We start from the raw sequence: 72,089 nt of genomic DNA, 5'->3' as shown, positions 1-72,089 counted from the left end.
TTGATGTGTATAGATTGGGACAAGAGAAGGCAGAGTTGGTGGAGAAATGATCACTAGTGTGATGAAAATTGTTGTGCACAATAGGGACAATGTGGGCTTTGTTCAGGTCAGTTACTGCTTTGCAAATAGCCACAGCGGGTGTGGGTTTGATTTTTCTAAAGAAAATATTTAACCTTCAGATGATGCAGGAGATACCAATCTCATCACGACAACCCAACCTACTTCATCTGAGGAACATGCTGTATTGATATAATATTGCTGATCAGCAGCTATATTTGGAGTTCTATTGTAGAGATAAATTTGTGAAAAGAAAAGAGAACGTATTAAGTTGATATTAAGTTGACTTTTCCTTGCATACAGCGATTCACTAAGGAATTGAGTTATCCACATATTCATGATCTTTGAATGTTACTTTATTCTTGTGTGATGTTTTCTATTATTATTTTTTAAAGGACTTTTTGGGGTTAAATATTTAAAAAGATAGAACATAAATAACAGTTTTCCAGCTGGGATGTCAAGTCTTTGATGCTCAATATATCAGAACTGCACCCCACCCAGATAGAACCCTATGATTCCAGTATATGATGTAGACTGATTCAGTTCTGTGTTTGACTGGTGGATGGCAGCAGTACACTTCAGCTCATCTAGTCTGCCGGAAATGTAAGGGAAGAAGAATAAGACATGAGGGTCATCATGCTGGAGGGACATTTAGAAGGGGAAATCAGTCAGATGATAAAATAACTGTACAATGGTTTTTTTTATTGGACTTGCAAGATGTAGCGGAGCATTATTACTGGACAGATGCAGAGATGTGCCTCTCTTTGTTCTGTGGTATATAATGTATAGTAATCTTCAATAGAAACTGAGAATAGAGATACTAAAACTTTTTTTTCTATGGTAAGAAAATAATAATAATCATCTATAATAATCTATAATATCACCTATATTCAATAAACTGTGGTAATAGTAGAGGTAAATAATCTGTAAAATAAGTGTTATAATAATCAACATTTGTGCTACACTGGACATTGCTTAGCGTATGACAAAATGTATTTGTAGTAGTTACAGTCCTAACAGAGGCAATGCCAATCAGCACTGTGAGAATAGTAATTACACTGTGGTAATGGAGTAGTGTATATACACAAAATATGCTTAGAAATAGATTAAAGTGACAGCTGAATATTGCACGCTTTTTGACATGTAAGAATAGTAAATGTAGTTGTAAACTTATTATACCTATTTTCGTTATAGTTTGAGAGACTAACATTCAGAATTTTGCAGAGACATAGTGTATGTGTGTGTGTGTGTGTGGGTATGACTTAAGTCACCAGCCTAGGAGGAAGTAGACAACATGAATAAAAGGTGTAACTCCCCTCTTTTCCCGCTCCCAAGAAAGACCAGCAAACAGAATTACAGTCAAAATGTAGCAGTTTTATTATCCCGGTTTACCACTGATAACTTCAGGGTGGGCAATGACAAAACAACAAACAAAAGGGTACTGACACTACACACTCTAACTTACCTGGTAAAATAAAAGAAACCAAAAAACATAAACCACTAACCTAACTCCCTAAGTTAGGTTAGTGCTTGTTTTGGGAGCCCGGAAGAAGACAGAGCCCAGGGTAATAACTGTCCGCTGGCCTTATACCCCTGGAGCTGTCATCCACGGGCCAATCAGCAACCAGGACACAGCTACACAATCACTTGGTTCAAACCATCACCTGCAAGTCATCAGGTACACACAATCCAAAGAGAGAGAGAGAGAGAGAGGGAGATAGCACAACAACACTACTAGTCATCTAATAATGTCAACACGGCAAAAAACATGACCCATTGTTGTAACAGCGTGCATGCATGTGTGTGTGTGTGTGTGTGTGTGCGTGTGGAGGTGGGGGGTGGGGGAGGGTAGAGACATTCTGGTATAGAGGCTGTGCTACTTGACAGTAAACTTCAAAAGGTTCCATCCAAACTAGTGATAAAAACGTCTATTCTCTTTTTTTTTGCATGCAGCCTGGAGAATACCTATCATAGGCTACAGCGGACGTGGAAATCTATTAAACAGATGATAAATATGGAGATTTTTTCCTATCTTTATGCAAGAGCGTGGTCTTTCAATTTGAGAGCATGACTTATTGATTTCACGTTCAGATTTTGTAATGCTTTCCTTCAAACCTTGCCCTCGCACTCAAATATGTCCTGCTTGCACTTAGATTTGCTCTGCTTCTGCTCAAACTGTATGCTTGCACTCAGATATAATGTTGCTTGCACACAGATTTCCTGCGCTCCAGCTTCAGCCCTTCTCCTCGCACTCAGGCTGCTTCTGTGCGCTCGTGAAACGTCTGCTCTCGGATTTCTGCTCTGCTCTCGGATTTTTTTGTGCAACAACCCTGTCAAAATTCCCCAACCAATAGAATGCCAGGTGTAGTGTTGACCAATGAAATGATCCCTGCCTCGTTGCGGGCGCGTTCGCTTTACTTCTTAGAGCGTCCCGTACGGGCGGTTACTGTTTAACCGGGTTCATCCACTCCCGCCCTCCGGGGCTTTATTAAATACGACTTTTGGAATAAAAGGACAGTTAATGTATATACCAGCACCCGTACTTTTTCTCTTACTATAATAGCTACATAAAATAGTAGCCGTGTAGCACACCGGCCTCCCGTCGGTGTGCTAGAGGAGAAAACGACGTCACCTTCATGACTCAGGAGCGGGAGTCTTGCGGATCACTGGCCAATATGGACCGCCAAAGTCAAGGACCTCAAGTAAGTTTTTTATTTTAATGGTGCTATTACTTCCTTCAAATTGAATTGGTTAAGTCATATTTGCGGCACAAGAATGCATCCATGATAATATGCGTAAACACGTCCCCACAATTTAATTTAAGGATTTCCTCAGCTTTAACAGTAACAGACCCCTCGTTGATCAACTGGAAAGCTAGTGCTTAATGTCTGCAATGTAACTGATTTAATTGTAGATATGTTACAGATATGAATATGATACCAGCAAGTGGGGACGTGTTTACCGTATTTCCAATATGTGAAACCTTTCTGATAGAGCAGAGTTTGACACAGCAACGGTAAACATCATTTGAAGAGAAGGATATATACACAACACACCAATTGCGTTTTTAAAATGTAGTAGCTCAGTGAATTTACTTTTGTTTTCTACTGTCTTAATGTGTTAGCTGGTTACTTTTGCTGTTGGTACTTTTCCCATTCCTAAACACTAAAATACAGGAAAAAAAGAAACACGGCGGTGTCCATTTTGTTGTTAGTTGCCTAGCAACAATGTTCCCATAACGTACAACACTTGAAAGCCAAGCATATTATCATGGATGCATTCTTGTGCCGCAAATATAACTTAACCAATTCAATTTGAAGGAAGTAATAGCACCATTAAAATAAAAAACTTACTTGAGGTCCTTGACTTTGGCGGTCCATATTGGCCAGTGATCCGCAAGACTCCCGCTCCTGAGTCATGAAGGTGACGTCGTTTTCTCCTCTAGCACACCGACGGGAGGCCGGTGTGCTACACGGCTACTATTTTATGTAGCTATTATAGTAAGAGAAAAAGTACGGGTGCTGGTATATACATTAACTGTCCTTTTATTCCAAAAGTCGTATTTAATAAAGCCCCGGAGGGCGGGAGTGGATGAACCCGGTTAAACAGTAACCGCCCGTACGGGACGCTCTAAGAAGTAAAGCGAACGCGCCCGCAACGAGGCAGGGATCATTTCATTGGTCAACACTACACCTGGCATTCTATTGGTTGGGGAATTTTGACAGGGTTGTTGCACAAAAAAATCCGAGAGCAGACGTTTCACGAGCGCACAGAAGCAGCCTGAGTGCGAGGAGAAGGGCTGAAGCTGGAGCGCAGGAAATCTGTGTACAAGCAACATTATATCTGAGTGCAAGCATACAGTTTGAGCAGAAGCAGAGCAAATCTAAGTGCAAGCAGGACATATTTGAGTGCGAGGGCAAGGTTTGAAGGAAAGCATTACAAAATCTGAACGTGAAATCAATAAGTCATGCTCTCAAATTGAAAGACCACGCTCTTGCATAAAGATAGGAAAAAATCTCCATAATAGGAAAAAATCTCCATAATAAACAGATTTTCTTCATATACCAAAGCCAAGTGTTTAATCGAGATGAAAAGAATGGGTTTTGACGATGTGGTTAATAAAATGTATTGATAGTTTGAGGAAATTGGACATAATGTAGTTAATCTGATGGAATGTGATCATTATATACATGACATATGGTAGCTTTCAAAGGTGCAAAACTATGTAAATGTCCTGCCAATGCATCACTGATTTATTTACGATTGTGCATTGAGTTGTGTATAGTTTCTTTTTCTCTTTCCACTAATTTCTTGATGTTTATGGGGATGTGGTGGCCTCTCCACTCATCTATTTTTTTTTCTTCTGTTGGGACTGTGATGGATTGTTCTGGATATGTACAGACACTCATTGTAACAGCAGGCTAAATTGATTGATTGAAATGTTGTTTACCCACTGGTCACCTCACCTATAGGAGTCACCACACCTGTGGATGATCTCTCCTCTACAGAGCTATAAAGACACTGTCAGTCTATTGTTCTCAATGCTCTGAGGAAGACACAGTCGAAACACGTAAGCATTGCTCTGCAAAATAAATAGACTTTGAAACTCTACAAGTGGTGGACCATTTTGTTGGGAGTTGCGGACCATCTTTTCACATGTTTATAAAATATTTTCAGTTATTTCCTATAATAAAATAAAGCAATATGTATTTAACCCTAGATGAAGAAATTTCCCATGCTAAAAGCAGGGATGTAGTGGAGGGTGAACCCACCTAAACTCAATTTACCCACCTTTTTATCTGCAAAATAGAGTTTTAAGGCTGTCATAAATTCATAGTACACCACAGTAAGTATTATCAAACTGATGTAAGTTATCTGAGGGTCTTTTAAGAGGTAAAAAATAATAAATCAATGCTTTTCTGAAAATAGAATTGACTCTTGATGAATGTTTGTGTGCCTTATGATGATCACTGACTGGCGGTTATAATTTTCCCAACTTTTTATTTACCACTAAATCACTGCAAAAACAGATCACATTAAATCCCACATTAAATCCTTGCTTTCCTCATGTAAATTAGGAATCTCTACCACGAGTTACAACTTGAGATACTGTAAATTGTTGTTGCACTTTTACACTACAGCAGATTTCCAGGTAGGAAACAGACTTGAATGCAGGCCGCAGCTCAGAGCAGCTTTCACTCACAGGCACGCTAGCAGCTAATGAGCTGCCCTCTGTCCTTGCTGGTGGTCCTGACTGTTGCTATTCTCAGACAGTTGTGCCCCTGAAAAAGCAGCCAGCGCTATGCTCGCTGTCCATAACGATACACCCACATAAGATGGAAAATTGCTAGGCGATGATTGGGAGAACATGAGAAGCCTGTGCAATGTATGGCCCTTTATTATGTGGGAGGCTGTGATTAGCGACTTTTTAAATCCCTTCGCTGATTGGCTGGCGCGCAGCCTAATGAGCTCCAGTGTCTGTCCTCGGTGGAGGGACCCCACATTGTCTGCGGTTGCAAGTGTGAGTTTCAGAAGTTTACTGAGCTTAAGAGAGGACGTAAATAGTCAGGCAGGCTCCCCCTCTCTCTCCTCTCCTCTCCTCTCTCGCCTCGCCAGATTTCCAAACACAGCCTTGGCCCTGAGATGACAGGGATGATAGGTGGTTCACTTCAGGGGATCCAGGATGATGATTGTCTCAAGGATATTTTGCTTAGTTCAGGGATAGACTGATATATCGGTTTGCCGATATTGGCCTTTCATTAAAAATCGAATATCAGCCATTCTTTGTTGTCCACATTTGATATAATGTTTGTTTGATTACGTATTGCAGAATTAATTAATACTGCACTGGTTGTCTATGGGAAGCCTTTAACCTGGACTGCTTCTAATGAGACATTTTGTTCGGATTCCACACAAGAATGCATGAAGACGTTACTATTATTATTGATATTACTAGTAGTAGTAATACTAGTAGTAGCAGTATCCTGAGTTTCAATGGCGAGTTTTAGTGTCCCATGGTCTAAATGCTGTTTCAGAGGCTTTACATCCTGACAAGAATAATTCTTGGGGAAACACTGAATCCTTGTAGTTTTGGGCATTTTTTCACATTAAATATTTAAAAACATATATATTGTATATTGGCGAAGGAAAGAGAAGAGAAAATCCAAGGCACTCTCCTGAAGCCTTTATTGACCATGGCTATTTCATGTTAAAACCTAAGAAAACGCATTTGCAGCTCCACCAGGCCTTCTTCAGGGTGCAGAGAACAATGAAACATACAGGAGGCTTTTTAACTTCAGGAGAGTGCCTTGGATTTTCTCTTCTCTTTCCTTCACATATGGACTCCCCACATGTCCAATGAGCACCTCCAGTGAACACATTTGAAGCCCATGCAGCATTCGTCTTCTGATCAACACCAAAATGATCAGTATTGGTCTACGAAAACAAATGTCAGTCGAACCCTGGTTAAATTATTCCACTTCTGAGACCATCACTGAATTTATAATGTTTCACCCCATTGAAACTGGATGATGGCATGCACAGCACTAGAGGGCAGCACTGAGGCTGTTCCCTGTGTTCATAAAGTGACAGGTTGGTTCTCAAACATCTGGAGCACAGAGATCATAACATGTCTGTGCCACTGTCAGACAACAGAGAACACCAAGGTAATGTCTCTGGTCTCTTACATCTCTACAATATTATGAGCCAGTTTCAAATAATCTAGAATATGTGACCTCATCTGCATGTCCTTAGTCATTCAGGAACATTTAAGCAAATATGACACTTTCAAGCATGTTATGTTGGATCAGTGATCACCACAAAGATTAAAATAGCATGCAGTCAATGGCACTCAAGAAGATTTAAAGACTTCAAGCAAGGTCCCATATTAATTGTTGCGAATATTTCTAGAGTCCAGAGTCATTCTATGTAAGTACCATTTGTAATGGGGATGCTCAGTATACCATTATCACCATCTTCAGGACTGTACTTCGCTCTCATCCTCATTCAGTGTCAAGGCGTGTTCTCTAAAGCGACTGAGTGAGTGGTGTCTGTTCTGAGACCTCTAAGACACCGAGCGTCACCATTCTTGTTCTGGGATAATGTCATCATGACATTGCGGCGCGGTGTCTCTGTCACGGTCCTCTCTGTGACAACAGCTTGTGACCATCTCTAGAGCGTTAAAAGGAAGACCATGTCATCGGCTGGAGAAGAAGAAGGAGGAGACTCTCCCTCTTGGCTGGTCTCAGATTTCCTCCGGTCGCCCCCGTAGCGATGCAGAGTCACAAGCAAAAAGGGCAGCGAGTGTCTTTGTTTAGCCTGCTCCCCGTCTAATCCCTGTCTGGCCAGAGGAGGGCTTCGAGAGAAAACGAGAGAGAGAGAGAGAGAGAGAGACAGAAAGCGAGCATGCAGGCCACAGAGGCTGCATCAGCCCCCTTAAGGAGCCATGGCCCCCACTCTTAGAAATCCCAAGAAACTTCACACCTCTCTGTAGGGGACTATAAATAGGGTCCATCTGTCCCCCCAGGCTCAGTTACAGCCTCATTCCTTTTGGAGCGCCTGGATTTTCTTTTTGGAGGGGGGCGGGGGGTATTGATGGGGACGTGGAAGGAAGGGGTGAGGGGTGGACGGTGGACGGAACCAGAGTCCAGAATCTACTCTCTAGTCATCTCAAATGGCTGATTGGCTGACCCTCTGTTGCGTGTTTTGTGGCAATGGAAGTCCATCGGTGTTTTCTATGGCGTCCTTCCCTAAAGCAACCCAATCGACTACTCTCGCTCTCACTCTCGCACAGGGGCAGCATGCCAGCGACCTGGGAGCCTCTGCCCTCCTTATAATCTTACACCACACGGCACTCATCGCATGATTTTCCTGAAGCTCAGGTTCTTCACATTTCATCAATCATGCCTAAGACCCCAAGGTTCGGACCGGCTCTGTGTCTTAACGATTACCTCCGTCTCCTTCACAGAATCTTAATTGGAACCTGAGTGAAGTTTATTCTTCTATTTTCTACTGTATCCTACCTGACTGTGCTCTAGTGTCAGCATGAGTTTGGGTCAGGATCCAAATAGAAATGCTGAGATTGCGACAAATGCATATCAACAACAACGCATCAGTGCGTTGGATTACAACGTTCATTCCTGAGAGGAGATAGTTATAGTGCCTGTCCTGAAGCGAACCTGGAAGTGATATTATGAAATACCCTGCTTGTTTCCCAGAGGACGGAAGTAGAGGATGAGGTGGGACCAAAAAGAGAGACCTAAGCATTCTGGTTTGCAACAAACAACCCTTCATCACCTCTGCCTCTACTCCTCAACCTAAATTGATGCAACCGCAAAAAAAAAAGTTTGCAAAGATGCAAAGGTCTCAGCTTTCTTCAGGATGAATGGATGAACACATTTGTCAAGTCAAGTCATGTTTATTCATATTGCCCTTTATCACAAGCATGTCTCAAAGGCCTTCACATACCATCATATACATGTCATATACCATACTACATATCATACTATACTTGTCATCCTTGTGTATGAATTATCAAAGTGAGACAAGGATGCAACTTGCTGATCTCTCTCTTGACTGCAATGTCTCTCCAGAATGTGAAAACTAATGTGTTAGTTGAAATAATAAAACCAACCCCCCATTTGCAATGTTCTTTGTTATCGTCTATTTTTCTTGCTGTATCATATTACTATTTGCTGCGGCAATGTCCCAATTTTCCCATTGGGAACATTAAAGTTTCATCTAATCTTATTTCCAAGTTCAAAAGAAATAACAAGCTTCAATCAGATATGTAATATATTGAATACAGTATGTCAGTGGGGTGACTGAGTTTGCTAACTAATGTCAAAGCTGTGTGTGTGGATGCCAGGGGTGTGTCCTATAACTTGTGTTAATCTGCCATGTGTATTGCATGGAGAGTGGGGTTTGCCAAATAAATTACATGTCTTCCTATTACAGCTTGTAAAACGCAGATTGGATTTATAGTTATGCAAACATTTCTCTGAGGCTGAGCTGCTCTGAAGGCAGAATAATCTTATTAGTTGAATTAACAGTTATCAGTGGGTGGAGCCAAATAAATAGCTTTTGGGAGCCCAGGTTAGCTACCTAGCAAAGTTGAATGCCAAAGAAGGAATTCTGGTGAAAATATAAATTAAAAATATAAATGCCAATTGCTTCTTTTTTCATTCATTCATGACCATGACATTCATGATGCTGGAAGGTCAGCAGCTAGCTAACTAGCTTCTAGACAGCTATATGCTAGTATGGCTAGTTTGAATTTGGAAGGTCAGCTAGGCTAACTAGCTAACCTAGCTAACTTAGTAAGGCTGGATTGCACTGTATCAGTTAGTAGCAGAGCGCTAGACTTCATAATATTAGCTTCCTCCTCTGTAGTAACTCTGCCTTCAATAAATGTTTGCATAACTAAGACTCCAATCTGCTTGTAAAACCTGTCAATTTGGGGATGACATTTCTCACAAGGAGGTTAGCAGTATGCCTCCTTGACTTGTATGTTTCAAGTTTCATTTTTCAGATGCTGTCCAAGATCTTCTCCTGACCAGCGTGAGGGCGAAACCCGCCGGAGAGGATTATGGGATGGAAAAAAAAAAAAAACCTATTGTGACCCAATGACCTTTCAATGGGGTTGGTGCTTCCTCTGCCCCTCCTCTGCCACCACGCACAGCAGTGGATGGCTCCGAGGGTGGTTGTTGAAATCGATCTACAGATGGCGTGTGTCACTCTGGTGCAGACCTGCCTTGCCCTTTACTCTACAGTTAGTCACTCCCCCACCCCCCACCCCAACCTTAAAGATCTGACCTCACGCCTCCAGTATGGCGGTCGCAAGGGGGTGGTGGGACGCTGTTTATGAATAAGTAAGGGGATACATGTTTACTCAGAAGCTTAGTGTGGATGATTTATCTCCACTAATGTGATACTTAGAATGACTCAGGACCTGCATGATAAAGTGTATTTAGAACTTGGTTGTTCAGGCTGTTGGGGTAAACTTTACCCACGCAGGCCAGGTTTACTCTTTTGATAGAAAAGTGCTTTTGAATGATTTGTCATATGAATTATGGGAATGGCAGTTGAGAGGCCTAGTAATTAGAGTGACCATCCAGTAACAGAAAGCTTACAGGTTCAATTCCTGCAACAGCTATATGTTCTGGGACACTGAACTCATTGCACCATAACTTATTTTGGATAAAAGCATCAGCTAAATGCATAAAATGTAAAATAAAACACATGATTTCATTGTCATTCAACTGACAACTATGTGATTGTGTAGAAACAGCCCTCCTTAATGGATAACTATAGACTCTAAAGTGAACAAACAAGCTGTTATATACAGAGTGTGCTCCAAAACTGGATAACAAAACCATCTTGGCTATACTTGACTGCCAAGTAAGCTTTTTCACAACCTGACCTGCCATCACATCTCCATAAAGCCCACGGCTGGTGAAACCATTAAGATTCTATAGTGGAGCTCGGATTGGACTGCAGGACAGGTGCAAGGAGAGGGGCAAAGTTTCTACGTCGGGGGAGGGGGTGAAGGGAAATCAGAGTGGGAGAAGGTGCAGTGGGATGCCGGGGGCGAGCCCAGATGACAGCTGAGGGACGGAGGCTTTCTCTGGTTTGCCCTCCTGGAGATGGGGTCAGTAAAAGTGAGTGGGGGGGGGGGGGGGGGGGGGGAGAAAGGGCTCGAAGGGTGGAGGAATTTATGCGGTTCCTTCTTTACCGGGGAGGCAGGGCTACAGCACTGCCACTTGGAGACGGATATAGACAAGAATTAAGGAGACCGAATTTGCACTGTTAGTCCTGTCTGAGTTACTGGCATTGGCAGCTGAATTCTCCATTAGATCTCCATCTCCCAGTGCCTTCACACCACATCCTCCCTGGGAATGGTGGTGGTCACTCTCACCCCACGGCCACCGGACCCCCAAAGGATGTCGGGCAATTAAATGCAGAGGCCGCTCTACCCAAGGCCAGGTGCTTTCCATTGTCAATAAATGAATTAAACAGGGAATCATTATTAGATCTGAAAGATACCCTTTCTATTGCCTGTCCAGCATAAGGCTGATCCACTGCCCTTGTGTCAAACACTAATTATTATCTCAAATGATGGGCTCTTCTTACTTGTAAATTAGTTTGGTCAATTATTTTCTCTCTGTCTGATTGTCTCTGATCTCTCAGCCAACATCACTATAAAAAAAAACAACAAAAAACAAAAAAACAAAACCAAAACTACACCAGTGATGCAGTGGTAAACAAAAAGGTGGATAAACTATGACCTCATGTCAGTGATCATCATAAGGCAAACAACCACCAATATAAACCAAATCAATTCTGAAATAAATTATATTTTCAGAAAAATGCCATATTTTATGTGATATTACTTATTCTGCTGTGTGTTTATTCTTATTCTGCTACTACAACTCATGAAGTATCTAACAAAATAAACTCCATTCTACAAATAAAAAGGTGGGTTTTGGTGGGTTTACCCTCCTCTACATCCCTGACTCACATTGTCACCACACATAGTGCTTGGGACATATGACCATAAGTGGCTGAAATCTAAATTTGCTACTTGTCTGACCCACTTCCCCACTCCCCCACATATCAGCTATCCTGCATAGCTTCTTTTTGGAAAACTCCTTATTTATGACCAATCACTCAAAGAGTAAATTCTACCTGACAGAGACTGATCCAATGGCAATGGAATATAATATAATATAATAGAATGGAATAGAATAGAATATAATAGAATAGAATAGAATATGTAGTTTATATTCTGCTTTTGGGCTTTAAGTGCTTTTGCTAGTGTCAGTAAGATGCTATGTAACATACCGACACTGGATTTGCTCTTTATGAAAGAAGCCTCAAATTACTGGACCAATTAGGCAACATCATGAATCATGAAACAAAATCTCTCTCTCTCTCTCTCTCTCTCTCTCTCTCTCTCTCTCTCTCTCTCTCTCTCTCTCTCTCTCTCCTCTCTCTCTCTCTCTCTCTCTCTCTCTCAATTAGGCCTATTACCTGTACACAAACTAAAGGAATGTGCTCAGCAATGCCCGATTCAGGCTTTCATATGTCAATCAGTGTGTATGAACTACGCTGTCTTTGTATGGCTGCCTTTGCGATCCAGTATTTTATTCATCCAGTGAGATAAAATAGAAGGCAAATATAGTAAAAGTAACTACATTTGTAAGTATTAAGCTCTCCACACCTCATGAAACCATCATCAAATTGCCCAAAACGTATCGTCGGTCCCACTTTGGCTGTGCGTAACGGTGCGCAACGGAGCGCGTAAAAGTGGAACCGTTCCCTTGGGTGAGCTAGAGACGAAATCGCCATAACCACATGACCCCAAGCAACCTCTCACACCGTTTCCTATGTTTTCTTTTTTTCACTCCAAGATATATGGCTTGAATAAACACTTTCTGGCCCGCAGCCCCGTATTCCATGTTTAGAGCGGACCCCCACCCCTCCTCTCCGCTGGCCAATCCTTTCACGGGGACCGCGTTGACGGGGGGCGAGAGGGAAAATAGCCTCATATATATACGCCCAGGCGGTGATTTCTTGCTCCGAGTCCCCTCCACTCTGTGCTACACTCCTTGTGTTGTCACCCGAACCGGGAATTGTCTTGTGTTGTAGGGTCAACGTAGCCCAAAGTCTCCACCCGCTAAAATGGCACCCAAGAAGGACGTTAAGGCTCCAGCCAAGAAGGCCGAACCGGCCAAGAAGGCCGAGCCCGCACCGGCACCGGCACCGGCACCCGAGCCAGCACCCGCTCCTGCAGCCCCCCCCACCGTTGACCTGTCCGCCGTCAAGGTACACAGAGAGCATGAAGCCTGCGTTTTTGGGATGGGATGGTGGGATGAAATGGAGATGCAGATAGGATGATGGCTGCTGCGGAGGAGTTGGGATTTGACTTGTCCGTTCTCACTCAAAGTGATGTAATTAGCCCTAGTGCAGTGGTTTTTCCTAAAGTGGGGTCCAGGAAGCCAAGTGGTTTGAATTTCACTATTATTTCATTCATTTGAAGTTAGGACAGAGAGACAGTGTTATAGGACTGTTTACATCTTTCATAGCTTTCAGCCACTCCATCTACAGTAGAGAGAGCTGTCCATTTCTACACCAAATCCACTAACCCTAACTCTCATATGGGGTTCCTCTGATCATCAAATGGGGGTCCGGGGCCTAATGTGTATCTACTTTGGGCCCCTTGACATGAAAATGTGTAGTAACTCCTGGCCTACTACAACAAATCTTAGCCAGAATAGAAACATTTCTATTAAATTCTGGGAAGCGGACTGAACAGAGTGACTAGAACCATGGATAGCTCACCAGCCCGTCTAAACCACACCCCTCAGCTCTCTGGATTGGACTATTAGAGTGCCACCAAATGTGGAGATGTTAATGCATCTAAAGTTGGACCTCCGCAGATCGGGTACCACCATCAAACCCATGAAGCTAATTTTGGCAAAGAGATTACTTTAATCCTGCTTTAGACCTGATTGATTAGTCTATAGATTAGTGGAAAAGGCCTGTGTGTTGTGTTGTGGCTTTCATGCAATTAAGGTGACATGGCTGGAGATAGGGATCCTGGAAATTATAGGATAGGGCAGTTTTTCATTGGGGTTACAATGCTGTTTGCATTCAGAGGGATTAGCTGTATATCTGTGATTGGCAAACTGAAAGTCACAGCATTATTCATCGCACTAAGTCTGTGTGAAGTCATGGTTGGGTGATATGAGCGTTAAAAATGTGCCAAGACAGAAGCTCCTCATTTGTTCTGCAAGCTTATGGGCTTCATAGTCTGAGCAGGGCGACATGAAGTGACCTCTCTGATTCTCACAATGATAGGTATCAAGGTTTACCACACCTGACACACACACACACACACACACACAAACACGCACAATTTCTTCTAATGTGTATATGGTGCATTTATGTCCCTGGGAGCTCTGCTTGTCAGACTCCTGGGCTTGATGTATGTTTTCTATGGATTTCTGCTGCACTCTCATGGCTGTTTTGTGTCGGTCTCTAGGTGGACTTCTCCCCAGACCAGCTGGAGGGTGAGTAAACCTCATTTTACCATTGCCACCTTGTGACACTCCCCATAAATCTCCCCTCATGAGCATCTCTTGGCCCACTGTGAGGCAAGCCAGAGAGGCTGTCACTATAATTCATGTCTGTGTCAGTGACTAATAAGTCAAGTTGGAGAGTGAGACATTGTAGGCTACTGCAGGCTCCTCCTGAAAGAAGAACACCGGGCTATTGAGCGTGACAGAGGAACATGGCTATTTGAAGCTATCGAAAAGTCACAAAACATTAGGTGTGTTTCCATCAGCTTGCTTGAAGCAAATAAAAGCTGTAGATTTACTAAACATAGTTATGTCAGAAAGAACACATCTATGAGAATGGAAACTCTTTACCTTCTCTTCTTGATTTTTGCATTTCCATTGCTATTTATGGCATAATTTCTTTGACAAAACACTTTCCCACCTCAAGTGAGTGCAGAACTTTTTCTTGCAATATTGAGGAAATTTGATCCAAATTTGCACTTTACAATCATCTTTTCCAATTTGATACATCTTCATTTTCATTAAAAATCCTAAAGATTGTGATACCTTTGAGCAATGGTGTCCAATCATGTACCATGGTGGGCCAAGAATATGCAGGTTTTCATTACACTAGATGATTATACTAATAAGCACCTTCAACTGGAGAGGGCAGAAGTGATCAGTGAAACTAGCTGGTGTAGTATTTGGACTCTTGGCCCTCCATGGCACATGGTTGGAGACCAGTGATCTCGATGGCTTCATTTTATGAGTCGAATTCCTCAACGCCGGGCAGAGCGTCACAAACCAATTCAACCAATCCCTGTGTGTTATTTTCAACTGTGCATTATCAATTGGCTGCTAGTTAGTGATGTGGAAACTGTGCGCCATTTTGCTCAGCTGCAGCAGGACTTGGACTAGACCCGTGGTGGTCCAACCGTGTGCCATGGAGGGCCGAGAGTCTGCAGGCTTTCACTGCAACTGAACACTACAGCAGCTCATTTCAGTGATTACCACCTTTAACTAGAGAGGGGAGAGCTAAGTAGTGAAATGAGCTGGTGTAGTGTTTGGTTGGAATGAAAACCTGCATGCTATTGGCCCTCCGTGGCACCGGATTGGACACCACCGGACAAGACCTGCTGTCTGGCCGGCTGCTGGTTACGCTGCGGTCAGCATTCCCTACTTTTACTCAGGTCACCCGCAGAGGGCCTTGCCTTTAAAAGGAGGGGGCTCATATTCTCAGCTATGTTTATCAATTCCAAGGCGGTCTTTTAAAAGACCCATAGCCCCGCTGTGGCAGAGAGAAGGAGACAGCTGGGATGGAAATCACATAAGGGGACACTAAGCTTTCAGCGGAAGTCCCTCTATTGAGACCATAATAACAGAGCCCATAGAAATGTCTTTCCCTTGTTGTATCCGTCCCTTGCTGCAGTCTGGGCAGGAGCTGTCTCCATCTGGTGGCAGACACTTCCAGTTAGTGGAGTGCAAAGCAATGTGCCCCATACTAGAAAAACATGACAAAATCTAAATATACATTCGTTAAAAATGCATTTTGGACACTGGAAATACATTTTCCTGCTGTGCTGTTGACAACATATATCTGTATGTGTATCCAGAATATAATTTGACCACTTATAGTATTTAGACTGAATATAAATACATTTTTTGGCCAATTTTTGTACATTTTGGCCAATTTTGAAACATGATATTAATCTATTCTATAGGCCTATATATATGTATATATATATATATCCTGAATTGTCTGTGAAAAGTATTTTTTTCTGTAAGGGGCTTTTCACCTGCTGACCTGCAGAAGCTAATGTACACAGAAAATATTTCAAGAGAATCTTTAATTTAAGTCTAAATTGTTTGCTATTGCAAGTAGTTATGAGAGGTAGAGACAACAGTTTAGTGGCCCATAGTAGAAAGATATTATACCAATATCACAGCAAAACTATACGTCCCTATATTATAGGACTATTACAAGAATATTATAGTGAAAAAAACATTATGTACAATAGCTGAGCACCACAAACACACTATGAGAATATAGTGATCTCTGCCCATTTCTAGCCATCAGAATAAATCAGAATAAAATCAAACAAAACTGTGTTAATCCAGGTTTATTTAACAAAAAATAAGACTGCTATCACTACTAAATAGTGTTTTGTCATCTGCCTTCAGTTCACCACACAGTAACAGAAACATTCCCATAAAAAATGACTATTGTAATCCTATAATACATTTTAGAATACTATACAAATATCACAACTAAACTGCATGTTGAGTAAGTTAATTCTAATAAGTTTCTATAAGAATATTATCATAATACTAGGATATAAAATGACCATAAATACAATAAGGTCACTATAAAGTCATTATTGAGCACCACAGGCACATTGTAGGTCCCTAGAGGCTAGTCCCTATAGGAATATTATAGGAATACTATAGAAGTATTGTTGTGATTAGGGTAATGACTCCCTCCTCTCCCTCCATTCTAGACTACAGGGAGGCCTTTGGTCTGTTCGACAGGGTGGGTGACAACAAGGTGGCTTACAACCAGGTTGCCGACATCATGCGCGCCCTGGGACAGAACCCCACCAACAAGGAGGTGAAGGGCATCCTGGGAAACCCCTCCGCTGATGGTAAGAGACAGGAAACAGGCTTTGATCATACACAGCCTAGTAGCCTATTTGTTCACTGTACTGTAATTGAATTAGCTGATTAGCTGGTACTCGGTTTTGACTGATGATGACTGATGAATGATTTTTGGATTGAAGCAGCTGATGGCAGACATGTAGTGATATTCAACATCTTTAAATTTGACCATTTTCTTGCCAAATAAATAAAAACATTTTTTTTTTTACAAAAATTCAGTGTTTTCTCCAGAATTGTATTCCTGTCAGGGTGGAAAAGTCTCTGAAACAGTTTAGACAATGAGACACAAAAACTCTCCATTGAAATCCAGGATGGTACTACTACTACTACTACTACTACTACTACTACTACTATTACTACTACTACTACTTCTATTACTACTACTACTACTACTACTACTACTACTATTACTACTACCACTACTACTATTACTACTACTACTACTACTAGTACTGCAGCTCCTACTACTACTACTACTACTGTAGGTTATGAGCTGCCCACAGACAACCAGTGTAGTATTGATCAATAAATATGTAAACAATCAAACTGCATCAAATCCATCATAGCGGAGGTGGACGACAAAGAATGGCCTATATCTGAATTTTAATAAAAGGCCAATCCATTGGTCTAAACCTGCATGGGACTCCATGTGAAAAAACACCTACATGCCTATTAGTCATTATTAGCAGCACATATAACAAGCACATTGTTCTGAATGATCAGGAGTACAGGCACCATAAAGGGCTGATTTGTCTAATGCAGTGGTTCTCAAACCTTTTCACGTCAAGGACCCCTAAACTGACACAAATTAGACCACGGACCCCCATTTGATAAGATTTTCTCCCAGGGTCCCCCATCTGATAGGATTTTTGCTTTTAGATGTTTTATTACAGAGTGTATGAAACCCATGACCAAAATAGTCATACATTCTGTCATTGTGTTACTTATGGATGGAATTATAGTGAAAATAAATGATTCCCCTTTTTGCTGGGGACCCCCTGGAACCCCCTCAAGGACCCCTGGGGGTCCCCGGACTCCACTTTGAGAACCACTGGTCTAATGTTGGAGTTGGTGAGGTGACCAGTGATGTAGTGGTGAATAAAAAGGAATGTAAACTATGACCTCCAGTTGGTGATCATCATAAAGCTAACAAACACTGATACATACAAAAATATATCAAAGGAGGTTAAACTCTATTTCTGCAAATAAAACAGTGGAGTTTAGGCCCTGGTGTTGAGTAACAAGGGCTTTGTCAGTATGTCTCGATCCACCTGACTTGACCTCTGGACGGACAGTCAACTGTTGCTGTTCTTGCCTCCTGTCATGCAGACATGGCCAACAAGAGAGTAGAGTTCGAGGCCTTCCTGCCCATGCTCCAGACCATCGTCAACAGCCCAAACAAGGGAACATTCGACGACTACGTTGAGGGTCTGCGCGTCTTCGACAAGGAGGGCAACGGCACAGTGATGGGCGCTGAGCTGCGTATCGTCCTGTCAACACTGGGTGAGTCCGGCCAGGCAGGCCCCTGCTGGGTCAAGAGTGTGTATGTGTGTGTGTGTGTATGTGTGCGTGTGTGTGTGTGTGTGTTTTACTGATATGGACTGTCCTCTGCCTCCCCCTACAGGAGAGAAGATGACTGAGGTTGAGATTGATGCTCTCATGCAGGGACAGGAGGACGAGAACGGCTGTGTCAACTACGAGGGTGAGCCACAAACTCCACTAACATCTATTATAGTCTACTTTATTATAATACTTTATACAAGAAAATGCCCTTGTCCACTTATATGAGATTATATAAGACATTATAATACTAGTCACAATGCTAAACTATTATACTTTTATTAACTAATCATCTTACGTTTCTTATCTTATCTTATCTAACGTTTCTTACGTTTCTTATACGTATCTTATTACGTATCTTATGTCTTAAGTTCTACTACTAACACTGCTACTGCTTATAATAATATTGTTATTATTATCATTATTTATTTATGTATTTATTTACTTACTTATTTACTTATTTAACTAATTATACAATTATTGACATTCATTTTTGAGGCATCAATTCAAGTGAGGCATCAATTTCCATCCCTATATAAACTTCATAGATATTCAGTGTGAATATGATATATCTTGCATGTGGCATAATATTTTGTGCCATGACCAGACCAAACACAGTATATCACGGATTGGCCAAAGTCCACATCTCACCTGATGCGTCACATTTGTAGCTCTGCATTTAAACATCCGGCTATGAAAGTGACGAAACATTTCACTGACTTTACTTGGGAATATAGCTCATTGTTCTCTTCTTCTCTCTCTCTTTTTCCCCTATCTATCTCTATGTCTCTCTCCCCGCCCCGGGCTTCATCTGCAGCCTTTGTCAAGCACATCATGTCTGTGTAAGGACCCTGCCGCTGCAGTGGTGAGCATCGTATCCCTATGTGCAGACCCCATGGTGTCGAGACATCCACTCGCTGTTTTCCTGAACCACCTGAGGAAACAGGGGGAACAAAGGACTATGAGATGTCATTTCTAAACCCTTCTTTTTGTTTCGTTTTGTTCTACTTTTTTTTTTTTTCTTTTCTCTTTTGTCCAACTGGTGCTCTCCGTCTCCTCCTCCTCTATTGGAAGCCGTCCCCATTTCCCATGAGACGTTTCATCGCTCTTTTTCATTTTTCATCCCAGCCCCTCCTCCCCCGTCTCATTGGGGTTTTGTCGTCTTTGGTCTTCACAGTGGAACAGTGACGGAGGGGAAGGCGCGATGACGATGACGACGGCCGTCCCCTCCCGTCACTCGCTGCCTGGCTGGCTCTCTATCTGCCAGTGGAAGTGACTGGCTTGGCCCAGGACCGGCCGTCAAAATGAATCCACTCCCAACACGCCGCAGCCCCTGAGTCTTAACTTATTGTACTCTCCTCTGTCATTTCACAATAAACTTTTCACAAACTCCCATTTTTGTTCTCAGCTTTTTGACTCTCCACCGCAGTGAAGTGCATAGCTAACTGACCTTATTCACATGGTGGCCATTTTGAATAATCTCTACCTGGAAGAGCAAGTCCAGTATGCTCTGTCCTACTGTTGTGTACCAAGATACACGCATTTATCATTTCACAGATTCCCCATTGAAAAACATATCTGAAACGAACAGAGCAAGAACCCAGAGGGACATGTTTACATTTTAATATATCCACTATCGCTAGCTACCAGAGTCTAGCCTAGGTGGCTAGCTAGTATACTAACTAGCTAGTAAGCTAACTATCTTCCCTGCTAAATTCAAAAAGTTGTTGTTATTCTCAAAATTGCTAGCTAATTTGGTAACTGTTAGGTTTATCTGTATTTTGTCCTCACTTGTGCTTAAGTAATGCTATGCTTATATATATTCCAGTCTTCTGGGTGGAGTTTCCTACCCCAAATGTTCAAAATGGCCGCCGTGTGAATAAGGTCCATTCCTGTTAAGTACACGAAAAAGAAGACAGCACTCCAAATATCAATTTTTGTCCTTATTTTATTGTCATTAATTGTTGTAATTGGTGTCATATCAACAGGAGAAAAACTGCGTACATCTACTTGACCTTTTAAATACATTTACAGTTGCTGTGGGGTGGGGTGGGGGAGTTGGGTTGGGGGGGGGGTGGCACAGGGAGGTGGGGAATGCAGAAAAAACACAGAAGCAAACAAACAGTCGCGGGTGAGGGCAATAATTAGGAAGGAGGCAGGTTATACCACAAATGGTGACCGAAAAAAGAAAACTAGATTACCCAAACACTTTTCCTAACAGACGCAACAGGATTCCCGAGGAGTTCTCTCTCGGTCGTTTTCTTTTTCTTTTATGAAACGTCTTTTTTATGGATTTTTTTTTTTTATCTTTTAAATGTTTTCTTCCGCTTTCGTCCCCGACATATTGCAACGAAACACCCCCGATACAGTAGTATCCCTTTTTAAAACGGCGTTGGGGATCTGTGACACGCGCGCACACACACAGATCTTAGCTGCGTCCTTTCAGAGCAGCTGAATCTCAGGTTGCAATCGTAGCTTCTTCCTCTATGTGGCTCAGACAATAGACAGTCCTGACGAGTGCGATCTCAGCCTGCGTTAGGGGAGGAAAGACTGCGCCGCCCAATCGTCTTACAGCCAGGCAAAGATCATCTAATGTGAGCTGATTATCTGCAGTTCTAAAGACAAAGATACTCTCATCTGTTTCTGTTTTTTTGGATGGAGGTGTGTGGCATGAAATACAGCTCCGGTGTTTAATATCGCTCTGATGTATAAACAGGTTTGTATAGAGAGACAACTGAGTACAAGGTACAAGGTTATGACGCCTCTTCAACAGGACTGAGATGCACTCCATAGCAACACCGCATCAGTTGTCTGAGGTCGTCGCCAAGCATAACACTGTAAACAACTAATAACTACAAAACATGAACTTGTTTCATTTTTTATCCAATGATTCAGGAAATAACTTACTAAAATCCTTTTTTTAAAATACAAAATAGCCTCTTTTTGTATTAGAATCGATACATGCTCATCATAACATGATCTAGTTCTTGCAATAATGCAATTTTACAGGTATAAGTTATAGCCATATTGTCACTTTTAAATCACTTTTAAAATCGATTTGAAGAGATGTAGGTGGCAAAGAACTTGTATTTTTATACACGTTTCTATATATATTTGTTAAATATATTATATATTGGATGACAAGCATGACTTGCAGTAAGGATGCTTGGTTCTTTGGGGGGGTCTGGCGTCCATGCACATTTACTGAGCAAAAACAACACGTGCTGCATGATGTGCTGGCCACATGACTTCCTACTGAGCGTAGAAAAAAAGGCTGTAGCTTCTTCCAAACACTGATCCGAGACCAGCCGAGCCAATACCTGGTCCTAACCAAAGACAATTCTGTACAAACCACTAAAGCCGATCTGGGACCAGTGCTCAGACTGAACTATTCTATGCACCATTATTCAAAAAGAGAGGCCAAAGAAAGGAATTGGAAATAGCACATATTTGGGTTGGAAATAGATAGGAAAAAAGAGGACCAAAGTACAGTAGCTCCTAATTTGAGTCTCTAGTTTGAGAGTTGGTGTTTGTTTGATGGATCTTAAAGTGGGGATGTTAGCGCAGGCAGTTCCTTTAGAGGCTGTGGTTTAGCTGAGCGGTAGTGGTAGCGGGGCATGGCCTCGGGGTGGCAGGAGCGGGTGGAGAGGTTGGGGGGAATCGGGGACTCACTGGGACCGGGTCAAGGATAGAGGGTTGGAGGGGTGTGTGGATAAGGCGGCGTCCAGAGGAAGGGGAGGGCATCTGAGGAGCGCCAAATCCAGAGATCCATTGTTCACAAGCCCTGCTTGGCCAGGGCGGCGGTGACGTCCTCGGCCAGCGTGGCCAGCTGCGGTGACTCCAGCATGTTGAGGCTGCCGGAGGAGGATAGGTGGCTATCCCGGTGGCGGGTGGGCGACACGGAGCCGGACTGGCCCGGCGACTGGGTGACGATCTCGGCCCCGTGGTCCACTCGCGCCTTGGCGTGGTCACGGAATGACAGCTTGTGGCTCTCGATCTAGAAGAGAGAGGAGGTGTGAAGTGAGAAGTCAAGGAGGAACAGTTACAACATGTTGACGGGATTCAAAATGGAGTGTGTTTTGTTCTCTCTTTTGTGTGTCTCACAGGCTTTAGTTAGGACTAGGTCACTCACTGTCAGCACTGTACACACAAGCTGTACTGATACGTCATAAATTATCTTATCCAGAGAAAACCAATATTTGACTTCTCTCTCATATCAGCAGATGAGTCAGTCACTTGCTCCAATTTCTAACTGTATCCTGACCCATAAGTACTGTATGTGCCTGCCAATCATTGACCTGCTGTCTGTCTCTTGACTAGAGGCAGCTGTTCCTAGTCCTGGGTTGACTCATTTCTGAGGCCTTCAGCTTCTGATTCACACCTTAGAGCCTCCCCCCTATTACGGGACCCTAAACACTCTGCCATGTTGGAGGGCATCCCACTACAAGTGAAATTGAGGAATTAAAGTGCTGGCTGAAAAGCGAGGGTTTACCCAGCAGGCACTGTGATAACAACTGTGGAGAGCATGGCAGAGGAGGGCAGCTTCCCACAAATGTAATAATATAGTTCTAAATTAATTGGCTACAATTCAAATTACTGTAATATCTAATTATAATAAAGTAAATAAAATGTATTTTTCCAATAACATGGATAGAAACTGCACTGCATTATCATTGGACTGTTTGACAACTATGAAATTATGATAAAAAGCAAAACATGGTTAAACCATGGGGAAAACATAAAAACACCCAACTTTTTTATGTTTCCCTAATATATGATACAAAGTTCATAAAATGAAAGAGTAACCTCTCAGGTAGAAACATACGTTTTACAATTTCGCCATTTATTCAAATTAGGCTAGGCTGATTATTTTTATTGATGTTTTAATATATTAAACCAGTCTCCCCTATAAGGCTCTGAAACAAACATGCTAACAATATTAAGGAAATGCGTGTACCTCAGTCTGATGCAATGCGCCAATGATGCGACGCAGGAGTCTTCTTGCTAGACAGCCCTGCACATCTCGAATAAAACTGAAAACAGGCTGCAACTGTGGCAACAGCATTTTACTCGTTTAGATTTGTAAATTTTTCATTCACAAATCTAAATTCATGAACAGAAAACCCCTTTTTCATAATTGACGTAACTCTTTGGAATCTATTGCTGGGTAAATCTGCGACCATCTATCTATGTATCATTCCCCTGTAATGACTGATGGAAATATGTTTGTGTTTTTTTTTGTTTTGTTTTGTTGATTGTTGTCCGTGTTTTTGTGCTTGTATGACATCAACAACTCATAAAGGATTGTTTAAAAAAAAAAAAAAACTTTTTATATCACGTGTCACCTCAGTTCCTCATCTGTCTCTACATCACTAACACTGTCACTCAAAACAAAGGGGGAGTAATGGGACGGGGGGTTTAGGTTTGGTTTAGCGGTATTTAGTGACAGAGGTATTTACCTTGCTAACCTGCTAGGCTGTTAAAGGAATACGCCAAGTTTCTGGGAGATTGTCCTGTTTACCCATGTCAATTTACCCATTAAGTGATGAGAACATCATCCAAGTGTACCCGGTAGATCATTGGCTGCAGTGCTCACTTTGAATTTAACTGATTTAAACTGAATTGTTATGGAATGTTTATCTATTATATTACCACTGATAACACTGGTATTTGTTGTTTTTAATTATTACTATTCATCTGTTAATGTCTATAATATTAAAGTAGTGGAGCTGGGCAGCAGGTGGGGATGATTGACAGCTTGGATTTCATCTGAGATCATCTCAGTGTTTTGTTTCTGTGGATTAGGCGGACGAACGCAAACAAGTTTAAAAAAAGCAAGGACATTTTGACAACAAGCCCAAAAAAACGGAACTGGCGACTGCCAATATTTGCAAGTAACTTTCAGAAAAAAACAAGCCCAAAGTCGCTTATCTGAAGTGGACTTGGCAACTATGCTGTGAGCTGCAGTGTGCTCATCAACACGTACAGTATATCATTAAGTATGGAGCCATCTGTAAGCTAGTTGCCGGCTGTGTTTACATCTTTTAAACCACTGAAACATGTACATTTTACCAATTCTCCTACACAATACTGCTTGATTTAGCAGCATATCATTTATGATTGCTTACCATTTAGCTTTAGAGCTGCTATGAGGGTTTTTTTTTTCACGTTTGAGATGTTAGTCACCTACTATCGCTGAGCAGAGTGTATGCTAAAGTGTTAACATGGAGATAATGATCTACTGGGGACACATGGATGATTTATTTATTTATTTATTTTTTGGTGTCTATGTTCTCATCAGTTAACAGGTAGTTTCACCAATATCCCAAAAACCTGGTGTATTCTTTTAAGTCATATATTGGGAGACTGGAGGTGACACTTACCGCGACTTGGCCTCCACCGGGGGTGTGGTGGGTGTTATCAAGGGAACCCACCTTGGCCTGGGCCTTGTCTTTGAAGTCCAGCTTCACAGTCTCGATGCGCACGTTACCACCCCCTGGGAAGAAGTAAAGAAAGTATATAAACTGTAAAGACAGAATGAGGCCATGAGAAAAACGTATATTCATATAGCTTTGTTTATTCAAAATTTGGAATGTGGCAAAGGCTTTGACAGAGAAATTCCTGAATACTGCTCCTATGATTAAGTCGCCACATATGTATTCATTCATTCAGGGAGTATCGCAGTGTGCCGATTGTAAAACTGAGGACAGGATGAGACCAGCAGATGGCGCTGCAGGATTTCAGACAGTCACCAAGCTTTCTAGAACACCATCTGGGAGTGGCAAGGGGGGTTTCCACACCTCACAGCTGAACAGCAGGCCGTATACAGCAGTATCTTACAGTATGTGCACATACTTTCATTCTGTCTCTATTTATCTGTCTCTTTATCTGTTTCTGACATATGTATAATTTAAGGATAAATTTCACCTAGTGGCCTCAATTCCAGATGGTATTGTTCTGAACCATTTTCAGCATTGTACTAAAGATATACATGCAACACGTTAGTTATTTTATTACATTTCCCAGTAATGAGTAGTGTAACAAATTACAATTTCAATATCAGTAACTGCATCACAGTTACTAATCCAAAAAATAAGTTGTTACTTTTGTTATCATCCCCAACTGGTAGAAAAGGTAGAAAGGTTGGCTTTCTCTTGGTGTAAGTATTCACACTATTTTGATGAGAAATGGTAGAAAAGTTGACTTTCTCTTGGTGTAAGTATTCACACTACTTTGATGAGAAATGGTAGAAAAGGAGAAGAAACTGACTGATCCTGAATTACTGCTCCAAGGGAGTAATAACAAATGCAATACTATTACTTTTGAAATGAGTTCCAAGTTATGCATTACTGTTTTTTTAGTAATCAGCCCAACACTGGTGATTCATTCACACTCATTATGCTCATCAACACTGACTGAGTCAAACACATTGGAGAATAACAGTAGTGGTTTGGTGCAGCTATGACATGGTGCTGGCTCTCTTTAAGCACTTTCAGGTTGCGAGCTCAGTTCCCACTGCTGGCACCGTCCTGAATGTGTACGGGCTGACCGTTACCTGGCCGATGGCGGATGTTGTCTAGCGAGCCACACTTGGAGGTCACATGACTCAAGTCAATCTTCTTGTTCTGGATCTGCACCTGGGCCGGGGAGGGGCAAGGTCAGAGGTCAAAGTTCACAGACAAGGTACATACACTCCCGCTGATCCATGATGCTCACATAGAGGATCAGAACAGCAAATTGCATCTTTTCTCTTTTGAATTATGGGGAAGGACATGGCATATTTGACCTATACTAAGCTACAATTGCTGTTTGAGGAAAATATAGGGTTTTGAATGCAGTGTGATTACCTCAGAATGAAAGGCTACAGTTATCTACATTCCAACACAGTGATATTTAATTATGTAATTGTCAGATAACCCCAGATGAGCAGAATGCCAGTAAGTATTAAACAGTCCTCGTGTTCTGCTCTATGGAGAGTTGCTGGTGTCTGCTATGGAGACCCACCAAATCAAGATTGAATACAAAGCTATGTGAGTGCTGTAATTGCGTCTTGAACTGCAGAACAGAGCTCACCATTTGGCACGTTCTGGCATAAACACAAAACCTGTCAAGAATATGCCATAAAAGAGATTCACTGGAAGACAGTTAAATTGGAGTGCGCAGTTGAAAGCAGCCACAGGCAAAGACACACACAACGGCCTATTACATAGGAGAGGAGATTGCGATGTGCGGTTATATGACACACCCTGGGGATCTGAAGAGAGAAGGAGGAAAACCACAGAGAGATATGTAAGGAGTGAACCGATGAGACAGCAAACAGAGCGCAGGTATAAAGCTTTGGACACAGCGGAACGAGCGAGAAGAGATACACAACATCCAGCGAGATGAATCACTGGGACACGCCTGTGGTCAGCGATCACTTCGCTGAGTCACCAATTCACTTGATGTATCTTTTGGAACCTGAGACTCAGTGCTCATATTTTTTGAAGGCATTTCTGCTCTGCTAAACTGCTTGAGCAGAAAATGGCGGGAAGAGAGCGAGGTGATGACGAACAACAGGGGTCATGAGCCAGATTTGAGCCCATGACAGTGCGAGTACAGAGTATGCACCTTAGCCCGCTGATCCACCAGGATGCCCTTTGCTGTTTGGTTAGCTTTTTGGACTGACATACAGTACAGAGTCCCTTACCCATGCATAGCGCTAGCAAAGATATGTGAGAGCTAAAAGACAGAGGTGAGATGTGATTTGTGTCAGCGTGGGTGAACGACAGGCAGCATGATGGCTCGTCTCTCCAGCAATCGAGTCATCAAAAATCCATTGACCCTATTGTTGGAGCCATTCTGGAGGTTTGCTTTAGTTTGCCCAATTTTTACATTGTCTTCTCACAATTCTAGATAGTTGCTGATTTTTGGTATTTTGTTTTGCATGATGCATAGTTACAGTTTTTTACGATTGCTAGCAATTTATCTTTTATCAGTTCTGTAGTCACATTTTCATAACTCTTACAGTTTTTTACGATCGCTAGCAAGCGTTTTTCAATACTTATAATACTTTTTCTAAACTCTTCACACACCAACTCACCTACAACACACAGTTGGCAAAACAGTTAATTTTATGCTCAAAATCACATATTGTAAACTAAACACCAACACTAATTTTCTAAATGCAAGAATACTTTGTCAAAATACACTAACTCTACCAAAACACTGCAAACATGTCTCAAAATCAAATAATTCTTTCAAAACTCTAGCACATGTTTTCTTCCAACAGGAACATTTAGTCAATCATAGCACAATGACATACAAAATACTAACAGTAGATGGTATTACATTACTTTACATATGTCAGTTCTACCCTTATACAATAGACAGTATATTGATAGTCAATTGTTTTTCGCACTGCAGTTTCTTTTGAAGTCACTCTACATTTTTCTTTTGTTGAGTGTAGTAAATGTACGCATTTTTATCTTCTTTTTTGCAAACATTCTATATCAAAAGTGAATGACTCATCTTTACTTTATAGAATGTACAGTATATGAAAAAGGAATAAGTGACAGAATTGCTGCAGTAAAGGCTTTACAGTATTTGCAATAGGAAATTACTTCAAGAGATCAACAAAAATCTGCAATATAGCTGCTGGTTACAGTTGTGTAAAAATAAAATATACAAAAAGAGAAAGGCACAGAAGAAAAAAAAAAATATATACACAGTCCTTTTCTAATCTACCCGGTCTTCTGCATTTGGCCACATGTTCTCGTCCACATCACTCCTTATATTTTCTCTGGCTATGCATCATGGGAAGTATCTTTTGGCGTGCCTTATCCACCCCTGGCAGTGTTCAGCTGTGATTGGTCTATTTGCATAACTTCAATCAGCTGTTTCTTACGTAATAGCAATAAAAAAATATAGGACATATATTTGTGTTTCAATATACAATGTGAACTGCTGTTCACTTCAATTTTAGCCTATAAGTTAGGTTTAGAACATGAGGTTATCTGTTCTGACATACAGTGTGAAAGCATTTGTAAATTTGGCAGTAAAAATCCATAGTTTTGGTCTTGGGTGAGCTTGTGTGTAAAAGAAATTCAAGAGTTTTTAAAATGTGTTCACTGAATGCATTTTGTGTCAAAGGAACAAGAAATGTGTTAATGGTATGGCCCGCAACAGACCGATGTTGTGCTAACTGTGTTAAGAGTTATGAAAATGTGACTACAGAACTGATAAAAGGTTGCTAGCAATCGTAAAAAACTGTAACACAGTTAGCACAACATCGGTCTGTTGCGGGCCATACCATTAACACATTTCTTGTTCCTTTGACACAAAATGCATTCACTGAACACATTTTAAAAACTCTTGAATTTCTTTTACACACAAGCTCAACCAAGACCAAAACTATGGATTTTTACTGCCAAATTTACAAATGCTTTCACACTGTATGTCAGAACAGATAACCTCATGTTCTAAACCTAACTTATAGGCTAAAGTTGAAGTGAACAGCAGTTCACATTGTACATTGAAACACAAATATATGTCCTATATTTTTTTTTATTGCTAGTGAGAAACAGCTGATTGAAGTTATGCAAATAGACCAATCACAGCTGAACACTGCCAGGGGTGGATAAGGCACGCCAAAAGATACTTCCCAAGGTGCATAGCCAGAGAAAATATAAGGAGTGATGTGGACGAGAACATGTGGCCAAATGCAGAAGACCGGGTAGATTAGAAAAGGACTGTGTATTTTTCTTTTTTTTTCTTCTGTGCCTTTTTCTGTTTGTATATTTTATTTTTACACCACTGTAACCAGCAGCTATACTGCAGATTTTTGTTGATCTCTTGCAGTAATTTCCTATAGCAAATAAAGCCTTTACTGCAGCAATTCTGTAACTTATTCCTTTTTCATATACTGTACATTCTATAAAGTAAAGATGAGTCATTCACTTCTGATATAGAATGTTTGCCAAACATTTACTACACTCAACAAAAGAAAAATGTAGAGTGACTTCAAAAGTAACTGCAGTGCGAAAAACAATTGATTATCAATATACTGTCTATTGTATAAGGGTAGAACTGACATATGTAAAGTAATGCATTTTCTGTAATACCATCTGCTGTTAGTATTTTGTATGTCATTGTGCTGTGATTAACTAAATGTTCCTGTTGGAAGAAAACATGTGCTAGAGTTTTGAAAGAATTATTTGATTTTGAGACATGCTTGCAGTGTTTTGGTAGAGTTAGTGTATTTTGACAAAGTATTCTTGCATTTTGAAAATTAGTGTTGGTGTTTAGTTTACAATATGTGATTTTGAGCATAAAATTAACTGTTTTGCCAACTGTGTGTTGTAGGTGAGTTGGTGTGTGAAGAGTTTAGAAAAAGTATTATAAGTATTGAAAAACGCTTGCTAGCGATCGTAAAAAACTGTAAGAGTATAACCGGCCGACGACACCATCTAGCGTCAGCTTTGGGTATTACAGGTTGGCAGGTGGGGGACAGGTCCATTCAGGTGTATCAGGTGGATATAAACAGGATGTGTAGGCCTACATCATGGTAAAAATGTTTGTTCAAACTGCACTAGGCAACTTTGTACGTTGTCTGCTCCAAATGGCAGCGAGAGGTAACTGTTTGAAATCTGTTTTAACTTCAATACCCAGAAATCAACTGCACACAGCACACTCATGTTTACCAACCTGGCCGGTCTGCGATCAGATTGGACATTCTTCTCTATTGCAGCCCCATTTTGTGATTTAGGTTGATAAGCCTGATGTACTTGTTTTTTACATAAAAATATTGCCTAGTACAGCTTTGAAGAACCAGGTATGGCACACATATTTTTAAGCCACATTCACTACAGAATATTGAATCCTGACTCATCTTTTTTATCCTGTTGGTTAATAATTAAATATTGGAACGTTGAGACCTTGCATTGTCTTTTTTCCCTGCACTTATCATTTTTGGACTTTTCAAAATCTGGTTCATTCATTATACTATGGACTTCACTTGGATTCACATTGGATGTGTGTATCAAAGACTTCACCTGGTTTTAGCAATGGCTTAGTTGTAGCTAGAAAGCTGCTACAGTCCTGCATGTTAAGTGCTGGAGAGAAGATGCTCAACATTCAGCCTCAAAATTCCTCCCAGGACACAAACCACCACTGGAGAAATAAGGAGTCAATGAAAAGCAGCCAGGTAAACAGCACCAGCACTGCTCCTGAATGAGTGAGTGACTGTAAGATAGATTGGTAAACTGCAAAGCAAGGAGGAAGTGGGGGGGGGGGGGGGAAACAACAATGAAAACACACGACACAGAAAGAACACTGAAAACGACACCGAAACGATGGGAGTTGCGGCGCGAGACTCACGTTTCCACCTCCTGCTGAGTAGCCCCTCCTGTCCAAGGACCCACACCTAGACTGAACATGGCTATAGTCCAGCCTAACGCTAGGGATGAGAACCTGCAGGGGTGGAGGTGAGGAATGGGTTGGGAAAGGGTTTGGGGTGTGTGACACGGCACTTTATTTTAAACTCCTGTGAAACATTTGGTATCCCGCCACTGTTTAAATATCCTATCTTAGACCTGTGTGTTTCTGAGTATGTTTGGCTGTTTGACCCAGTGGTTGTCCCTGTTGCTCTGAACAAATATTATTCCATGGTTATAATCGCTCTGCACTCTGCACAAATCTGTGAAACAGATTTATCTCACTATTTGTCTCAAAGCTTTGACCCCTTGTGTTCGCCCTCCTTATGTACCCAACCCGCCCTGCTGTTTGTCTCTAGCTACGCCTGGTGGCTGCTCAAGAGGATTCTCCTTACTCTACGTCCCCTTCTGCTTAACATCCCATGAAACACAGGATTCCCTGCAACAAATGGAGCTAAGCTGTCTAATTGAAGCCAGAGAGACTTAGTGTGTGTTTCAGCCCCATGAGGAGTATGGATTTGGAAGTAGAGGATGGCTAGGGTCCAGGGTAGTATGAACGGCCTCAAGATGTGGCGGCAGTTCATTTGCGTTTACTTGCATTTTGAGTCCGTACGACCAAAACCATGACCACATACCTTGTGGCAAGAAGTTTTGCAATACTTTCCTCCTTGAGTACACAACAGATATATGTGAAAAACAGACTTCTACTTTGAACATCTCAGAAATGGACCACTTCATGCCCAAATCCATCATTTGCCCTACTGGGAAACCACTGTTCTCAAATTTCAAAATAAAAGTGATATGCACACCAAACAAACCCAATAACTAGTCTTGTGTGATCCTGCATTATAGCCTTGTGTATTAGGTGCATGCTGGTCATTTCTGAGACGTTCCAAGTTGAGTTTCACATATATTTGTCTTGTATATTCTCAAGGAAGATGGTATCACATCAGAACCCACTTTGGACCAGCTAAAATGGTTGTGTCTGGACTCAAGAGGCAAGTGAATAATTGCAGCGACATCTTGAGGCCATTCGGTTTAGAGTGCAGGGTTGCTAAAATACGCTGTGGTCAATCGCTCTCTGTAGCTGCAAGGAGACAAAGCAGGAGTGAGACAGACAAAGCAGTGCTGGTACAGTCCATAACACAATGACAGATTCTAGATACATTTTACACAGAACAGCACAAAAACAGAGGGAACTAGACTGGGTGGAAAAAGACAAACGATATATTTTGCGGAGAAAGGATTGAAGTGTTTAAGTTGACAGAGAGGAGAGGAGAGGAGAGGAGAGTGCTGATTCATAAAAAAAGTGATTTGAACTAGAGGTTCAAAGCTGGTGCCTTGCAGAGAAACAGGAAACATGGCGCCTGACATTGCTCTCAACCAAGAGATATGTGATCAACTCCCTCAGGTATATCTCTATTTTCTGCCTCTCACTTGCCCAGGACTGTACTTTACTATCTTCAAGCTAACTTCATAGCTTCATCGGACTGAAGAAAGGTTTTGAAATGGTGTAACATCCAGCATAAGAACATACAAATGGTTGTTTCAGAGTTCAAAAGAGAGATGCAAAAGTGTTGATGGGCTAGATAAAATCAAGAATGGCAGTATAGACAGAGAAAACATATATACCTCATCTACTGGGTATATATCACATCTACTGGGTATACATAGATGAAGCTAAATGACCAACAAGAAGAGGAAACTTCAGTTTTTAATGTGGGGGCTGTTCAAGAGGCAAAGAGTGAAGGGAAGTGAGTCTGTGGATAAACTGCATGAGTGGTAATCAGTGTCATTTCCAGGGAAAGGAAGAGTTGGATTTTTGAACCTACACATTTCACTCACCAACAGACCTGCCAATAGCCTCCAGGAGAGCAACGTAGCTGAAGGAGTGAGGAAAAACAAAAAAACGACACAAGGCAAGAGCCAATATGTAAAGCAGTATAGGATTAGATGAGAATCTAACCAGGGCAGAAGTTTGCCAATGCAGTGGCTTGAGCCCAGCTCATCTGGTTTCAGCACAGTCTGTCTAACCAAAAGGTCATCTTACCGCCCCAACATGGAGTCATTTGGAGGATTATTATCTTATCTTGAGACCAGTAATGCACTCCGACACTGTTTTGACAGCAGTGAGGAGGCTAAAAACAGAGGCTGTCAGACCAGTTGGAATGCTCTTTTTGGATGTTGGCAGGCATGTAAGTGAGCAAAATATAATGTCCGTAATTGCCAAACCTCCTTTAAATGCAATCTTTGGGGTGAGATTTAAAACTAAGGTGAGAAGGTAAGATTGAAACTACAGTGCTGAGATGGGACTGTGTTAAGATAAGATAAGATAAGATAAGATAAGATAAGATAAGATAAGATAAGATTGCACTTTATTGATCCTCTGGGGGACATTCAGGTAAGGATAGGTACAGTGGGAATTCTCAGGACAATCACAGAGGTGGCCTCCCAAGCTCTGAATTAGAGTCTTGACCCATCTCCTCGATGGATGACGCAAGAGAGAGGAGAAAGAGGGTAGAGATGGAAGGGTACATACATTGCCTCCACGGGGAGAGTGCTTCAGATTATCCTTGGAGCCGCACTTTGACTGTATGTGACTGAAGTCCAGCTTCTTGTTTAAAATCTGAATCTATGGAGAAATACAGAGATAATATGGGCCTCTTAAATGGTGGATGCAGATGGATGCTTGTCATGAAACCACTGGCAGGAGACATTAGGACGACACTGATGAACATGGTATTGAGAAAATGTTTGTTACTGCAGATGAATGACATGGCGTTTTCTGTTACTGAGTATGATATGGCCTTTTGATTGAAATTTCTACAACAGTCCCACTAAGAAATCAACTGCAAAATCAGAGGGACATCTTGACAAGATTTGTGTGTGTGTGTGTGTGTGTGTGTGTGTGTGTGTGTGTGTGTGTGTGTGTGTGCATTACTAAGTGAGTGAGTGCATGAGCATCTGCATTCAAGTGTTTGTGTGTGTGATTTGTGTGTTAAAGGAATACACCAAGTTTTTGGCTCATTGGCCCATTGGTCAATTTACCTGTTAAGTGATGAGAACACAGACACCGACATCATCCATGTGTCCCCAGTAGATCATTGGATCCAGTGCTCCATGCTAACACTTTAGCATACACTGTGTTGAGTGATAATAGGCCACTCGCATTATCTCAAAAGTGAGAAGAACACTAATAAAATGTTGTAAGTGTTTTTTTTATTATATGGCCTGAAAATTCATCAAATTTAAAAATGAAATATCATTAATCAATACAGCTGATGTATTTATTTTAGGACCTATTTCAGCTGAGCAACCATGTATTCATCCACTGCGCAGTGATTTTTATTTTCACTTGCTATGGAAACAAGGAAAGTTGTCTCCGGTAGTTCAAAACAGTATGTTATTTTTGTATCATATTTTGTGTCAATTTTACCAATTTCCTACACTGCTGAGTACAGCAGTACACAGCTACAAGTTCTCATTTTCACACTTTTGAGATAATGATAGTAGCCTACTATGACTCAACATAGTGTATGCTAAAGTGTTAGCATGGAGCCTAGTATCGCTCAACACAGTGTATGCTAAAGTGTTAGCATGGAGCACTGGACCGAACGATCTACTGGAGACACGTGGATGATTGTCATGTTCTCATCACTTAATGGCTAAGATGACCAACGGGTCAGTCTCACTCTCCCAAAACTTTGGTGTTTTCCTTTAAGAGTACCTACTGTAGGAAACATGGTGCTATAACAGACAGTGCTGAGGTATACCAGTGGGTCTTTGGTCCAGGTCACACTGTGTGCTGCTGACAGATATAGGGTAATGGAGACGAGGCGCAGTACTGATTTCCAGATCCAGGAGGCGCTGCGTTTGGCCTCCGTTGGCATACTGTGGCCCCTGCGCTTCTACGAGCACAATCATTGGACAGGTCAGTTGGTATGGCAGGGACCCACTGGACTGGTTGGGGCTCGCTACAGCAAGTACGTTCTGTACTATATAAGGGTCAGGCCGAGGAGTACATATTGCTGTTGTCATGTGAAAACCTTGTAACTCCAGTCTTGGTGATTTTCATGTTTAACTTCAATTGAAGTATTGCAAGGTCCTCAGTGGGGTGAGAAAAAAAACTACCCTAGCCTTTCAAAACCCATTGGATAAACTCAAAAATGCCTCGTGGTCAAGCTAGGCAAGGCTGTTTTTCTTAGTTCCTGAAAAGTTGGAGATGTGAGGTTATCACATGACAGCAGCAATACACCGTAGAGGGGCAGTTCAAGAATATTTCAATCACGGGGGGCACAAGGCAGAGGGTTGAGAAGAAGACCATAGCAGGCCATATCTACAGAACCAGCTTCTTTATTCCTAGTTTTCTAACCAAGTAAACAGGTGCTTAAGGATGGCCTCAGCCTGATGTCTTTACTTATTGTATACCCATCTTACAGTGCAGTGTCCAAATGTTCAGATGGTGAAGAACACAGAGAACACTGCTCTGAGGAATGGGTCAGGGAGACCAAATTTGTGGGCTGCCACCTTGCCATCCTTAAGCACTTGGTCCAGTGTTTCTTCCATTAAGGAGAGGTGTGTTTGGATGTGAGGGGAGGGAGCACTGTGGGGACTGCACATCTGGCTGCTTGGTTCTGAAACACTTTAGAATGAGGCCAGTTTGTAATGAAGCAGAAGTCACTTTTTTATGTGCAGAAAGTACTTTTAAAGTACGGTCTCACGTTTAGGCCAATGTCCTTAAGAGATGAGGTTGATCTTCAGTCTACATATTTTCTTTTAAAGCACAATAGGCAAATGGTGACACTGAGACACTGAGAAGGTGGGAGAGGAAGGAAGAACTGTGACATTGTGCTGATATGGATTCCTACTCAGACCTACTGTTTCCTTTGTTAGCCTTTTTCCCTCATCCAGAAGAATGAATGTATATTCCTATTTTGTGTCATTGATAAATTGTGCTTTATCTCCACACAGAGATGCCACAGAGAGAGATCTTTAGCCGACTGTCGCCTGGTCTAAAGTAGATGTACCATGATGTGAGATACTCAGCAGACTCACAATGACCACTACAACAGCAGACAACCTCCCACACACACCAAGCAACAGGCCACACTCAAAATGGCGGACAGCAGACGACGATAAGCACACAGCCCCAGTTGGTGTTTCAAGGCCTAGGATGTAGAAGCAGTGCATTGTGAATGCACGTATAATAATAATGTTAAGCTTCATTGATCCCTGGAGGGAAACTCACTCTCTGGTGAACAGGTAAATTCAGGTACAACAAGCCAAGTATTAGTCTCAGTGTGGAAAGTTGGTCAGAGCAAACTTTTACACGGATACATACAAAAAATGTTTTGCATAACCCGCAGAGAGCAAAATTTTAAATAAACCTCCACTTTGGTCCAATATACACAAAAAAAAATTATCAGATTATTAACGAATAATAAATTTGTGTATAATCAAACAAAACTATTAATACATAATACAGTGGAATTAAGACCAAAACAACTCATTTTTCTTATTTCTATAATTGTCTGATAAGCCACACAATTATTCATCCCTCTCTGAGGCGCTTTCTTTAAATCCACTTAAGAGACACAAATAGCAGCATTTAGGCTAAGTGTTTGTCTAGACACTTGCTACTGAGTCTCCTAAAACATTCATGCGCCTTTAAACCCCTCTTGAGTCGCGCCGTCAAAAGAGCAGAAAGCCACCGCCTGAAGAGGAGGATTACATTTTAACTCGCTCTCAGGCGGCTGGTGGCTAAAGAGACGTTGGGCAATATGGGAGTCAGGCCGACCTCGCTGCCCAGACAGTCACCCCTGTGTTTGGGGGGAGAGCTGTCACTACTAGTTGGAGTCTGCTAGGAGACACCCGCTGCCACCCAGGGGTGACACACACACACACACATGCACACACACACACACACACACTTTAGGGGGCTAGGGGTAAATCATGAAGGGTGTTCCAGACAAAATGCAACACCAAGTGGCAAACACTCACATTTTCTGCACACAATCAAGTTAAAATGCTGAAATTAAAATTTTGAGTATGCACTTTCATTTTTAAGCAGATGTTGAGATGATTTTGGGATTGATGTTGACATTCTTGACATCAAAGCTGCTGTTATTGACACAAAGACTGATGATGCTCCTTTAGTAGGAGTGTTGAGACTGTACTTTGTGGTGTTTTAGACTGTCATGAAGTTGGGATGTCCTCTCTCCTGTATTAGTACTGCAGACAATTCCTTCTTGGTTATATCACATTAGAGCCAAATTAGTATGTTCTAACGGGAAACTCTAATGTCTTTCGACCAACAGGTTACCAGGCCATTTCTAAAAAGAGATCAAACTTGATTTTTACAAACAATCCCTCTTGGGAATGGAGCATAATAGAAGCAGTAAGATCAGCAAGCATGCAGGAATAAGTGGGAGCTCTGCAATGAATCCATCGACATGGAGGAGGCTGTTATTCCTGGAAGCTTTAAATTTGTGTGTCGTGGAAACATCTGTGATGGGATGTACCTACTTGATACGCCCCATGACAAACTCAACTCTCTCCTCTAACATTGGAATTTCTATGCGAATGCTCAGATAGGGGAGAGTTTGATAAAATACTGTGTGTACGTGATGAGGAGGTCACCCCCGAAATAGCTAGACACTGATGTTGGGGCATGAGTAACTTTGGGAGGCTGGGGAAACAGGCATGGGGTGTGCCAGATAACAGAGTGACACATTCGCGCGCACACACACACACACACACACACAAAGGAGTGCATGGCAACATTCAGCCGCACGACCCTGAAAATAAATCACTCCCAAAATAAAAATGTAAAAAAGTATTCAATATATGTGTGGAAATGTCATAAATTTGTACGACTCCTGAGTGTGCATCACCCTATTTGCACTGCCATCTGCCACTCATCCACTCTCCAGAAACCTCCACTCCAAAATACATTTGCACACGTTAGGAATAACAATGCCAGACTAGATGCAGCACAGCCGCCGATCGTGACCCACGACACACACAAACACACACCAAAACTATCCCTCCACCCGGCCCGTTTCTCCCGCAGATGACAGGCAGGCATTTGGAGGATGATCTTTGCTTATTTTGCGGCTGGCTGCACAGTGCAGCGCAGAGATCAGGCAAGTTGTAAAGATGTCAGCCAAAACGCTAAGGCTCCTAATCAGGTCATCAGCGGAGGCTTGTAAGAGCTGATCTGTACAGACACACTGCTGTAGCCATCACGACGCTCCCTGCTGCAGCGCTGACTTTGTGTTTGGGCTCTGAGAGGCTCGCACCGGAACGAGAGATCTGCCACATCGCCGGGTGTACGCTCCAGTCGGAGACCCGTCTTAGGCAGATTCTGCACGGCAACAGAAAACGCGATTTGAAATGCAGATTTGCGTTTGCTGGAAGCACTGACAAAGCCAGGGGTAAGAAGTCGAATGTGAAGTACGAAAAGCTCTGTACAGGGTTCCCATGCTTACTTGGTCAAATTTAAGGATTTTTCAATGACTTTCAAGCTCTTGTTTGGTGAAATTAGAACTCGAAATTGATATGTTTTGGGGTAAGACATGACATTGGTCAAAATTAGACATCATAGAGGCCTAATTTTTTACTCTCAACCTTGTCATGCCAAGAAATCCTGGTGAAATCATTCATTTTAAAACTGCTGCTATATCAACACAAATCTCCATGGAGAGAGATTGCCAGAGAGCTGAGGCACACTGATGACTTTGGGTGCTATATTTCAATAAAAAACATTAAAAATAAAGAGTACTTTCAAGGTCATCCAATCACTTTAACAAACTTTCAAGGACTTATTAGATTTCTCTCAAATCCACAAACTTTTGAGGATTTTCAAGGCCTTTGGGAACCCTGGTTGTTGGGGGAAACGTCATCTTCAAAGAATAGAAACATATAGACTAAAGCTGAATGGAACATTGCATTTCATTCAATTGCATTTGCATCACCCAGATCGCAAGAAATAGAGGCAAAAGTCTAATGTTATTTCCTCAATTTTAGTCTAAAGTTGCAATAAATGGCTGTAAGCATTAATGGGCGCAACGTTATTTCTTCTCCAAAACGGCATCCATCTGTTCCCTTATTTCAAAGAGCACTTAAAAAAAAAAACATTTTCTGCTTGTCCCTCTTTTAAATCCATGAGCCAGCAGACAGATTGAAGGACAGACGGTGGAGGTAGGAGGGTGAAAGACTGGAAGACTACGAGTGTGGATACAGGCAGTAAAAGGGGAGGGGGGGAAAGGCCATAGGAAAATAAACATAGCAAGGCTGAGGGAGTCGCCAGTCAAAAACACACTTTGTCTGAGACCATAAGCAAGACAGAAACACATGGAAAAAGCATACAACATCGCAAAGGAGGGAAGAAACTAGGAAGTAGTCGGACAGAAGCTACAGGGTTTTTTCGGGGGGAGAGGGTGGAAGACGAGCGTTACCTGGCCTCCTTTGGGCTGGTACTTGATATTGTCTGTGGAGCCGATCTTGGACTTGACGTTCTTGAAGTCGGGCAGCGGCTGGTTGACGATGCGGAGCTGCTTGGGTGTGGTGGCGGGCGACTTGGGCGGGGTGCGCACCACCGCCACCTTCCGCTCCTGGGACATCAGGCTGAGGGAGCGTGGGGTCCCGGGGGTCCGCGAGGACGAGGAGTAGCTGGGCGGGGTCCCCGGGGTGATGGCCGTGGAGCCCGGGGTGCGCGGGGTGGAGTGGCCGCTGCGGGCCGAGCGGGAGCGCACCGACTCTGTGCCTGGATTGGAGGGAAATTAGGGTGGGGGGGGGGTCAGCTGGAGGTTAGGAGTGATTGCATTGCAAAGTTCTACCATTTGCTGTTGTTTGGTGATTTTCATGTTTTAAACAGGAAATAATGCCCCTTTAACTTGAATTGAAGGATTACATGCTCTTCTATGGGTTGAGAAAATAAGCCTAAGGGACACTGATGAAGGCATATGGTCCAAATGATTGTCTAGTCTCTTCCCTTGAACGATTCATTACCTCCGCCAATGGAGTTGGACGAGGGTTATGTTTTCGCCCCATTACGTCTGTTTGTTTGTCTGTTAGGAGTATATCTCAAAAGTTATCAATGGATTTGCATGAAACTTTGTTGAAGAACTGATTAACTTGTCATACCAATTGGCCGTGTGGTGGCAGGCGTGGCTTCTCACAAAAAGGCATAAAACGTATGAATGAGCACCATCAAACTTTGTGGCCTAACAGCAGACAAGAAATCCTCCATTATTGGTCCAATCAAACAACATGGTGGCACTGGAGAGCTCATTTCCAGTTTAGGCATATCTGCCCTGCAAATTTTTCCAAAACTTGGTACAGTGGTAGAAGTGCAGCACTAATGGAAACTGAACAAATATAGAGCTCATTGGCCATCTGGTGTTGCAATAATCGGCTAAAATGCTTAAAAGTGTCTAGAATTTGAACAGTCAGATCCCATGTTCCATTTCAGGTATAGTCATGAAAATGTGTGCATCTCCTGCTGTGAAGCAAGTTGGTAATGGGGCATGGAAGAAATAACTTTTGGTGAAGATCCAACATGTGGAACTGGCATATCTTTGACAATTGCATAGTGTAGGCGGAGGTATGCGCTCTACTGAGTGCCATCTAGTTAAAATTTGTAAAGATGAGTGCGGACTTTCAACTGTTTTTTAAATATAAAAGCTAAAACTCATAAGAAAGAGGTATGGAGAATCCCCTCTACCTGTCATACAAGGGGCCCGTCCTGTCCTATGCTCTGCCCTCATCTCAGTGCGAAATGCTACAGGAAGCAAAAGAGGAAAGGTTTAGGATCTAGTAAGAGGAAGAAGGAGGAGGGGGAAGGAGGAATGAAAGGAGGAAAGAAGCAAAAGCAGGTTTGGCCGTTGCTGTTGACACTCCAATCCCAAATGCACCCACCTGGATCTGTCCTGAAAACCAAGCTACATAAGTAAAAACAGCAGAGGGAAAATAGTGAGACAGAGCTATGCGGAGATGGTGAAAGAGGGGAGGGAGAGATGAACACAGAAAAAGAGACAGCAAGGGAGAGAGAGAGAGAGAGAGAGAGAAAGAGATGGATAGGAAAAAACACTGCTACTATCTGCTCAGTAGGCCTAACTGTGTCAGCATGCCAGAGCCTGAGGGACAGTCACAGTGACAGAGTTGTAATAGGCGTGATTCCATGCCTAATCAGTTATTCAATTATTGTAATCAACCATATTATGAAAATTAGTAGCCTAAGAATTTTTCTATTGTTTTTATCTGATTGTTCTACATTTGGGTTAAACTGATATATAGGGCTGATATTGTCCTTTTATTAAAAATCAGATGTCCTCCATTATTATTATTATTATTAAGAATATTTTATTATTGTCTGGGGTGAAGTCTGGGGAGCCATTGAATATTTGTAATTTTTACAAACATTTTGGCAGGAAAATGGTCAAATTTAAAGATATCAAATATCAGCACAAAATATTGGTATTCAGACATAATTGAAAAAATATCAGTTTTGGTATTGGCCTTCTCTGATCTTCAGCTAATTTAATTACAGTACATGAACAAATATTATTATCCTGGGTTTCAATGGAGAGTTTAATGTCTCATCAGGATCTAAATTCAGTTTCAGAGGCTTTTCCACAAGAATAGAATTCTTGGATAAACATTGAATATTTGTAATTTTTGGTGCAGCTTCAATCCAAAACTATCAGTATCGACCTTCAAAAATCCATATCGGTCAAAAATCCATTGTTATATACTATAAACAACTCTGGTACTTTCTATTAAAGGGGCAATAAGTTACATTTTTACTGCCCCAAAGCACAAAATGACCATAATATATCTGTTGGGAGGTTGATAGGGTTGTTGATCAATACCAATGACTCAATGACTACTTCACCAGGTGCTGAGATTCTGGCTTTCAAAATTCATTTTCCAGCTCGTACCCTGTTTTGGAACCTGTTCACTAGACACTTCTGTTGGATCTCTGCTCTAATTAGCTAGCTTACTCATCTCTATTGTGAATCTTTATAGTTTGTGTCAGTTACAGGCCACCATAGCTCAGGGGGACGGAGGGGTGTGGGTGTGTGGGCGAGTTGCGTAAAAAGTTCTATCAGTGTTGTTGCAATTCCTACTGGTGGCCTATAGAGGTCGATAAAGTTCATGGATCACTTCATGCCCCTTTAAATGCTGTTAACATGTGAGCTGAGCGGAGCTGAGAGGAGCTGCAGCCTACATGTGGGTCTGCGTGGAGCCGTGGAGCCGGAGCTGGTGATGGAGGTGGAGCTCTCCTCGTGGTCGTGGTAACCGCGGCGACTCAGGATGGAGGCAGGCCGTGGCAGAGAGGACCTCTTTTCAGGGCTCCGTGATCCGCCGTCCTGTCACACACACACACACACACACACACACACACACACACACACAAACAGAAATGCACACACACGCACATTAACAGAAATACACGCATGCACATAAACAGAGGCACACATATAGACACAGGCACACGCATATGCCAAAATACGGCAAAAGAACCACGCACAGACACAGACACACACACACACACACTCACACACACACACAGGAGATTAATAAGTCGTTCCTTAGGCCACTGAAACTGACATCAGCCTGAGGTTTTTTTTAATCCTGAAGGCTTAGAGGGGCTCAATTAGGAAGAAAAAACAATATTTCAAACATAAAAGATGCTGTGTACTTTTAGGTCTTACAGCTACATTCAGCGCTGCTCTACCATCCACCTACCTTTCCTATAAGACTGTGTAATACATGGGAGTGTCGAGAATCGGCCGAGGATGGGCGGGGCTTATCTAACCACTCTACCAATGAGTGGTTAGAGCAGGTGGATCTCGACCGGGGGGGCATGACGGCGGACGAGGAGGCCACCCGGGATATGTAGGTGGGGATCTTTGTTAGTGGCGAGTGATGGGGATGGCACTGGGGTGGCACAGAGATGAGGCCCGGCGGGTGAGATACAAGACACAGGGTGACAAAACAGTGGTGAAAATAAAAGTGAGTCAACATGCATCATCAAAACACAGGATTTGATGGATTCCTTGTGGCATGGAGAATGAGATATTAACATCAGATCTGTATTTAGAATTTAAACCGCTGCGAAACAGCCATTCGTGCACATTCACTGTTAAATATGTCAAAATAATAAGAAAATAAAAAGCTGATGTTTAAAAGCAGGAGCGTGAAAACTATTTTTCACCATGCAAGAACTCATTTTGCTTCGACAGCAACGAGCTACACTTACAGATGGCTCAAAAAAAAAGAAAGAAAAAAAGACAACAGATGTTTTGGAAGACTGTAAATGGAGTGTGTGATTCGGCAACTTCGGCTAATCACTGTATACAGTGTGGGCATGAAGTGACGGACTGCACTTACAGTATGCTGCGATGACATGACATTTAAGATGTGCCAGGGGATTGTGTTATTTTCGACACAATCACTGTCATTACGGCGGCGGAGGAGTGAAACAGAGTCACGACCACAGCCGCTGGAGAAATGTCACGGGGTGATTCAACACCCACTGAGTAAATACGCTCTAAATGGATCTGCGGTGGGGATTCTTCATTCCGCGTGTGTGCGTGCGAAAAACCCATTAAACAAGGCAGCGTTTCACACAGATGTAAAAACAACCAACACACACACTCATTAGTACAAAGGGAGGCCATTTCACAAAGAGTAAGGTTATGTTAATAAAGAAGTAAAGTGCACTGTTTTTATCATGCAGGGAACAAAGGTTAGATGGACGGGGGGGGGGGGGGGGGGGGGGGCAGCATTCCTTAAACAATACCTCATATCTGTACTCTTGATGAGGTTTCTCTTCACTTATTCCTCAGGAGTTTATGAAAGTGATGTAGGTGATTTTCAATAGCTCTTTATTCCAGAGGGATTTGCTCAGCCTGATCTCTGTGGTTTTTATTGTTTCACTGTCTTAAAGCACTACTAGCTGATCCAAATGGCAGCAAGAGGTACTGTAACGGTTTGAAAACTGTTTTAACTTCAATACCCAGAAATCCTGTAAGGTGACGTCAGTAAACTGCACACAACACGCTCGTGTTTACCAAACCAACTGGTCCGTGATGCTTTATACCAAAGGAAACCAAAGGGACCAGACGTTGGTGAGTCCAGCCTGGTGTTTAATTAGTTTTAATTACTCACATCCTGTGTGTGGAGAAGATTTCCAGATGGGATGGGACGCTCTCTTCTCTATTGCAACCCCACTTCGTGATTTAGGCAGATTGCCTAGTGCAGCTTTAATACAATATTTCTCTGAGTGGTTTGTGAGGCAGAGGTCACTGGTAGAGTATACTAACCGAGGCTCTGTCCCGAGACTGTCTGGCAACGCTGAGGGGCTGACGGCCGTCTGGTACTGAGAGACAGACAGAGAGACAGAGAGACACAAAGAGAGTGGGAGGGTATTTAGATCAGCCAAAATTCAATAGCAAGTAAAGAAAAAAGTAAACTCGCAAAAAAAGCAACTCATTTTCTCTCTTGTACACACACACACACACACACACACACACACGCATATGTATTACTATACAAATGCGTGAGGACCATTGACAACCTTCATTCCCTAACCCCTAACCCTAACCTTCACCAATACATGCCTAACCTTGACCCTTACCCTAACCTAAACCTAGAATCCTAATTCTAATCTTAACGTTAAACTCAAGTCATAACCCCAAATTAGCCTTTAAGTTTAACTGAAATGAAAAATGCCTTTTTTGACTTATTTTTTTAGCTCATTCTATTATACCATACACCTATTTGACAATTTATGCTAAATAAAAGAGACAAAACAAGTATTCTCTTGTATATTTATATCAAAATCTCATTACTTTTACTTCCTGGAAAATGGAAAATCTTTAGTGGTAACGTCATCTTGTACTAGGAGGCCTACATAAAAATTCCAACCAATAAAACCATCACAGATTTTTGAAACAATCCTGCCCCTCCCATCAAATGCAACTGCCTTTCTCTCCCTAACTGATACCCCATTGGTTTACACTTTTGAATGATCCCTCCCCACATTATGTCCCGCCCCAAATACATCACATTAAGGAAGCAAGATGCTCTCAAAATGCCGTTCCGTTGTGACTTTATTGTGAGAAATGTTCTCACTTTGGGGGATTTTCCTCATCTTTCTATCCTTGCGAGGATATTCGGTCCGCACAAGTATAGAAATGCAAGAACACACACACGCAGACACACGCATGCACCGTCTCTCCCACTCCATCTGAAAATAAGACTTTGTAACTTTGCAAACCCCAAATCTGGTGTGCTAAGCTATATGACAAATTGAATGTTCCGTGGGAGCGGGCTGCTGCCCCGTTGGAGCAAGAGAAAGCTCTGTTCTGCAAAGATTTGGCAGGATATCACACAGAATGGGAGATTTTGTATTATGTAAGGCAACCCACCCCCTGCACAAATCTAATTGGGGCAATGCAGCAGTCTACTGAGCTTTCATCGTCAATGACACAGAATTCTGTCCGTCGGGGAGGAATGAAGTGCAAACCGCCTCTGTGACGGAGGAGCATTGGGGAGTCTTTGTACAATCAGGCCCATAGAACAAAACCGCAGACCACTAGTTGCCTGGCAACCACGGGTATAAACCGGAAAAAGCTTGAGTCGCTACAGAACTCTGTGGAAGACTAGGGTGGTCAGGGAGGTGTTTCATTACAGGTATTTCAGACCATTATCAGACAAGCTTTGAAGTGTTATGGACAATGACATGAGAGATTAGCAAAAACATGTTGCAGACAAATATTAATGTGACACAGCAGCATACAGTCGCCCAACAGTCCTCCCAGAACATACAAACAGGATGATGAACATGGTAGCAGCAAGGAAGGATGCATTCGAGTAAAAACAAAGTTAAGATCAGGCACATGTGCAAAAATAAAAAAGGCAAATGAAAAAATGTACGGCAGTTATTTTTTTATTCTGATCAAATATAAAGACACACACACAAAACATGGCAACCCATAAAACAAAATGGAAGCCGAAAAACCAAATGGAAGCCGACAGTGAAGGTGAGATGCGGCGGGTGCTGGCGTTCTGGTGGCCCCGCTGCAGACAGCACCCGTCGTGCGGCGGGACGAGGCAAAGTGTCACCTGTAGGTCTCCTCCGGGGGCAGGAGTGGTGCTGGGTGGGGCGGGTCTGGCGGACAGCGGGTTTCAGCACACTCCTCCTGGATGGAGAGCGAGTCTGAACCTCGGTTTTCTTGGTAAGCTCGGTCTTCTTTATCACGGCTACATTGTCAGAGGGAGAGAGGCCGTTAAGAACAGAGAGAGATACTGTACAACGATAGGCAAAGACAGACATGCCCGCGCCATAATAAAATATGAATGCTCCAGTATGAAAATTCCCCAGTTTCACTACACTTATTACAGCTGATGTCCAGATCAATGTCAGTGAGTTATTAAGACTAATGTCAGTTCAGCGCATGATAGCAGTTGCATAAGTAAGCAATAAAACATGAGGCCGTGTTTTACAGTGATTTACACTGACAAGATGAGGCAGAGTACCTAAAACCCTTGAATGTGTCTCAGCCAATCAGAACTGAGGACTATGTAGAATAATTCATAATCAATATATATCGTTTAAAAATCAAAGAGAAAACAAAAATAAAAACACGAGAACCTTTTTTCTTCTTGACATCCTCTCTGGGGATGTACACAGGTTCTTTGCGGACAGGTTTGCGCTCTGGTGTGGAGATGCGTCCCTTTGGCCGGCCTCCTTTAGCCTTGGGTTTGACCGGCTTCTCCTGTTTCTCCGGCTTGGTCTGCTGCTGCAGCTGCTTGTCCTGGACCGCAGCAGGCTTCTTGAGTGGGCTGGCCACCTTGGGCAGAGGCTCAATCTGCTCTGTAGCCATGCTCTTATCATCATCTACAGCAAAGCAAAACAGGAGATGAAAAACGTGGTCCAATGGAAATGTATTATACACCAATAGACACCAATCACTTCTGACCCCCGAGTGTTTGCGACTGATTGCAGAGATAGAAGAGGGGAAGGAAGGAAGGATGGAAGAAAGGAAGAAGGAAGGAAGGAGGGAAAGGAACGAACCAATGAACAAACAAGCTAAGAGATCTCACCTTGAGTGTCGATCCAGGAGCTGTCCAGGATGGAGTCGTCCATGGTGGTTTCATCCCTGTCATAGCTCTCTGTCTGTCCCTCTGTTTCTGTGGTCTGGGCCTCCTTCTCGGGGGAGGCAGGGGTCTCCGGAGCCTCGGGGACATCGGACACCTCCTCCAAACTGGCAGCCTCCATCTCTGCTTCCTGGGCCATCTCCACGGACTCCTCCTCTTCCTCCTCTTCCTGGGCAGCGGCGTGGAGGGCCTCGGTCTCGGGCGGAGCGGAGAAGCGCACGCTGTGTCCCGGCTCCTCGCCTTCGTCGATGGTCTGGACCACAGTGATAAAATCGTCTTCGACCGTCACCACGGATTCTATGGCAGCGCGAGTCTCGGGGATCTCCTTGGTTGCCGCTGCCCCGGCTCCTGCCTCTGCTCCGTCTACCGCCTCCCTATCGCCCTCATCTTCTTCTTCAGCATTTAGTGAATCCTTCTCCACCTTCACAGGTTTTTCAGGTTCTTTCTCAGCAGGCTTCGTCGCTGCTATTTCTTCCGGTTGCCTGGCAGTCTCCATAGTTTTGTCTTTGTCTTCTGTAGGACCGCCTTGTGCAGCGGGGGTAACTTCAGGCTCTGGGCTGGTGACTGGGACCTTATTTTCCATCTCTTCCACTTCGGCCTTGGCTTTCTCTTCCTCCTCCCTCGCTTTCTTCTCTTTCTCCTCCTTCTCCATCTTTTCTTTCTCTTCCTTCTCTCTCTTTTCTTTCTCTTCCCTCTCCTTCTTCTCTTTCTCCTCCCTTTCTTTCCTCTCTCTCTCCTCCGCCTCTATCTTTTCCCTCTCCTCTCTCTCCTTCTTCTCTTTCTCCTCCTTCTCTTTCATCTCCCTCTCTATCTTCTCTTTCTCTTCCTTCTCCCTCGCCTCTCTCTCCTCTTTCTCTTTTTGCTCTTTCTCCAATTTCTCTTTCTGCTCTTTCTCTTCCTTCTCTTTCTCTTCCCTCATTATCTTCTCTGCCTCCATTTTCTCTCTCTCCTCTTTCTCTTTCTTCTCCCTCTCTTCTCTCTCTTTCATTTCCCTCTCTTCCTTCTCTTTCTCTTCCCTGATTTTCCTCACTGCCTCCTCTTTCTCTTTCTCTTCCCTCATTTTCCTCTCTGCCTCTTCCTTGTCTTTCTCTTCCCTCATTTTCCTCTCTGCTTCTTGCTTCTCTTTCTCCTCCCTCATTTTTCTTTCCTCCTTCTCTTTCTCCTCTTTACTTATTCCAAACATTGGTGAGGCTGTTCTTTTCGGAGAGCCATACGCCTCCATCTGTTTAAGCTTGGCTGGTGAGAGCACTGGGGAGAGCAGCTTGTCATCATCGATGTTGCTCTCCACAGACGAGGCAGGTGAAGTTTTGACAGGCCTGGCGATGCGGTCCTTTGCCACGCCGGTCAGCTGGTACACATCTTCGGCATCCACCTCCTCATAGGCCTCCTGGTGGACCAGCTTGACCTTCTCCCTAAGCTCCCGCAGTTCTCTCTCCTCCTCCACACTGAGGGGCCTGTCCTCCATCTCCAACTTACGGATCTTCCTCTCGTAGTCCGCAATCTCAGTTTCCGATGCTGAGCCGTCACCGCTGAGTTGTCGTTCAGTCTCGCTCACTGACCTCCCGCCCTCCTCTAGAGTGACAGTGACAGTCGGTGTCACAAAGGACTCGCCTGGCTGACTAGGCGGTGTCTCATCAGGCTCACTCACAGACTTACTCAGCTTGTCATCTGCAACTGTTTTGCCCTTTTCTTCTGCAGAATCTGTTCTCTCTACCTGTGTCTGGTCTCTCTCTTTGGTGACATCGGCAGCCTCTGATGCCTGGCTCTCCACAGATGTGTCTCTGACTGCTAATTTCCTGGCCTGCTCTGCCACTTTCTCCTCCAGGACAGAGGGGGTGAAGACCTGTGCAGAGGAGTCTATGGGGCTGAGGACATCTGCAGGGGATGGCATGGGCCCTGAATATTCACTGAACACACAATAGCCCATTTCTTCCAGCTGGCTTTCACTCTTAATGGCTGCAGGACTCTGTTCCCCCGAAACAAGGTTAGCCATTGGGTCACTGAAGGTAGGAACATCGCTGGGAACCGACTTCCTCCGGATGATCTCTGGGTCAGTGTTCTCCGATGCCAGTCTGGAGCGGGTCCCGGCAAGGTCCAGCATCTCAGGCAGGTCTGGTGCCATCACTGTGCCATTTTTATAGGTGTACTTAAAGGGTTGGGGGGATTCAGGAGACTCTGGCTGAGGGCTGGTTTTGCTAGCTGACTCAGTAGTCTGTGGAGGAGATGAGGAATCTGAGGTGATGGAGGCTGCAGTCTCCAGGATCAGGGGAGGGAAGGGTGGAGGCTTATCCATGGAGGGGGTAGTGACTGGGAGGTAGTCTGCTGACTCATCTAGACTTCCACTTGTGTAGGACATGATATCTGTGGCCAGTGGGGAGAAGTTCCTAGGCCTGCCTTGGCCACTTGGATCCATTGTTCCAATGGTGATGTTGAGTGAGTAACTTCTCTGGTCTAGGGCCAATTTACCTGGGGAAAGCCTGCATTCATTACTCCTGTCGGGAACTGTGAACACCCTGGGGTCTTCTGCTGGACTTTTTTTAGTTTCTAACTTGTCCGGGGCTTGGGCCAGTGTGCTGTAGCTGATTTCCTGAGGCATGGGATCAGCTGTACTTTTCTCTTCACCAGCTCTGCTTAGTTCATAATAACCTTCAGCCCTATACTGTGGAGCCTCATCAACCTCCAAAGCTGATGTTTCGAAATATGCCGACATGCCAGATTTGTCTCCTGCCTCTTTTGTTGAGTCTCCTCCTTGGACTTTGACTCCCATTGAAGAGAAATCAGATGGAGCACTGATGCTGCTGAACTCTACAACTTCCACTGAAGGCTGCTTTTCAGACACTGTGATGGGCTCACCATATGTAGGCTGAAGGGTGAGTGACTTGGTAGATTCTTTGGCTTGGTTCTGAACATTCGGAGGAACAAAGGAGGGCATATCCATGGTGGGGCTCTCCGGTACGACTCGTTCGCCAGCAAAGAACCCCTGGATCTGGGGCTCGAACAACTCTTCTGGGGGTTTCTCCGATCCGATGCTGTCTGGGCTCATGGAACCACTTCTCTCGCTGCCTTGCTTGTCTGAGTCCATCTTCAAAGCTGAAAGCACACCTTTAAGTTGGCTGTTTGAATCACCACAGAAAAGTGTCATGCTGCAGGTGAGATAATATTTAGCCAGGGACGAGGAAAGCCGATATCACAGATACAGGCAAAGCTCTCCTCAGAAACTTACAGCACAATGACACGGCCATCACTGAAGAAGAACGGCGAGATCATGGGGTCCACCAACTCACAGATGGATGGGAATATGGCATGGAATGTGACGGAACCGGCATGAAGCAACTGTGACGCTGATTTATGGGAACCAAGCAATGATAGATGGGATGGCTATCCATGTGACTCTTTAAAACATCAAATAGAAAAGAAAAAGAATAGCATTTCTGTCATTCTTTCACAATACAGTGAAGAAGTATGTTGTATTTTACCCAATTAAAATCTATTCTTGTTCACATTTTTTGGTTAACATCAAATGAATTGTGGCTGTTACTAAATGCAGAATTGCAACACTAGTGAAAATGGCTTCCATATGTCATAACATTATTTAACGAATATTAACACAAATACAGAACATTAAGTGTTGAATGACATGGAAATGCCATACGCACATTGTCATGTGCAAAATATGAATAAAAAAACAGATGAATTGGCATTTTGCGGAGAAAATAATACATTTGAAGAGGCATGGTTCTAACATTACAGCAATACTACAATGAACATGACACAGCCAAGACAAAATCTCACAGAAAATTCCATACATTAAATAACCACGATTAATACGTGTGCATGTGCATAAGTAATGATTTATGGTTATATAATTTGAATGTCTTGCACTGGCATTCCGGCACTAAGCAATGTGTAAACATGATGAGACACCTGTGAGCTTGTAGCCGGTGAGAAAAAGCATTGTTATGTTCAGCAACACTTCACTTCATCACACAAATACAAAACGGCCGGCCCCAAAACCGCAGCAAGAAACTGAAAACGCAAGCGCAAAAGGAACGTACAAAGAAAACCAGGGAAAGTTAAAAGAATGTGACTCTTTTCACCAACAAGCCTGTGTTGCCTTGCAGCCTCAGCCGAGCGCAGGGAGGATTATTTGCCATTCCACCTTAATTATAATGCCTTATGTGTTATATGCTTAAGGGTTCCTTTAACACGTGTCTGGTGTTCTTATACAGTAGACAATGCAGTTACATGCAGGCAGGGAGAGCAGAGGGCAGGACACACCTTTTTCAGGGCTCTCCTCACCCTCTACTTCCTCCTCCTCCTCCTCCTCCTCCTCCTCTCTCTCCTTAGGACTTTCTGTGCCAGCACTAGCTGCCTGGGCCTGCTCCAGGGCCGGAGCCTGGGCCTCGCCTATGGCCTCTGCCTGTTCTAAGGGCTCAGCTGGGGGGCTGTCCAGCTCGGGCTCTTCCCCGCTCCACTGCTGCTCGTCAAGAGCTGCCTCGGACTCTGCTGCCTCTGCACTCTCCTCCTCCTCCTCCTCCTCTTCCACCTCCATCTCCTCCTCGTAGTCGGCTGTAAGAGCCTCGACGGTCTCTTCTTCTCAAAAACAGGGGTGAGAGGTGGACACATCAAGACTACGGGCAACACAGACTTGTGTTATGTGGGAACACAATTTATGGTGGGACACTTTCAGCTCTGGGAAAAATGGCTTAAATGTTTGCTGTTGACAGATATAAATACATCACAAATGTACGCTGTGTGTGACTGGTCTTTCATACTGTTCTTATGTTTTGTTTGCTGGTTTTTGATTGCTTGTCTTGATTTACAGTATATGTGAAGAATATTTTCATATCATATTGGTTCTAGTCATGCATGATAATGTTTTTTTTTATTTCACAGCAACTACACTGTTTCTTATGGATATTTATTATTAAGAATCAGTTTAAAAAAAAAAAACCCATTTATAACCATTCCCACTTCTCTCTTTCTCATACACACCATGCCCACACAACTCAGATCAACCTCAGATCATTACCATTCAGTAACTTTTTTCACAAAGACAAAATGTCCACATTTTAATCATAAAGGAACATTCAGGGTGACTGAGATTGAGGAAAATCTAAACATTGACGAAGCACCAACACTTTTTGTCCTAACGTGGTGCTACTGTAGAAACACTTCTGTTTGGAGCACCTCTGAAATCCTTAACCCTTTGGAAAAAGCAGCTGTGCAGAGCTGCAGTGCAGTACAGCAAAGAGCAGTATGCTGCTGATCCTTGACATAGCGGGGTTTGGATTGTATCTTTATAATAACGCATGTGGGCGGGCAACTCTGCTCTTCAGCTGCCATGCCTGTTGGTAAGTGTAAAAAGGGCTGAAATCCTGTAGCTACATATGGCATAACAGGTAAAGGATGTCAAAAAATACTTCCAGAAATGACGATATCTATTTCCCTAGCTATTTAGTTACTGCAACAATTTGTCCAGCAACGATAGATTTGTAGAAAATGTAGAAATTGAATGAGAGCAATTGTCACTGAGGGGTTAACTTGACGTAATATTTACTTCCTACTTCCAATTTTGGCAACGTACATAACATTTTTAGACATTATATTTGCACAAATACATTCTAAATGTCAATGATATGACTCATGTCAGTCTAGGTTAGAGATGCTGTTGTGGGAAGGTAGCTAGGTAGTGGAATGGTTGAAGTGTGTCAATGACTCTGCTTTGTGAACGAGGAGTGGGCTGAATGAAGTTGTAGCCTGCTGCTGGAGCTGCCCAGGCAAATGGTTTCTACTCTGATCAGGTGCTGGGAGTGGGACACAACATAATAAGCTATAGTGTACTACTGTAAGTGGAAATACAGTAAAGTCCAAGGTTCCCTCTACATACTTGGGCCGTCAATCTTAAAGGAAAGACAGTGTGTTTAGTATTTAGAGCATTTATGTGTGGATGGTTGTGAATGGCAGGTGTGTTTGTTCAAGTGTGCGTGTGGAGCTGAAAGTCTTCCTTGGTTCCACAGTGAGTATGTAAGAGTAGTTTAGGACGGATGTTGAGGGGTCGTGATGGTGGGGTTTTAATAAGGGGTGGACCAGTCTTGGGGTGTGATGGCACCAAAACACAACGCTGGGAGATGATAGGCACAGAGGAACATGTGCATGGAAGTCATCATTCATGCACAGCAATCATCTCTGTGATATTCGTGAAAGCCATTTGGACCTCAAGCCCAGTCCCCAAAATCAACCCTGTACAGCATTTTGTATTATCAATGTCTATATGCATCCCAGTACAGAACTTGCAGAACTAGTGTGTTATATGTACAGAGTGAGTCAAAATGAAACGTTGTCCTACTTTGGAGATATTACTGCTATGTGTTGGACTTAATAGGGTGGCAACCACAGGCAGCAAATGGCTTTGGTTGAGATAAAGGAAAAAAAGAAATATGACTGTCAAACAAACATGAAAGTGCTCAGATCCTGAGTGAACACCACAAGGACACACGAACACACAAGGACGGACGAAGAGACGGACGGACGGACGGACGGACGAAAGGGAGGGAGGGAGGAGGTCAAATCACAGAAAAAGGGGTGGGGCTAAAAACGGAAGGGAGAGAGAGAGAGAGAGAGAGGAGAGGGAAGGGAGGGAGAAAATGGCATAGAGGAACCATGCGCGGTTCACCTTCGATCTGTCTAAAGGCCACGGCCTGCCCCGCGGGGCGAGAGCCCGAGTGCGTCCACTCTGGGCTGAACAAGGGGTGCTCATAGTACTCCTCGTCGGAGTGGTAGGGGTCGTCCTCGGGCACGGAAACTGAGATGGAGGGGGCGAGGAACTTGCACCTCTCCCGAGAATTTTGGAAGCGGCGGAGAGGGCCCGCCTCCTCCTCATCCCCTACATCTACAAACAAGACAGACACAAGGAGAAGAACTGCAGGGAAATCTGGGCACACAGACCGAAAGATAGATAGACAGCGGAGAAGAAGAAGAGGAAGATGGCGAAGAACCCTGCAAAAAGTGTCCCTCTTAACAAGCTCAAAAGAAGATTTGAATCTAGTATTGAGTCTTAAAATCTCAATACTCACTTACTTTTTCTTAAAGCAAGTGAAAAAAATTCAATGGGAAGAGATAATTTTACTTTTTTCCAATGCAAATCAACTCATGTTTCAGGTATTTTCTTGAATCAAGCAACATTGTCTTAAAACTAGGGGACCGATCCTTATTCCTTATTTCAAAAAAATTCCCAAAACAGGTGAGACGGCATTGGAAGCAAGTGGAATTATCTCCCCCTATTGGCAGACTGTTTCCCTTGTTTTAAGAAAAATAGTATTTTAAGATTGAATATGAAACTAAGTGAATTCATTTGTTAAGATGGACTTTTTTGCAGTGAAGAAGAGAGAGCTGGAGGAGAGAAATTAACAAATAAAAGACAAAGAAAAGAAAAAAAGAGAGAAAGAGCGAGAAAGAGTGACGAGGAGAGGGGAAACGTAAGAAAGAGACAAAGGTTGATTGAGAGCGAGAGATACAGAACAGGCAACAAGACTGACATGGAGACAGTGACAAGCAACTGAAAGGTGACCAAGCTTGGAGGGGCCAGCCATACTCTGAGAGAAACAATATGGAAATCCATATTCAAAATGAAAAGATATGGAAATCCATTTTAAAACAGGAAACAAATACATTTTCAAAGATACTCCCATAACCCTTACTTCTTATATTAGGTATAAAATATTAATAAGAATAAGAATTTGGTACATGGCTGGCCCGCCTACAGACTCTTCTTTAACATTTCAGGCACTGCAGACTGAACAGACATATAGACACAGGCCAGGCATAGTTTAGATTGGAGTTTTAGATCTGCAAACATTTCATAGGCAGAGCTGCACTGGAGGCAAAAATAATCTCATCAGTTAGTTAACTAACTGGCAAACTTGAATAGCAAGAACTGTGGTCAAAATATAAATGGCAATGACTTTCTTTTTTATTCATTCATGACCTCGCATTCATGAAGATGGAAGGTCAGCAGCTAGCTAACTAGCTTACCTAGCTAGCTATAGGCTAGTATGGCTAGTTTGAATTTGGAATGTCAGCTAGGCTAACCAGCTAACCGAAATAGCTTAATATGGCTAGACTGCATTTTTTCAGTCAGGAATAAGACCACTAGGCTTCTTAATATTAGTGCTCTTGCTTTTTTCACTAGTCCACACTAATAAATTTGAAAACGTTGTTTTCGTGTCGAAGGTTTTCCGTCCACACTAGCGTTTTCAGTAGTATTTTCCAAAAGTCCCCTGTCCACACTGAACCACCAAAAACGCATCATTTTCTCCATGGGCTCGCGCAGGCCACCAGGGCTGGCTGCTTTACGCCATTTCCGTCAAGCACCAGCTTTCCACCACCGGCATTTTTAAAGGGTTGTTGTTTACAGAGCGATCGTTAAGAACGCAGTCCGTTAGCAATTTAAGAAAAAAAAAATGCAGAAAGTGAAAAAGTGGTCACGGTAGAATTGTTCTTCTCTCGAATTGTGCGAGTAAGTTTGGGGCGGCTCTCCAGCCACAACCACCATTCCTTGAGGCATTGAAACAGATAGAGCCTGGATGGATCACATGACAATCACGCATCTCGAAAAGCATTTCCGAAAATCCCCGTTTTCCCTGTCCACACTACAACACCAAACCAGCGTTTTCAAATTCATCCACTTGGGAGAGCGTTTTCGGAATGGATGGTGTGGATGGAAGGCCAAAACAAAGAAATAAAGATGCGTTTTCAAATTTATCCGGACTAGTGTAGACTAGGACTTGGTCTAACGTTACATAGCCAGAAAAACTGTGGTTCTTTGGCTCCGCCCACTGAGGTTTAACTCAACCAATGAGATTATTTCTGCCTCCACAGCAGCTCTGCCTCTGAGAAATGTTTGTATAGCTAAAACTCCAATCTGCAGGCATAGCCCAACACATACAGACAGACTGACAGTGGCCAATGACAGGAAAACGCAACACCACGATTAGACATTCAAAACCAAAGACATGAGATCAACCAAAACGACAAATTACTACACATGTGAAAATAACAAGAAGTTGGGGGGTTAACTAAACCGGCAGTCATATTAGTGTGTGGAAAAACAGCGAGGGGTGGAGGTTAGATAGGGGAACGGAAGGAGAGGATGATGGAAAGAGTGGGGCGCTGGTTGATATAAGGGGGTCATGCAGGTGAGCGCTGAAGACTTCTTTCTTTTAGAGATAAATGGTGATAACGATGAAGGTACGAATTTGTCTGTTCCAGGCAGACGATGAGGAGGAGGGAGCAAGATTTCAAAAGAAATGGATGTCTGAAAAATGGAAAACATGTTCCTGTTTTTTAGCAACTGTGATAAGTACAGGTTTCTTGAAGGGGCATCAATGCGCGGTTTGTCCCTTGGAGATGGGGCATATCCTGAGAGGGGGATTGAGGAGTATCCCCAAAAACCAACCCACCCCAGCACCCCGAGGTGTCGGCCGATCACAAAACTCCAGATACTACAGTCATGGGAAAGAAAGAAACCACACTCTCATAGAAACACGCACACTCTCAAATACACACATTTTCCGCCCTCTCTGTCTCTCGTGAGGGACCCTACCTTGTTCCAGCGGGCCGAAGTGTTCTGCAGCAGGCGAGGGAGGAGGGGAGGGAGGCAGGTTGGTGGTGTCTTCAACTGCAAAGAGAGAGAGAGAGAGACAGGGAGGAAGAGAGAGAGAGAGTACAGTAGACATTTATTACATACTGTATAGGGCTTTGAGCATCTGTTCTCATTCACTTGCATCAAATCTGCAGCTACACAGGTTAGGGACTGGACCTAACCACATCAAAATTTACACCTGACAGCATCAAACCAGCAAGCGGACAGTTCAGCCTCATCAACCAGATCATAAACCAGACCATCAGTGACTGAAATTGCAAATAACGATCATTTTAGCCATTTGTTTTTATTCAAGCATTATATATTCATACAGTTCCACACATTCACACTGGTAGCTGCCCAGTACAACCACAGTCTTCTACTGGTGGCTACTGAGCAGATCTATTAGAACAGTTGGGGGTTCAGTGTCTTGCTCAAGGGCTCCTCCACAGTAGTTGTTGAGGGAGAGGAGAGTGTTACTCATTCACTTCCCCCACCCACAGTCCAGGGATTCAAACCAACGACTTTCTGGTCACAAGCCTGCTTCTCTAATCTTTGGCTACTGCTGCAACCAATTTTAAATGTTGTATTAAACTGTTTGACGTAATCACATAATTACTTTTAGTGAGATCTACTCTTTTATGCCTACTTATGTGAACCATGTCAATGCTTGAGTATTTTTCCCACCATATTTTTAAGTCGAATTAGCACATTTCCACAATTGTAACATTTTATTTCTCACATCTCACGAACTATCTCACGATAGTTAAATATTCTGGGAAGGGTATGGATTAAATAAACGATCACATTTTACCAAGAAAATAAACTTAAAAACTGTTGATGACATAGCCGGCACAATTTTTGCCCTGGGACAATTTTGATGGGACAGCATCTAGCGTTCAAAATGTAACAAGAATTTGGAACCTTTGAAAGTAGCTTCATCGATGATTACGGTTTGTTCAATTTCTGTTTGTATGCATGATGTGTGCATGGCTGTATGCTTGCAGCACGGTGTGTGTGTGTGTGTAGGCATCTGGGCGCTGCCTTGGCTAATCCTTTGAGCTGCTCTGACAGACTCTGCGAACTGCCGGGATGTGAATACAATAATAGGGCGTTTTTCTGCTGACTAACTCCGCCGCTGGGGAGTCTGATCTGGAGGAAACCTTGATGAACTGTTGGTCTGATCAAAGCAACAAAATACGGTACAGCTTCATCTTATATAACACTGGATGTGTTGATGGTGATACAAGCGCAGCACAAAGCAGCCCACTCTGTTCCATTAACATTACAAGTACAGATGAGAAAAAATGAGCTGTTGGGGTGAATGACATGTTTCCTGAGTCTTGGTCAAATCCGCATGAATCAACTTAAATCACCAACTGAAAAGTTTCTTCCAAGGTAAGATAAAAAAAAAAACTGATGCATAGTCATACTTTGGCATGAACAAAATGAACATTTCAGGTTTGCTATTTAAGTTGTGAATCATCTTGAAATAATTCTCATTCTCATTTTACTGAGAAGTTATGTTTTTCAGAATGGAACCATCTGTGTTTTTGAAATACGAACCAACCTTTCAACTCCGTTTTGTGTTTTGCTAAAAATGATTTTGGCCTAAATTGTCAAACATGCCCCGCTTTCCCCAAAGGTCCATTCATGTACCAGTGAATGCATTTTGCTGTTGTTTTTGTGTGGGAAAATACCAGAAACCAAACCATGCATTTCAGTTTAACCAATCTCTCACACTCAAACAACCAGAAAACTACATGAAAAACAACAGGAATTACCCTTTAAAGGTCAAGTCCAGAGGCTACTGAAGATATGATTGATGATGGATTTTATCTTTGTGTGATCAACATTAATATCTATAGAGTTGAATAATGCGTAGTCTGCAATGTTTGACAATGTGCAAGGTTTGCGTATTTGTCTGGTATTCATTTTGCATGCATGTACAGCCACCTCTTCTACATGTGTTTATATGTTTGTGCCCGCCTGTGCATGTGTACTTTGGGGTGTTATGTGTGTCTGTGTGCACAACCGTGTGTGTCCGCTCAAGTGCACGTTTGGGTGTGCATGTGCCCGTGCATTTTGTGCGTTTGTGCACTCGCTTGTGCACATATTTACATAAGTCTGTCTGGAAAGAAGCTGTCATGGTGCATCAAGACCACTGCTGGCCACGGAAGGAGGCCAGGGGTCGACAGCTCAGACCAAACAAGACGGGCTAAACAGGGACAGCAGCACTGCACTCTGTATGATCGCTAATATTACAGTGTGCAACCAGAGATGAAGTAAAGCCACCTAAACTCATTTCACCCACCCTTTCTAGACAGACGTGAATCTTTATGAGGTAAATTGATAGTATACATCATGATAAGCAAGTTTCAAAATGATCTTATAAGGAAACAAACAAATTAATTGATGTTTGTTTGTATTGGTGTTTGTTTGCCTTATGATGATCACTGATAGAGGTCATAGTTTACCCACCTTTTAATTTACCACTATATTACTTGTCACAACAATAAGTGTAGTAATCCAGCCCTGGTGTTGGTCCCAGTTGCAGTGGCTGATGCAGTACTTATGCAGGATAGCAGGATGGAAGACTTCTACCATGGCTACCACTGTAGGATACTACTGGGTCCTCTGCAGAGTGTGAGTGTGTGTGTGTGTGTGTGTGTGTGTGTGTGTGTAGGTGTGTGTGTGTGTGTGTGTGTGTGTCCTACCTGATGGCAGCCTCTTGGCCGTGTCTGCGTGAGTCTCCTGTTCTCCCTTCAGCACTGCCACTGCCTCAGCCGTCACTTCCTGCACGATCCGCGCTGACACTTGCTCTGAACACACACACACACACACACACACACACACACACACAGGGTCAATCAGTCCTTGGTGAAATTCTGAAACAGTCAGTGGCAGTAGCCTAGAGCCTAGAGAAGTGGGCTTTTGACCGGAAGGTCAACAGTTTGAATCCCCAGACTTCCATCAATGTGTTCTTCAGCAAGGAACTGAACCCCCAACTGCTCCAGAGCTGCTCAGTGTCCAACAGCAGAAGACTGTGGTTGTACTGGCAGCTCCCAGGTGTGAATGTGTGTAACTGCATGAATGTGAAGCAGGCTGTTGCTGGAAAAGAGCACGGTGCTCAGTCAACTTTCACCGGATAAAGAAAGGTTGAACCAAGTATTTCTCAGTAAAACCATCTCATTTTTGCAGGCAGACCGTTCATTTTACTTTGTTCTGTTTTGACTGATGTCACTCAAAACCTGGGATGAAAGCCAGTGTGAAGGAGCTCAAATTGTTCCATCAACTGCAGGCATGCTGGTGAAGGCTGCAGGTGTCGCCATGGAAACTCAGCATCACTGAAGCCAGTGCAGACAGCAAATTTAAATTGGACCAGAGGCAAGAGAGCGACTACCTGAGTCAAGAATACAGTGGAAAAATGGGCAGAGAGGAGCTAATATCTAGTTTTGTGTCTTAAAACTTTACAGTTCTCAAGACAATAGAAAAAATCTTCTAATGGGGTGAAATTATTTCATATGTACAATCTTGAATCAAGTGTCACTGTCTTGATACTAGTGGATTTATCTGCCTTAGGCCATGATCACAACACTTTTTTGAATACATCTGTGTCTTTTTTCCCCCAGTTATTTTCATTGGCTTGGATGCATTATGCATTATGTCAATGTCAGACAGAGGAAGATGTCAGACAGAGAAGTCAGACAGTGAGTAACATTCACTTTAACTACATCCTCTGTCTCAAAACGGGCTCCTCATCCTCTTCTCAAGAGCAAGCAGAGCAATCGCCAACTTCCTCTTGTCCATTTTTATTGTCAATCTTTAACAACAGTGTTGAAGTGAATGTGGGTTTTCAGGACAACAGTAACTGTCAGCACCGAGACTCTGTGACTGTCAGCACTGTCTGATTCTCTGACATTGGCGGGAAGCTGGAGCCAGAGGGATAAAGCCCTGTAGGGAAAGGCTCTGGTCCCAGCTGCTTTCTTTCAAATGTTTGGAGTGACAAGGACTCCTGCACCCTGTGAGCAGAGGACATAGGTACCACAAAACATCTGTGTATGTATTGTGGGGTACTGTATGCGTTGTAAGTTAGAGGCAGGACTGTAATCAGTTTGTTGCCATATTAGGAGCTTCACTAAATCCATGAAATAGTTCCTGCAGTTACAAACCTGATTATATAAATAGACTACATTTCTGCGGACTAAGTGGAGAAATGACTGATGACTGACAAGATATTATCGGTCAATATATTAGAAATAATATATTAGAGATAAGAGGAAAAATAGAGGATAAATTGGTCCTGAATGCTCCCCTGATGTGACTTTTTATTACGATACGGCTTTCAAATACATTTCTGGCTATTTTTGCTTTTTTTTTTGCTTTCTACTACATTGATTAAAAACTGCAAGGTCAACTGTAGACTGACTTAAGCTAAGGTACTGTGAGTGCCACACCTTGCCATACCCAGCAGACAGCCAGTAATCCGAGTCTGAACTTTTGGTGAACCCCCTGAAACCTGACTAGAACTTGTGATGATTTATTTCTCCTGACAGATCTCTGCTTGGACCGAATGCGTCGAGGGGAAAAAAAGAATTGGTACAAGCCTTTTTTGAATTTTAAATTAATGTTTCTCTCTCTCTCTCCCTCTCCCTCTCCCTCTCTCTCCCTCTCTCTCTCTCTATCTACGGATCTATCTAATGACTTGGCATGTAGGGAGTTTGCAAAACGCTAGCCTACCCGGCCTTCATTTGCATGGCAACAATGTGGTTATGTGGGATTGGTTGGCAGGGTGCTGCTTTTGTTTTAGTGCTGCTGTTTCAGGACCGTTCTCTATCCGACATCACACTCACCCACACATGAACACAAGTGCACACCGGCGCACGCGCATACACCATCCACACAAACAAGTTGCCAGGCATAAATACATGCAAGCACACACACACGCACACACACACACATGCACGCACACCTTCCAGGAACACTCACCACAGCCCACTCACCCACTCAAATCAGCCATTTTCCCATTTTCTATTCAATAGCAAAGTGCAATAGAGGTGTATCAACTATTTACTGCTGCCAGGCAAAACCCATTCTTCCGATACAGAGAAATAGTGCTGAAAACTGGAAACATCAAAACACATTCAAAGGTTGAGACATCAAACAACTGATAAACACCCCCCTATAGCTTATACCTGGGGAAAAAATAAGCCTACTGATTCGTATGAATGGCTGCATTTTCAACAGTGTGACAATACCCGGTACATGGCCACACATCTTACATCAAGGCTTGTACCTGTGAAGATCTTTTCAAAATGGGAGTACAATACATGCTGGTGACATGTGAACCTAAGAGGAAACACTGGTCTCATATTGGAAATCTTATTCTAATATAGTCTATTTTAAAGAGAAGTTTCATGCATAAGCCCCTGCAGCAAAATAATTCCTATCGACACGAACCCTCTCCCTCTTTTGAACAAAGTTTGAATGAAAACAACACAAGAGAAAAAAACAGTCCAGGATGTGTGTGGGTGTTGTTCTAATCCGATGTTATAAAATAATAGCATTACATCACCGCTTTGGACGCTCTATTAGTCATCTTTATTTGTATGGAGCATCTATTTAGACCCTAGCAGCCCAGTCCGATCCTTCAACCTCCAGCTTGAGCCTTGTTCCCCAGCCTTAGGACCAGCTTTCAACCCGAGCCCCGACACTCTCCTTCAGCCTCAGTCTCTACCTCGTCCCCCCTGGCCCTAGTGCCCCTGTTTCGGCTCCTCTATCCCAGCCACTAGCCCACTGTTCCAGCCGCTGTCTCCCCTGTTTCAGACAGCCTCGGTTTTTGCCCACCCTCAGAGCGCAGACCCTCCTCATAGCCATGTCTGGCTGGCAAACGTGCCCTGAATCCAATTAGCTTTCTGTCTCAGACACACACACCCACACACACGCAAACATGTACCCACACGTGCACTCTCCCAGACACACCCATTTGAGGCACATACAATAGCAACATCAGGGGCAATGGGTTCAATGAGACATCACAGTTTCTCAGTCGTACAAATAAATGCGCAGACACACACGTACACGCAACAATGGCGAGGTAAAAAATGACCTCGTCACATCCACACTGCTGGTTGACACTGATGAAAACTAGCTGGGTCCGGTTGTCTCAGCATTTCTCTGACAGAATGATGTCAAGCTGCGCAAATGGTTGAAAAAGTCACGGCTCTGACAGCCTGTCTTTCATTAGCTTTGACAGGAGAATAAATCACGCACACTAATAGGCCCTTTGGTATATAGAAAGACAGCATCTTAGCCTATCACAACTCAAAAACTAATAGCACCCATCCACAGAGACATAGACAGGCTACACACTGACACATGCACAAATGCACACATGCACACGCACACACACACACGCAGGCTTGTATTACCTGTATGCTGGGCAGACTGGTGAAGCTGAGAATGCTTCTCTCTCTGAGCTGAGACTAAGACTGGAAGCCCTGAGTCAAGGCACCACACAGCCAGACTGCCACACACACACACACACACACACACACACACACACGCAGCAGGACTGAGAGGGCACAGGGAGAACGAGAGCGCTGTTTGGTTTGATACCAGCCGGCACCAAAAATGTGTGAAGCGAGTGGTTGCCATAGCAACAGACCGGCGGGCCAGGACGGTCGCCGGCGACTTCGGTCCCGGTCTAATTCAGATGCCGGCAACATGCCTTGGTTGTTTTTCTCTCTCTGTAGCCTCCAGAAAAATAGGCAATGATGGCTCTGACATTGACTAACATTATAGCCAATATTTTGCTGTGACAAGATGTAAACCAGAATGAATCCAACCAAACCAAGCCTTTTGAGATTTTGAAGCCAACTGATGATATTAAAATGTGAGAATACTGATTTGTCATGACAGACCTTGGGGGAAATTGTGCATTATAAGACAGATAGTTCCAGTACTCAGTCCTGATTGGCTGAGTCACATTCAAAGCTGTTGTGAAATACCCAATAAACACATACCTGTGACCGCATATACTTAATTTCAACATTAATAACATAATAAAATTATAATCTATAACACATACCTGTGACTGTATAATAGTTCAATCAATATTAATGATAGTGTGTGTATATGTACAGTATATATTATCATTAATATTGCCCAATTTCCACAATCTAACCTAATATAATAATACACACCTTTGACTGCATATCAGTTAATGTAAACATTACTGCTCTTACCGAAAATCACCAATCACGCTGTTACGGATGTGTTGCTTAGCAACCACTTCGTTTAGCTACTCTTCCAGAACTATGTACTGCTTGAACATTTCTTGAACATTTGCATTCTTTTTTATTACAATGGTGCATTACCACTATCGTGCCTTTTAGCTGTTCTAAATTTACTGTAGACCACGGAATCGAGTGGCTTATTACTTAACTGTGCTAACAGTACAGTACATAAAGTCCATGGCTATTTGATTCATGAGAATACAGCAAAGCAAGACAACAGGTCCACCACATCCCAAACAGGCAAAAGGTTATCTTGTCTTTTCCTATCAAAATAAAAGGTCAAATCAAATGTGAACATATGTTTCATGACCTTTCTGAGTTATTGAACCTAATACACCGTTAGGAACGTCTGGAAAGACAGAGAAGGGAACGACATGCGACAAAGGTCTTGAGCCTATGAGTCAGTACATGCCACAACTAATCCAGAAAGATGAAAGTGGAGTGAGTAAATGTTTATCTCGCTGTAGTAAGTGCAATGCTTTTAGCTCGTGGGTGGATCTTTCCATCTTAAAGTTGCACTAGGCAGGTTTACTCATTGGCGGCTCCGAATGGCAGCGAGAGGTAACTGTTTGAAAACTATGAACTCCAATACCCAGAAATCATGTAGCATGATGTCAGCAAACTGCACTCAGCACACTCATGTTTACCAACCCAGCCAGTCTGTGATGCTTTATACCAAAGGAAACCAAAGAGACGAGAGAGGAAAAGATCTAATGTTGGTGAGTCCAGCTTTCTCTGGACGGAACGCTGCTCTCTTTGGGTAGAGAACTTCATTTGGGCAAATAGGGCCAATCTTCAGGGTCTCAATTAGTGGGAATGGGACACTTTTCTCTGTTGCAGCCCCACTTAGGCTGTTAAGATGGGTGGATTTTTACATAAAAACTTTGTGCAGCTTCAAGCAGCTGGTACAAGCTCCTTGACACCATGCCCAGTCCGCTCAAGGACATGGACATCAGTCAATGCAATCTGCCTGATACAAGACAAAGGCTTCATCTGCTTAAGCTTCGCCCCTCCCTCGAATCAACCGATCGACCGTCTCTTACTTTCGCTTTCTCACTCTATTAACCCGCTCTCTCGCTTTTCTCCCCCCCCCCTCCCTCCCCCCTTGACCTCTCCGTGCACGGCTGGCTGGCTTTTTCAACTTTGTTTCAAAGGAATGTCAAGGAGGCAATTTCCTGCTTGGGTAGCTCTTGTTGTGTCTGAAGGGCTTCTCACAGTGAGGAGAGGCTCAGCGAGTGCCAACATCAGCCGTCCTGTCGCCCCCCACCTGCCCCGCTGCGGCCTGCCCTGCCCCGTCCTGCCCCGCTCTGCAGCGACACTGATGCATGCTGACAAGACGCTGTGCACACACACACACACACACACAACCCTGGCTACAGCACGGCTGAGGGGGCATGTGATTTTTATGCGGGTGAAAAGAGAGCAATATATTTAGACTAGGGATGGGACAATATATCGAAATTCAATATATCGCAATACAAAAATGTGACAATGAATTGTGACATTAGCTCCATGTTATTCTGCTGTAGTAATCACAAATGAGACGGCTTGACCATCACAATTTCACAAGCTCTCCATCCAAATTATATTATTGTCACTTTGTAATGACATTTTTAAATTGTTGTTTAATCTTTCTAGCAAGCCAATGCCATCGCTAGAAAGATTTGTGGCTCAGAAATAAACATGATTCTGCACAGTCAGACTTTGTTGTCATTGAACTTTTATTTATCACATTGTATCGTGGTTGTATTGAATCGTGAACCGCATATCGCGTATTGAATCGTATCGTGAGAGCATATCGTCCCATCCCTAATTTAGATTATTATTATGATTACTGTCAATAAAATCAGGTGGAGAAGGGGGTTTGTCATGTTAACTCTGATCCGATCTCTGATCTATGTATTGCAGTCACTTCCCATAAGAATAGACAGTGATGACTGTTATGCAGGTAGCTAACGCTGGCAAATTTCTCAGTAGTAAACAGACTCAAACATGACATTATTTTCACAAGCATGGATCACGATTACAGATGTATGTTCACATGCTGCAAAGCATGCAGAGGACTAACCGCTGCCCACAACTGGGTCACTTTTTCAGAACTAGGACACACATGGTACAGGCGTGGCTACCGTTCAGGGTTGTGTGTGAATTGTATCTGCATCTTGCATGGCATCAGTATGCGTGGCAGCAATTATGAGCAAGAATGGGGGGGGGAGAAGAAGGTATATAAAACTGCTGAAGCACATGTTTTATCTGAGAGTGAGATTCTGAACACGCACACACAAACACACACACATACTCATGCTCACACAAATAGATAAAAACCCAGTTCTAAGTGTTGGGCTGAGGCCCTTGGTTTCGCCCCCCCCCCCAAGAGGAAAAGTGCTGTTATCTTGTTGGCTTTGAAGCTGGGAGGAATCTGTTTATTTCTCTCATGTCTTTGATACGTGCTGATAATGAGCCAGAGGAACACACAAGGCCTTGGCGGCTGTTAATTATATAAAAGCACTGGCCAACAGGTAGCTGCCCACTTAAAACGCTGACAGAGAGCAGTGCATTACAAGCAAGCAGTGCATGTGTGTTTACAGTATAGGAGTAATATTGTATTTGTGGAGCACTTTTTAAAAACTTTTGAAAGTGCTTTAACGATCAATTAACAATAAATATACTCATGAAATTAATTACAAGTAAAAACAACAAGGCACCTGAGGATAAATGGATAAGAATAGAGGGTAAAAACAACATAATGACAGCAAGTCTATAGTTTTAAGAAGTGATTTAAAAGATTGTACTGACTGTCATGCTGTTATGTTACTGTTATATGTCAAACCAGCACCTGCATGATGAGGAGAAAAAGCACTTGACATTTACACATAATGGCGGCCTGAACTTATGACCCACACATTACGCTTAATGCGTCACTTATTCGCCCCGTCATTGTTGCAGTAGGTCAACAAGGAAAATTACACGACCTAATGGACAGGTAGATGTACAGGGATTTGTCAGGATATACACCATATTATTTGTGTAAGATTTGGAGGTTTGGAGGCAGGTAGGTATTGAGTCTTAACATTCTATTTTTCATGAAACAAGTGGAAAAAATCTGCCGATGGGTTGAGATAGTTCCTTTGTTTCCAATGCAAATCAATGTGTTTCAAGAACTGTCTTGAATCCAGCGTCATTTTCTGGACCACAGTGGGGTGATCTGCCTTATTCTGCCTTTTTCTCAATATATTAGCACTTGTTTCTAGAAAATTCTCAAAACATGTATCAGATGTCTGACCAGAGAATCATTCCAGTGTGGTGTGGAGGAGGATTTTTCTCCACAGCTTCAGTCTGTAAAACCTGCAGTGAAACCTGCCTCACTCTGCCTTAAGGAGCTGCTGACACACCTAAAAGAATTTAATTATTATGGCTTTCAATGGAGAGTTTTAGTGTCCCATGACGATCTAAATGCTGTTTCAGAGGCTTCTCCACCCTGACAAGAATACAATTCTGGGGAAACACTGATACTTGTCATTTTTTGGAATTGTTGGTGGCATGAAAATGGTAATGGCTATGGGCAGCTACAATCCAAAAATATAAGTATGAGCCTTCAAAACCCCATATCACTGGAACCCTCAGTGGGTGGAGATGGGAGGTTAATGTGGCTCTTGTCACAGGACGCTAAATGGCCCCTTGTCTTTACTTAAAACCCAGCAAGTCGCCGAGTCGCACAGTGTCAGCAGCCAAAAAACAGAAACCGAAAGGCGCAGAGATTGCAGTTGCCGTTGGAAACAAAAGCCCCGGCAAAGTAAATTGTAGGGGAGCCGTTGCCATGGTTACATGGTGAGTACATTATTGTTCCTGACTCTCGGGGGGGAAGGAGAGAACAGCAAGAGAGAGAGATTTTAGCCATTAATTATACCGCGGTTAATAACGGTGTGTGACTCTAGCAAGGGCTCAGAGAGCTGCCAACCCACGCGCAAAGAGAGACAGGACACCAACGCTGTCTCTCTCTCTCTCTCTCTCTCTCTCTCTCTCTCTCTCACACACACACACACACGCACACACATTCTCTAAACGAGCAATTTATCCCTCTGACACTGAACCTCACATTGAAATTTCTCTGTTCAATTTTCTTTTCAGCAATCATAGTGAACTGATAATGTCCCATGTACTATGGTGTGGTAATTATACCATGTAATTACTGAATAAACTCATACAAGTCTCTTCATAGCATGTCAACTAGGTGACTATTACTTTTTTGTCCTTATTTCATCTTTTACTTTAGTCAACCTTAATCTAACTAGCTCTGCTGAAATCACAACTAGACATGCAGCTCATTAAATCAACTCAACATGGAGGACAATATAGGTGGTATTGAAAGCTGATGTTGTAGCCATGGTTGTACAGTATTAGTTTTGGTTACTATTACTGTAAAATAGTGTGCTGATGGGGGCATCCTCAGGGATAACAGTAAATGTCAGCATAGTACTGTAACCATGACATTTACTGGTTTTTAGCCAGGTTGATGCAGAACAGTGAAGGACAGTAAACTGATGCCAAACAATGAGGTACAATCATTGAATGTGATGAGTACCATCTCCTTTTACATAAATGTTATGCTTTCCTTCCTTTTTGTGTCTTTCTTGCATAATGATGGACACTATTGCATTAATCTTGCCTAGTACAATATGTGCTGGTAAACAGGATTATATATATATATATATATATATATATATATATATATATATATATGTATATCTAAACTTAAATTAATTAAATCCAGAATGACAAGGGGAATTCTCACTGTAATTTTAAAATGGACACTACAACTGATTTTTTTTTGCTCACTGTTAAGTAGAATAGAAGTAATCATTTAAGAGGAAATGACCATTGCATGTTCTATTTTGAGATTTTTTTTTTGTTTGGTGGCATGATTTGATAATGACCATTTCATTTTAAAATGCAGCAATGACTAAAATTCAAACAAGGAACATATCCAAAGTGATGCAAGGATAAACCTTTTGCATGATGTATTACCTCCCTTGACATGGTTAGTCTTATTTTGTATGCTATATGTGATTATGCACCCAAAATTAGGAGTATTGAATTTTGCAAGAGCTTTGCACTTCGAAATCCGTCTCATGACTGCACATTCAAATCTGATTTGCACATGTTAATGCCAGGTGGAAGGGGCCGGGTGTCTGACCACTAGACTGCCAGCCTGATGCGTGAAACAATAAGTCAGTCTTACCTGCAGTTACAGCGTGCGCCCCAGTCAGGTCCCCATTGAAGCCGTTCTCCCTGGCGGAGGAGTAGGGGGCCGCGGCCACGTGGGCCCCCCCAGGCTGGCAGGTCCTGTAGGCGGACGAGGAGTAGCCGTTGGCCCCGTGGCTGCCCGCGGGGTCCTGCCCTCCTGACGGGTCCCACTGGGGGGCGCCGTCTTCTGGCTGCCGACTGTCTGCCATGCTGGAGCTAGCTAGCGGCAGGGGGAGGGCAGGCGAGGGAGGGGGGTCTCTCTCTCTTCTCTAGCTGAGAGAGAGAGAGAGGCAGAGAGAGAGAGAGGGATGGGCAGGAGGAGCAGGGAGGAGAGAAGAAGGAGGGAGGTATGGTCACAATTCAGCATGTCAGTGTTATTAACTGCAATGTTCGCAATGTCTCATAATGGAGGATCAACACTGGAGAGCAGGGGAGGCTCTGGGATACGCTGCATCAGTCACATTCACAAATCTCTTTTTGTCACTCATAATCCCTGCTGCAGCTTCTTTGAGCTTCACCATCAATTCCCAATTCTGTGTGTGTGTGTGTGTGTGTGTGTGTGCATAAGAGAGAGAGAGAGAGAGAGAGAGACAAAGAGAGAGAGAGAGATATTTTATATTGTCCTTGGGTGTTTGAAGGCTCGCGGATGACAGCCACTGGATAAAATCCTATTGATTTGCTATGTTGTGTGTGAGGACTCATATGGCCAGTGGCCCAGCTGGAAATCACAATGGGTTGAAAATGAACAGAGCAGACCTTGAATCTCTCTGACTTATGGTGCGGGGGTGGGGGGGCTCTGTTCAATGCTGGACAAATAATGACTTATATCAGACAAAAAATACGCCTATTCTCTGCGATTTACCCCCCCCCACACACACACACACACACACACACACACACACATACCTATCCTATGACCCATAACGCTGTCTCCTTACTGTTTCAGTGAAATAGAGAACATTTATGACAAAGGGGTGGCCTGCCCACTCCTCTGAAAATAAAGTGATGGACATTTACAGTAGTGAAGGCAGACACTGTGTTGGGCTATGCATCAAACGACAAAGCAATGTCAGATATCAAAGAGGATTGGTGATTCACCAACCAGCTCTAACTTGATGGACAGTGTTGATAGCCAACCAGACAAATTCTAGACCAAAAGGATTGCAAACAACACATAAACTTCAGAAAGGTCAAGCCATTAACTTTCTCATTATAAGAAAGTCTTTGCCCTGCTGCTTTTCACCATACTCGCTTTCATCAGAGGGCACTGTTTGAGTTTATACACCACCAAATATTCCATTAATAATCAGAATAACAATGCATCATGTGACCACCTCAAATGAAACAGACTAGCCCATTCCCATTGATAATCTATTGATAGCAGCTGATAGCCATGTAAAAACTTAAAGAGTAACTAAACGCCAAACCCAAATCTGTGGTGAAGCCTGACACCTAATGGTGAAAAGCAGGTTACTGAATTGGCCATCTGTTATTGGCTGATCTTTGGTGCCAGGTACCACCTGTTGTACTCTATAGAAGGTGACATCACCTCGTACCAAAGATCAGCCAATAGCAGATGGCCAGTTCAGTACCCTGCTTCAGGCTTCACAGATTTGGGTTTGGGGTTTAGTTACTCTTTAAACCCACTACTTTCTTTGGTTGGAATACATAGAGTACTATTCTTTCTGGGATACTTAGCTTTCATGTGACCAGTTGGAAGGAATTTGTTCGGAATGTAATCTGTATGTGTAGCCTATGAGAATGAGCGCTGGGGTGGGAACGCAGCAGAAGAGTATCGATCCAAACCTCAAGAGGAACCCGAAGGTACATAAAACACAAACTCAACCACTGACCCATACACAGAGGGCTTCACAGGGCTCTTGGTAGCGGAGGGAAGGTGTTGTCCCCCTCCCTGCTGAGTGCAGGCAATTGATCAGGGCACCATGGGGAGGAGATCAGATAAAAGCGAAGGGGGAAAATATCGATCGGGCCGCATGATAACCTGGGGCCGGGAGAGGCAGCGAGATTCAATGTTCTCTCGGAAGACATTGGGCAGCGGGCAGGGGGAAGAGATGAATGGGTTTGATGTAGGGTTGGACCGATATATGGGGCCGACATGGGACTGTTATTCAAAATCAGATATGGGCCAGTCAGTGTCGTCCACCTCTGATATGATGGATACAATGCAGTTTGTTTGATTACATTTTTATTGTACAACTGATCAGTACTACACTGGTTGTCTAGAGGAAGCTCTTATCCTGGATCTATTCTAATGCAACATTTTGAGCGAGTCAAATCAAAGAGTTTTAGTGTCTAAATGCTGTTTCAGATGCTGGGGAATTCTCAGGGAAACACTGAATAATGGGTTGGTTTTGAATTTTTTGGCATGAAAATGGTCATATTTAAAGACATTGAATGTCTGTACAAAATATCTACAGACATTATCTATCACTATCCATATCAGTGTTGGCCTTTCTTATCCCATATCTGTCGAACAGAGAGAAAGAAACTGAAGGAATGAGGGACAAGCAGACACAAAAGAAGGAGCATGCTCTAACGGGGAATTGATGTTGTTTCAGGAGGGTTGTGGCCAGCGGTACAGGCGGTGTGTGCAGACCGCAGTGCATAATGGGATGTGTGGAGGGGCAATTTGTCACTTGGCTCTGCAGTCCGTTGAGACTGCGAGACTTAAGAGAAGTCCGCTGGAGAAACAGCAGTCAATAACAGCAGCCTGGAACTGAGGCTCTGCTACAGTGATCACTAGTCAGCTGCATTCACCACACATTCAATACTGTCTGCACACAGGGGGGATAGAACAGAATAGAATAGAATAGAATAGAATGGATTTATAGAAGACAAGATAATAAAACTGCATGTATTGAGATAGAATAGAAGAGAAGGGAATAGAATAGAATAGAATAGAATAGAAGGGATTTATAATAGAATAGAATAGAATAGAAAGGATTACAATGGAATAGAATAGAAT

The 72,089-nt window shown here is 43.0% G+C and overlaps 3 protein-coding genes across 3 annotated transcripts; 1 reads left to right on the top strand and 2 right to left on the bottom strand.

The window, feature by feature from the left end:
- The first annotated feature begins 12,650 nt into the window (after nt 1–12,650).
- On the top strand, nt 12,651–19,721 carry myl1 (myosin, light chain 1, alkali; skeletal, fast). The gene is made up of 6 exons (XM_071923136.2): nt 12,651–12,882; nt 14,102–14,129; nt 16,616–16,759; nt 18,102–18,275; nt 18,397–18,474; nt 19,150–19,721. The coding sequence occupies exons 1-6, from the start codon at nt 12,739–12,741 to the stop codon at nt 19,176–19,178; spliced, it is 597 nt and encodes a 198-aa protein (XP_071779237.2). The 5' UTR covers nt 12,651–12,738; the 3' UTR covers nt 19,179–19,721.
- A 2,386-nt stretch (nt 19,722–22,107) lies between these two features.
- Nucleotides 22,108–69,312, bottom strand: LOC139923102 (uncharacterized). The gene is made up of 11 exons (XM_078286027.1): nt 69,099–69,312; nt 59,279–59,383; nt 56,523–56,597; nt 51,218–51,514; nt 44,074–44,135; nt 42,500–42,676; nt 41,979–42,120; nt 39,205–39,512; nt 25,888–25,969; nt 24,716–24,828; nt 22,108–22,329 (listed from the first exon to the last, which is right to left on the bottom strand). Exons 1-11 carry the CDS (start codon nt 69,310–69,312, stop codon nt 22,108–22,110), a joined length of 1,797 nt encoding a protein of 598 aa, XP_078142153.1.
- On the bottom strand, nt 45,401–50,000 carry LOC144539870 (microtubule-associated protein 2-like). Its single transcript, XM_078286136.1, has 7 exons — nt 48,732–50,000; nt 48,089–48,683; nt 46,865–47,431; nt 46,582–46,658; nt 46,413–46,533; nt 45,884–46,021; nt 45,401–45,420 (listed from the first exon to the last, which is right to left on the bottom strand). The coding sequence occupies exons 1-7, from the start codon at nt 49,998–50,000 to the stop codon at nt 45,401–45,403; spliced, it is 2,787 nt and encodes a 928-aa protein (XP_078142262.1).
- Nucleotides 69,313–72,089: the final 2,777 nt, after the last annotated feature.

Source organism: Centroberyx gerrardi, chromosome 10 (assembly GCF_048128805.1).
Source record: "Centroberyx gerrardi isolate f3 chromosome 10, fCenGer3.hap1.cur.20231027, whole genome shotgun sequence".
Lineage (NCBI taxonomy): Eukaryota > Metazoa > Chordata > Actinopteri > Beryciformes > Berycidae > Centroberyx > Centroberyx gerrardi.
Note: the sequence above shows the minus strand (reverse complement) of the source record. Positions and strands in the feature narration are given on the sequence as shown.

Coding starts and splice junctions, on each gene's coding strand:
- LOC144539870 (XM_078286136.1), bottom strand. CDS start 50,000: ATGGACTCAGACAAGCAAGGCAGCGAGAGAAGTGGTTCCATGAGCCCA. Junction 46,022..46,412: donor GGATGTCAAGAAGAAAAAAG/GTTCTCGTGTTT, acceptor CTGACAATGTAG/CCGTGATAAAGAAGACCGAG. Junction 45,421..45,883: donor CCCCCGGAGGAGACCTACAG/GTGACACTTTGC, acceptor TGACCACCCTAG/TCTTCCACAGAGTTCTGTAG.
- LOC139923102 (XM_078286027.1), bottom strand. CDS start 69,312: ATGGCAGACAGTCGGCAGCCAGAAGACGGCGCCCCCCAGTGGGACCCG. Junction 42,677..44,073: donor GGGACAGAGCCTCGGTTAGT/ATACTCTACCAG, acceptor CATCCCCATCAC/TCGCCACTAACAAAGATCCC. Junction 22,330..24,715: donor CCGGTGGAGGCCAAGTCGCG/GTAAGTGTCACC, acceptor TCTCTCTTCTAG/ATCGAGAGCCACAAGCTGTC.
- myl1 (XM_071923136.2), top strand. CDS start 12,739: ATGGCACCCAAGAAGGACGTTAAGGCTCCAGCCAAGAAGGCCGAACCG. Junction 12,883..14,101: donor TTGACCTGTCCGCCGTCAAG/GTACACAGAGAG, acceptor GTCGGTCTCTAG/GTGGACTTCTCCCCAGACCA. Junction 14,130..16,615: donor CTCCCCAGACCAGCTGGAGG/GTGAGTAAACCT, acceptor CCTCCATTCTAG/ACTACAGGGAGGCCTTTGGT.